The following is a 59,097-nucleotide window of genomic DNA, read 5'->3' on the forward strand; positions in this document are numbered from 1 at the left end:
AGAGTTTGGGGGTCGTCTCACAAACTGCCTGTGGCCCTTGGACACAAAAAGAACAATTTTACTCTCATCAGTCCACAAAATGTTCATCCATTTCTCTTTAGGCCAGTTGATGTGTTCTTTGGCAAATTGTAACCTCTTCTGCACATGCCTTTTTTTAACAGAGGGACTTTGCGGGGGATTCTTGAAAATAGATTAGCTTCACACAGACGTCTTCTAACTGTCACAGTACTTACAGGTAACTCCAGACTGTCTTTGATCATCCTGGAGGTGATCATTGGCTGAGCCTTTGCCATTCTGGTTATTCTTCTATCCATTTTGATGGTTGTCTTCCGTTTTCTTCCACGTCTCTCTGGTTTTGCTCTCCATTTTAAGGCATTGGAGATCATTTTAGCTGAACAGCCTATCATTTTTTGCACCTCTTTATAGGTTTTCCCCTCTCTAATCAACTTTTTAATCAAAGTACGCTGTTCTTCTGAACAATGTCTTGAACGACCCATTTTCCTCAGCTTTCAAATGCATGTTCAACAAGTGTTGGCTTCATCCTTAAATAGGGGCCACCTGATTCACACCTGTTTCTTCACAAAATTGATGACCTCAGTGATTGAATGCCACACTGCTATTTTTTTGAACACACCCCTTTCAACTAATTCAACTAATTGCCCAATTGCACAGCCTTAAGAGCGTGCATATCATGAATGCTGGGTCTCATTTGTTTTCTGAGAATCTACTGAACCTACTGGTAACTTGTTTGCCACGTAGCAATAAAAAAATATACGAAAAACCTTGATTATTCTGGTTAGTCACGTTGTACTGCTATTATTTTGAACAATACTGTATGTTTATGCATATTTTTCCATGAGGTTTTTGTTGCATTTACACAGTTTTGACCAGCAGGTTTCCCCAGTGTGTGGTGTTTCGAGCACTTCACAAGCAAATTGATTTAATTGATTCTAAGCTTCAAAAAGGTTAATTTCTCACATCAATAGTAATGGCTACTTTTTACTTAAGTACATGTCAGAGTCCATACATCTTTACTTCAGGTTGAGTGAAAAGTGTAATCAGTACTTCAACTTTTACCAGAGTCTTTTTAAACATTAGTATATGTACTTCTGCTTGAGTGAAGAATGTGTGTAGCTTATTTTTTTTCTCTGTGGCCGGCTATAAATGTGTCTTTTAATAAGAACGACGTTCATTGTGTTTAAGGACACTGACAAACCAGTCATCTACTACTACTTTACACATTTTATTGAACTGAAGTTCTTGTGTCAACTCCCAACTGTCTATGGATATAAATGTAATGTAATGTAATAGATGTGAATGGGGGAGTAATTGAGAGTTTCTGTGGGACTGGGAGTGCATTGCATTTGTGTGTGTTAAACACAAGCATTTCTCTGCAGGACTCTAAACTGAGAGTATTTTTGTTTAAATTGAGATTGTTTAGCTCCAGTTATATATGCAGATTTACCACTGAAACAGCTGAAAAAGTCAAGATTACGACCGGTCTAAGCTGCCCCAATTTGTACCACATCCTCTTGAAATCAAATTCAGAAGTGTGTTATTGAGATCACTCTACAAATGAAAGGCAGTGAGAGCAATTTATAACAATCAAATATCTGGATATCAATGATTTTCAATGACAATTTGGAATTTCTGGCAACCTGTGTGAAAGAGATTGTTGGCAATCAACTTGATGAGAAACAACATGTTATTTATTTACATGACAATGATGCATTTGGTAGATCCTTATATAACCTACAGTATATGCATTGTATACTGTAGTATACTGGTATGTCCGTTCCTTGGGAATCCATTAACTTTGTGATGAATTTGAGAGGCTTGAAACCTATTTTAAATAAAGATACTTGTTTTACCGAGTTCAGGATTAAATCTGAGGATGAGTCTCACAAATCTTTATTTTCTCACAACTTACAATAGTGGTTACATGACCATGCACAAACCCATCAAAGAGTGGTCCCTTTTTATGTCAGTAAAACAAGTGGTGTGACAAGTTACAAAATACCTTATGATTTTGAAGTTAATTACATTTAAATGCAATTTATCATCATGCAAAAAAATATAACACTAGAACTGCGTGTATTATAGCTCCCCTGACTGATGTGAGATTCATTAAAAACAGAAAGGTCCTCGAGCCACCTATGATGACAACCCTTAGGATAAACATTTAGCATGTTAATGATGAATGAATGACTGAATGATGCATTTTTATGTAGCGCTTTATCATGTATTGTTGTGCACCCAAAGCGCTTTACAATCATGTGGGGGGTCTCTCCCCAAACCACCATCAGTGTGCAGCATTCACGTGGATGATGCGATGGCAGCCGCAGAACAACGGCACCAGTGCGCTCACCACACACCAGCTACAGGTGGAGAGGAGAGAGAGAGAGTGCTTGGGGATTATTAGGAGGCCATGATTGACAAAGACCAAGGGGGCAATATGCTTTCTGCGTTTCCACCGCGGTGTAAAGTACCGGGAAGATTAGGCAAATAGGCTGGTGACGTAGGTCTGCGCGCATTTCTCAGTGCTATAGTATGCTGATTTTAGACGTGCATCCACTGTAGTTCAGACTTTGTGCATTCGACTCGGGAGTGTGATGTCCGGGATGACGCGAATCCAGCAGCAAACAGCAGCTTTCTTTGGTTTAATTCAGTCAGCTCGCCTTGGCTACATGCTATTTTCCTCACTGTACATTTACAATAAAACAAAATAGGATATCAAATACCACTGCCTCCATTCGTTTTCATTAAAGGGGGTTGAAATGCTCGTTTTCACTCAATATCCTGTTAATCTTGAGTACCTATAGAGTAGTACTGCATCCTTCATAACTCCAAAAAGTCTTTAGTTTTATTATATTCATAAGAGAAAGACAGTCTGTACCGATTTTTCCCGGAAAAACACGACCGGCTGGAGGCGTGACGTGTGGGCGGAGCTAAAGAATCACGAATGCCAGTTGGCTTTTGCGTTGAGAGCATGTGGAAACTGTGACATTACCGTGAGGGAAAAACCATCATCCAAAACAAACCATGGCTAACAGTCAGATTCAGCCGTTTATTTATGATCCAGAATCAGATCCCGAGGCTGAAACTGAACGAGAGCAGCAGCAGCAACAGCTCGCTCCGAGCGGGGCTCGAACCCGGGTCTCCGGCATGGGAGGGGACGCACTAACAAGGAGGCAGAGATATTTGAAGCAGTTTTACTCACCGCCTGCTGTTCCAACACACGGTCGTGACCCTTTTTCGTTGGGATTGCATTATCCTTAAGAAATAAACGATGTGCAAATCCGTCGTCAAACTGGGCCTTGTTTGTAAAACAAGCATCTTCGAAATGCAGGGAACAAACAAAAACACTTGCACAACTCCGTTGATGCTCTGTAAAAATAAACTCCATCCACTGGTCCCTTAATGCTGTTTCTCTTTTGGTAATCTGTGCAGGGTTGTCTTGCCCTGGCAACCAAAAACACACTTCTTTTGTGACATTTGGCGACGCTCTCGCTCTGATCAGTGAAGTCTGTTGTGCTCTCAGTGCTCTGCTATACGGGAGCGCGCGTTCTTCCGGCAGAAGTGCCTCAGGACCCATATGAGGAAATTCCGCTCCATCTAACGTCACACAGAGCCATACTCGAAAAAAACTTTCCGAAACTTGTGACAAACCGGAAGGAATATTTTGGGAACAAAAATACTCCTTCAAACGTACAACTTAATTTTTGAAATTTGTCCATGTTTAGCATGGGAATCCAACTCTTTAACAGTGTAAAAAACTCAGTATGCATGAAATAGCTTTTCACCCCCCCTTTAAACATAATAACAGCTGCAGAAATGTACTTAGTTCAGGGATATGTGTATATATACAGCCATTACAATGAAACAAAATATGATATAAATTTGCCTTTTTTATTTTCATTTTAACATATAGATAAATTGAATACAGACCAAAAGATAACCTGTCAGATTTACCCAAAACGAATTATATCTTATGTTTAACCACTAAAGAGACATCAAAGCCAGCGGCACATATCAGAAGGTCTAGTCAAGGTGAGGCTGCTTCTCGACGGATAGATGATCACTGAGCTCCCGCTGATTGCGTGGAGCTCATCGTCTCCGAGATTGGCGAAAAACATTTTTAAATAGTCTTTTTAAATAAATGACAGATTTTAGTTTTAAACAACTACATTCTCGCCTGAAATACTTTTAAAATTACATTTCATGACACAATGATAGTAATATTTTGAAAATGATCCAAATAAATGGTGGTTGAACTCAACCAATGCTGCGTGAACTCAACGAATCAGGATGTTTAGCGCCCAAGTCCCGCCCCCGAAAATTCCGGAACTTTGAAAAAGTTCTACCTCGCCAGCAGGGACATTCTGAGGGGATTTTTTTTACCCGGAACTTTATTTAGTTCCTGCGATGGAAACACACTGTGTACCAGGCCAAAGTCCCTAGTTCCTGGGTAAAGTTCCTGCGGTGGAAACGCGGCAATAGTGTCCCCATCACTACACTGGGGCGCCAGGACCCACACAGACCACAGGGTGAGCACCCCCTGCTGGCCTCACTAGCACCTAGGTCTCCCATCCAGGTACTGAGCAGGTTCAGCCCTGCTTGGCTTCAGTGGGCAACCATTCGTGGGCTGAAGGGTGATATGGCTGTGGCTTGGGATGCTAAAATTTTATGTTTGATCTAGCTGGTCTTGCTACTAATATAAAGACATCCTGCATATGCATATGAAACATTGTGCAATGGCTGCACAAATGGACATACATAAATGTATCATAAACCAATAAGTTTTCAGCAGCTGTGTAGTATATGGCTTTCTACAGATGTTTACCTTAGTACAGTAGGCTACTGTTGAATAAAGAATCAGTTTGTAAACTGCTTCTGAGGGGGACAAAATGCATTGTCCTCATCGTTAAGTGCATAAGTTCAATACTCACTGGTACATTTCAAATATGTCTGGTGTACCTTTTTCTGCAGGATGTTGATCTTCTTCTCCTTGACCTCCAGCATATCCTTCAGGTCACACATCTCACTGTTCAGTGTTCCCTTCTCTTCTATAAGATCCTGGGTCTGCTTGATCTTCTTGTTTAGGAATGACTCTCTTTCATCCAGACGTAGACGTAGAGCATCCACCTAATTACACACTGTCCTTTAGAGGAAATTCAAACCTAACAATGGTAATCTTCAAAGTTGTTTTATTTATTTATTTATTTATAATATAAAATATAATTATTGCTATTAATATTTTTATTTGAGTGGTCCCAAGATTTGGGACTACTAAGAGGTCTCATTATTTTTCTTACACTGATGTTAGACCAGTCTGTTATTCAGGGCATGCTCTTTATTTTTTATTTTTTCAGACTCCTGGCTTAGAAGAAAGAACACTTCTTGTCATATCCTTGTCTATAGTATGTGTCTGGATGCAAGTCACTTAGACTATGGTGATTTCACTACAAAATGCTGACAGAAACAGTGTTATTGCTATTGAAACACACACACACACACACACACAAACACATTTGTTTTTGTGAAAAGTGGGCTCATCCCATAGGCGTTATGGTTTTTTATATTCTATATTCTATGGCCCTACACCAACCCTACACCTAACCCTCACAGGAAACTTGTGCATTTTTACTTTTTCAAAAACACGTTTTTATAAGCTTTTTGAAAAATGGGGACATGAGTTATGCCCTCATAAGTCACTCTCTCCTTGTAATAGTAGTAGCAGGAGTTTTTTTGCATTATTGACACACTGTTTTCCTAATGAATGTTGTTCAGTTGCTTTGACACAATGTATTTTGTTTAAAGAACTATATAAATAAAGGTGACTTGACTTGACTTAATACCTGTGTCATTCCCGATGTCATTATACAAAGTTGTGTCCTGATATGTCACAAAAACATGAATGCCCCAATGTTCTCTGAATGCCCCTGCTGAAAAATGTTAGTTGAATTACTTTGCCCCGCTGAGTTATGATTCAGAAAGGTCCCAAAAATTCCTGCACACCTATTTTTCAGGTAATTAATTGAGTGATATAGTGCTGTTAAAAACTATTGACTACATAAATTAAGATGGTTATTGCTATTGTTATTTTAAAAGACACATATATTCAAGTCAAATATATAGGCAGGGCATGCAGGTTACAGCATTTCAGGCTATTAAAAATGCAGTGAGAATGTGAGAACTGAGGGTTAGGTTACTCTTCACTTGAGAGGTTCACCATTCAGTCATAGACAGTGTCTATTTGCATAGCTGCTACACTGTGATATGGAAAAACAAAACACATCAAAAATCTCATATTATGGTGCTTTGGCCTCAACTGCATTTTCAGACACAGTGTTCTTTCTATTTAAGAGTAAATACTGATAACATGATCTTAACAATGCCTTCTCCTCATTAACAATAACACTGCCCTCTCCTCCCCCCAAACACAAATATTTTCTTTGTATATAGAGACAGTCTATAGAGACCCCCTCAGTCCTGCCAGAATTAAAATATTTTGCATTGATTAATTGATGTAAAAACAGAAAATGCATATTCCATTTGAGTGGTCCATGTGAGCTTTAGAGAGCTTTAGAGGGCAAGCTGAAGATTTTAATAACAATGACATCACAGTCAAATGCTGTTATTTACGGGTGTGAAAAGTGTGACAGAGGTGTGTACATTTATGTTTTATGGAAATACTTGCCTCTGCCTGAAGGATATTAGCTCTATGTTCTTTGGCTATGAGAGATTCTTTCAGGACTTCTATGTGCTGTTTGCAGTCCGAGTTTTGATTGCTCATTGTGTCAAGCTTAGTTTGCAGTGCCATCGACTCAGACTCTTTCTTCACTACTTCCTGTTTCAGCAAATCAACCTGAGACATAAAGAGAAATAAACAGACGATTAAAAACTAATAACGTTAACACTATATGGGGGGAAACATAATATAGAACTAGGAAAACATTATAAAAATGATTTTACTAGAGATGAAACTGTGACCAAGCAGAAACTGTGTTCTGCATGTTGCCTTCCTGTCTCATCCTTGATCTCCGTAAATTATATTATTTGGATTTTTTTAGTTTAGATTTGTTTGTTAATTATCACATTTTTATTTTTGAAAGTAATATAAACAACACAATTTCATAATCAGATTTTTGAACAATACATTAAATTATTAAACATACCAGGGTGACCAGTTTTCTTCTGACACAAATGAACGAACGTGATCATCATGCCGGCAATAGATGTAAAGGAGTTCTCTCCAGAAAGTTATCCAGAAACATTAAGGTAAAACTGTTGTTTAGCCAGTAGTAGGCAACCTCCTCAAATGCTATCCTACTGAACAATTGCAGGTAGCAACTTAACTCAAACATTATGTTCTAGGCAACCCAGATCAAGCTCTTTCCTAGTGGCACAATGTTTTCCACCAAATTCTGGCACTTTCCTCACTGATACTGCAGTGAATGATGCTACCATGAGCTTTGTATTTTTGCCAGTTCCAGAAAGTCCACTGCTATGGGCCACCATTTGTAAAGCAGCTCACGCTGAAAATAACAGCAACATTATAACATTTAGCTTCAAACTATGTTTAAAAAACTGTTATGAATTTTTGACGGTCACTTTTTAGTACATTTACAACAATATTTGTCAACTTAGAGATATTTTAAATAGTTAAATCTAAATATTAAATGTTACACCTAAATGTTGAGGCCCGACCAGCAGCTTCGGGCCTTTCAATTGATGTCTCAATCTCCTGGGGCAATGAACTTCATGAGCTCAGGGCTTTCATAGATGTTGCATTAGCTGAACAGTTAAAGATTCAGCCTATTACTCTCCATGATCCTCTCACTGTTAACGCATTGGACAGAAGGCTCATAGGTTCTGGCCAGGTAAGCCAGTGCACCACATTCCTCCATTTTCAAGTAGGTTCACAAAGAGAAGAGAAAGTTTATTATTATTATTATTATTATTATTATTATTATTATTATTATTATTATTATTATTATTTCTGCTGAGTTCCCTTTGATCATTGGGTATCCTTAGCTTGCTCTACATAATCCAAAAATGTACTGGTCTTCCAACCAGATAAGTGAGTGGGGGCATAACTGCTGTGTGTCTGGCTTGCCTCTCTGTCATTCTCTTGAGCCACAAGGAAACTTCCCTAAACTACTCGAGTCACCATTCCCATCCACTGGCTGATACTGGGTATTTCTGGACTGAGACAAGTGGCTTCTACAGATCTCTCTGTCTTTCCCGATTTATCCCGTGTACCCCAAGAGCATGCAGGCCTCTGTGAAGTGTTCGGCAAGGAATGTGCTGCCTCTCTTCCATCCTATAGACCTTACGATTGTGCCATTGAACTTCATCCTGGCACATGTCCACCTCGAGGGAGACTATTCTCTCTGTCTGCCGCAGAAAGAGCTTCTATGGAGGAATATATCAACAAGGTTGTTGACAGTGGCTTCATCTGCCTTTCAACCTCACCAGCAGGAGCTGGGTTTTTCTTTGTGGGGAAAAAGGATTGCAATCTCCATCCATGTATTGATTACCGGGGTCTAAATTGTATCACTGTTAAAAATATCATTACCCGCTGCCATTGATGACTTCGGCCTTTGAACTTCTACAAGGTGCAACTATATTCACCAAACAGGATCTTAGGAATGCCTACCACCTCGTCAGGATCCGTGCCAGGGATGAGTGGAGCACTGGCCATTATGAGTATCAGGTAATGAATGCCCTTTGGTCTAGTCAATGCCCCAGCCTTCTTCCAGGCTTTCATTAATGATGTTCTACGAGAGATGCTTTACTAGTTTGTAATTGTTTATCTGGATGACATCTTAATCTTCTCTCATTGATACCTAGATCATGTCAAGCATGTGCGGCAAGTTTTGTCTCAACTGTCAAGGAAAAAGCTCTTTGTGAAGATTGAGAAAAGTGAGTTGCATGTACCATCTGTCTCCTTCCTTGAGTTCATTGTCTCCAGTGGCAGCATTCAGATGGATCCTGGCAAGACACATGTAGTTCTGAACTGGCCTCAGCCTTGCTCTGTAAAACAGGTACAGCACTTTTTTGGTTTTGCAATTTTTTATAGGAGATTTATAAGAAATTTCAGCTCTATTGCAGAACCCTTTACAGCCCTTACCAAAAAATACCTCAAGGCCATTTCAATGGACAGAAAGGGCTAATCAAGCATTTGAGCTGCCCAAGCAGTGCTTCACCTCTGCACCCATCCTGACCCTCCCCGATCCAGAGTTGCATTTTGTAGTAGAAGTTGGATGCATCAAAGTGGGAGCTGTTTGTTTTTTTTCTTTCAAAAGGCCAAGAGGGACAATAGGCTTCATCCTTGTACTTTTTTCATGTTGATTTAGTTGACCCAAGCAGAAATTAATTATGATAGGAAACCGAGAGTTGCTGGCGGTGAAGCTGGCACTGCAGGAATGGAAACACTGGCTAGAGGGGGCCAAACACCCATTTGTTATTTGGAATAATCACAGGAACCTTATATACATCCAGGAGGCTAAGTGGCTGAATCCATGCCAGGCCCAATGGGTTCTTTTTTTACTGCTTTGAGTTCATTCTCTCTTATCGACCAGGTTCGAAGAACTCCAAGCCTGATGCCCTTTCGAGACAGTTTGACATGCCAGATGTAGAAGACAGACCTGAGCCAATCTGCAACACGATCTGATGTCTTGCAGTTGGGACATGCATCTCCTCTTTTGGGTCCCCCTAGAGTTACAAGAACTTTGAAGCGCTCCCCCAAAATAAATAACCTAAAGCCCACCCTCAAGGACTACTCCATTCCTTACCCATCCCAAGACATCCATGGTCTCACATCTCCTTGGAATTTGTTAATGGACTTCCTAAATCACAAGGTAACACAGTCATCTTGGTGGTGGTAGACCTCTGCCTAAGTTCCCCACACCTTGTCAGACCACAGACCTCATGATGCAGCATGTCTTCAGGACCCACAGGTTTCCTCAGGACATGGTCTCTGATCGGGGATTGCAATTTACTTCTCAATTTTGGAAGGTTTTTGGTTTCTGATTGGAGCATCCATCACTCTATCTTCTAGGATCCACCTTCAGTTTAATGGTCAAACAGTACGGGTCAACAGAGAAGGCCCTCAGGTGTCTGGTGTCCAATAATCATGATCAATAATCTGGGCTGATTTTTCTCACCCTACTCCATTTTTAACACCCTACACCATGACTCCATTTGAATGTCAATTTGGTTTGACATTCACACCTGACGCTACTTGCGCGAATAAATCACTTTATTCATGCATAGTTGGACGTTTGAACATTTTGAGTTTATTCGCTTCATTTGCGCGTTAACTTCACAACAGACGCAAATTCATATCATGGGAGGGGCTTCTGCCAGATGAGTTCACGCATCATTGTGATTTCAACCACCATATATTCAGATAATTTTCTAAATATTACTGTTATTTTGTCATGAAATGTAGTTTTAAAAGTATTTCAGACAAGAATATAGTTGTTTTAAACTCAAATATGCAGTTAATTTATAAAGATGTGTGACTTATATATAATGTGTTTTGTCGATTTTGGAGACGATCAGCTCCACGCGATCAGTGGGAGCTCAGTATCCGCCTAGAGCAGTCTCAGCTCGGCTAGTCTTCTGACATTTGCCGCTGGCTCGGATGTCTCTTAAACATAAAATATAATTTGTTTTGGATAAATCTAACAGGAAATCTTTGGTCTTTATTCAATTAATCTATTTCTTCCAAGCAAGATCCTTCTTATTACCGTTTCTGTAAAAGTATGAAGTATCATACGGCTCTGGGTATCCACATACAGCAACGAGGACTTTGTTGTTTCATATTTTCCCTCCGCTCGCTACGTCATAATCACATCACTACTAAAGCAAGCTCTTAATTGGTTAACATGGTGCAAAATTTTGCCAAGGTTCAGATTTTTAAACTTGCTCAATTCGCGAAGTCTATCACACGAATTGCGTCTTTCGTGCCGCCTCATTCACGTGAATCACATCGCAGAATGTCTTTTTGCATCTTTGCATTGATTTAACATGTAAATCACTCACACTTAATGCCTCATTCGCATCTGGTGTGAACGCACCATGAAAGAGGGGCTCCTGTAAGACTCCTCCGGCATACTGTGAGAAATCTCTGGGCCACTAGATGGCACTAACAGCTGTAAACTCTTTAGTTAAGACTGCTCATTAAGTTAATTTTTCCACTTGTATTTTGACCTATTTAAGTTTGGCAGTTTCATTGAGCTGTGTTCAGTCTTGAACCTACCCAGTATGGATTACCTGAGTTAGAACAGTTAAGTTATGTTTTCCTGTTAGCATTTGACCTACCTTATGCCTTGTTTTGTAATGCTGTAACTGATCTTTTGTTTATATTTGACTACTGAGATCAAATAAAGACTGCCTGCTTTAGAGTTACCTAAGCCAATGAGTTTGCCCTTCCTTTTACACATGGGTCTACACATGGGTCTAGGAAACTGTTTTTCCCATTAGACCAGAGGTAAAGAATTAGCTTTTCCTGACTAAGAGACCCGGGTTCGAGACCCGACCCAGTCACCTTATGCCAATCCTTTGTGAAACAATGGTATCCTTCAGGACATACATTTTTGCCATAGGGTATAACCACTGTCCCCTTTACTAGCATGCAGTTACATATATCTGAATAATAGGAGGGGCCCACCAACTAAGAACACATTACTACAAAATCTTAGTATATTCCCCAGTGTATAACCACAAACAATAAAGACAGGAGTTAACTTTTTATATCTTTATATCCATTTAGAAAACAGAAGAAATAAACTAAACAAATGCATTTATAAGAAAATGAATTGAAATGAAACCAGATCAACAAATGAAAACAGTATCCACACAGAAAGTCTGTAAAGAAAGACTTAATCAACAGAAAATAATGACAAATGAAAATCAATAGTAACAAAATATCAAAATAAAAAGATAAAACTAATCAGTTCAGTTTTTAGGATGATGTCCAAAGTTCAAAAATAAACCTTCAAGTGCTCTTCCAGTAATCCAAGGAAATCCACCAAAAAAAGAAACTAGATAGCCCACAGTCACATTCATGTATTTAGGATACTTGAGGATCCACACGGTCATGCAGTGAGATCAATCCATTGATTAGAAACTACTTTGTCCATTTCAGTTGAGCATTAGCAACTCATATGGATCCAACAATTCTCAAAAAGAAAGTAACATAAAGAGTCCATCTACAAAAAGAAAAAAAATATCTATAATTTATTATATAAATCAAATGAAAACAATTGCGCAACATTAGGAGAAACAAAACTTACATGATTGAACTGGAAACAAAGTTTCTCAATCAGGACTCCAATAAGTGTTGCAGGAGGTGCTTGGATAAAACCATGCTTCCCTCTTCCAAACAAACTGATTTCTTCTATACTACTACCCTTTTAAATACAAGAGGTTCTAGCGCTCATGCACCCCCTAGTGGGGAGTATGAAAAAAAATACCAAAGTAACAGATAATACTGTTACATACCCCTCTCCTCAGAAGGAGATTTGCCATAACCATGACAAATCTTAAGATTTTGCACGTGATATGTTTCAGTACTGTCTGGATCAGAAATAAAAGAAACAGAATAATTAACTGGCCCCAACTTTTTGTTAATTTTTGCTGGCCCTTTCCACTTAGCAGACAGCTTAGCCATGAACCCTTCATCGGCTCTAGATAAAGGATGTGTCCGTACCCAAACCACATCCCCTTCTTGGTAATGCACTGACTTACGATGCTGATCATAGTATCGCTTTTGCTTAGCTTGGGCTCGGTTCACATTCTCTTTCACAAGAGTAAGGAGTTCTTGTTGTCTGTCAAGGATGGGATATGCAGGGTTATTAGGGTCAGGCGGTTTATGTAGAGCTCTCTCCATTGGACCTTTTAATTTACGTCCAACCGCTACTTCAGCAGGTGTAAAACCTGTGCTTTCATGGTAGGCTGTGTTAATAGCAAACCTGAATTCGGCAATCCATCTATCCCAAAGCTTATGGTGGTCTCCGACGTAAGAGGCAATCATGGTTTTCAAATTTCGATTGACTCTCTCCGTCAGATTTGTTTGGGGATGGTAGGCTGTGGTCAGTTTTTGAATGACTCCCCACTGCTTGCACACCTGACCGAGGAGTTGAGAGGTGAATTGGGCACCACGATCTGAGACCAGGTAGGCTGGTGTTCCCCATCTGGTAAATATCTCCTCTACCAGAACTCGGGCTATCTGAGGGGTTTTAGCAGACCTCAGGGGAAACATCTCGACCCACTTAGTACAATAATCCACGATAACAAGTAGATACTCGTTTTGTTTGACACTTTTTGGAAAAGGACCCATGAGGTCGATGCCCATCATGTAGCCAGGTTCAACAATAGGTGTAGACTGTAGATAACCAGATAATTTTGACATGGATGGTTTGTATTTTTGACAGACTTGGCATTCTTTACAATGTTTCCAAACGTCAGCTCTGATAGTTGGCCAGTATACAGTTTCTAGTAGTCTCAGCAAGGTCTTGAGTTTACCCAGATGACCACTGAGAGGATTGTCATGAGCATACTGAACAAATGCTTGATGATGGATGGATGGAATGACAAGTTGAAGTTTTTGACCTTTTCGTCCATCTGGAACACTACGGAACAGGAATCCATTTTCTGTTACATAATGAACTCGTGATGAGTCTTGTGGGGTCTGAGATGGTACTTTGGAAATCAATTCTTGTATTTCTGGGTCATAGTTTTGAGCGATGGCTATCTGTGATAAATCTACTGGCATACTGACTGATGATGAGATGGAATTAGATGCTTGAGCTACAGCAATAATGTTAGGTGAAATGATGAGGCTTGGAGCTCTGGATAATGCGTCAGGTACCACATTACACTGACCTTTTCTATACTTAACAGTGAAGTGAAATCCTTGTAGTCTTATGGTCCATCTGATGAGACGTGATGATGGTTTGGGGTGTTGAAATGCCCATGTCAATGCGGCATGATCAGTTACTACTTCAAATAGTCTTCCTTCGAGATATGGCCTCCATTTCTCCACTGCTAGGCACTCTTTCTCAGATACAGAGTATGACCTTTCTGCCCCTCTAAGTAGTCTGGATGCATATGCAATAACATGTTCTTTCCCTGCACATTCTTGTGTAAGAACGGCTCCCAAACCAACTTCACTGGCGTCCGTTTGAACTCGGAATGGTTGAGTGAAGTCCGGAGAGGTTAAAACGGGAGCTTGCATTAAGTCTTGCTTGATAAGATCGAGTGCCTGTTGGCATTGATCTGTCCAAATCCAGGTAGAGTTTTTCTGTTTCAAAGCATGAAGTGGAGCAGCCTTGTCTGAGAAACTGGGAATGAACCGATGGTACCAACCGGCCATACCCAAAAAACGCTGAACATCTTTGAGAGACTGTGGGATGGGAAATGAACTAACTGCTGAAACCTTTGTGGGATCGGTTTTGATTCCTTCTTTTGAAACAACATGGCCTAAGAATGTGAGAGATTTTTGAATGAAATTGCACTTTTTGAGATTGAGTGTTAGACCTGCTTTGTGGAAACAATTGAAAACTTGTTGGAGATGTTGGAGATGGTCTTGCTTATTTTTGGAATACACCACGACATCATCAATGTAAACCATACAACATTTACCTTTCAACTCCCGCAATACATGTTCCATAAGTCTCTGGAAAGACGCTGCTGCATTTTTCAGTCCAAAAGGAAGACGCAGAAATTCATATAACCCTGAGGATGTGATGAAACCCGTTTTTTGAATGCTATGAGACTCCATTTCCAGTTGCCAATAGCCACTCTTTAAGTCCAGTGTAGAGAATACAGTTGCCCCATGTAATGACTCTAAGATGTCTTGTATTTGTGGCATTGGATATGCATCCAGATGAGTTTTGGCATTCAACCCGCGGTAATCAACGCAGAGTCTTGATCCTCCATCTTTTTTCTGTACCACCACCACTGGTGATGCCCATGGAGAGCAAGATGGTCGAATGATTTTCTTATCAAGCAGCTCCTTGATTTGATTTTCAACAAAACTCTGTTTTTCAATGGAAACCTTGTATGCTCTTTTTCTAACAGGTAGTTCATCTGTGGTGATTATACGGTGCTTGACCAAATTGGTATATCCAATTTCCTGGTTGCAAACAGTGGGCCAGCTTAACATTAGATTTTCAAGCTCTTGCTGTGTCTGCATGTCGGTGTCTGCTTTCTCCGATAGTTGGTGTATAGAATGGAGTACTTCATCACTGCAAGGCTGTAAAGGTATGGCAAGGTAAAAGTTAATGGTAGAATTAATGTCCCGATGAAGGAATGGAAAGAAGATTGGTGTTTCAGCGCCTTCTATTGGAGAAAAACCATACTGAGCATTATTGAAATCCAAGACCATTCCTGATTTCAACAGAAAATCCATGCCAAGTATGATTGGTACTGTTAAATCAGTGTCATTCATTATATACAGGGTAAGCTCTATTGGACGACCCTGCACTTCACTCTTCCACACAACCTTTCCAACAGCGGTTTGGCGTTGTCCGTTGGCTAAAAGGAAAGTTTGTCCCCCACCAGGTAGGTATACTTCTTGACGGCTTAACTGTTTCCAGCATGACTTTTGAATTAGTGACAAAGTACTGCCAGTGTCCACCATAGCAGTAATATGCATGTCTTGTAGGGTTATGGGAATGATAAGGTTTCTGATGTCATATTGCATAGAATTTTGGCAAGTCTGGACAACTCTGGTATTGGCTGCCGCTGTTTTGCGATGTGAATCGTGATCTGGAGGATTTCTCTTCTTTTGCTCAACTCCATTAACTTGACTCCAGTATTTCTTGGACTCAAAAAAATCTTGTTCTATCTGTGTACCTACTTTTACAAGTTCTCCTACATCTTTTATATTGCCACGTAGCAAGCTAGCAAGCCGTGGGTTACAGTTACGTAAAATAGCTTGCACCACCTCTCTTTCTAACATGTCCTTCTTCCATCTCAAACAAAGAGCTCTATAGTGAAAAGCAAAATCTCTGAAACTTTCTCTTGCACCTTGTCTCCTCTCCATCAGCTTCCTTACTGCCAACTCTTCATAATCCTCACTGAGAAAAGATTGCAGAAATATTTTTTTAAATTGTTTCCAGTCACAGACATTCCCTTTCTCCGCCATCCACCAATCTTTTGCAGTACTTTTAAGTACGGCAGTTAAAGAAGCCAAAATTTCACTATTCTTCAAAGGTCGAACAGCGAAATACTCCTCACATCGTTCAATGAATAAGATAGGATCTTCATCCAGGCTATTGCTGAAACTAGGAAACTCAAGTTTGACTGGTGGGTTGTACTGATTTGAACAGTCCATGACAGATTGAGTATTTGACTGAAGACTGTAGGTTTGATCGGTCAATGGTCTGTGAACAGTACTGGTATTCATGGGCTGAATTGGGGTGGATATAAAAGGCTGGAAAGCTTGTAATCTCTGATCCAATTGTTGGTCTCTTCTCTTCAAACAGTCTAGCACTGACTGTCCAAGATCGCGAATGCTCAGTTCTAGATGTTTTCTCACTCTACTGCACTCACGGTCTATTTGGTATAACAATTTATCTTCTGTAGCTTTGCGTTGTGATTCAACATCAATGAAGGAAACTTGTTCACTCACCCGTTGATTGATGTCGGTAATACGCTCCTCAAGTTTGGTGAAACGTCCTGTGAGTTGTTCTAACATATCTGAAACAGCAGTGGAAGGATGGTGCGTCGGTTCCGCGTAAATTTCAGGTGGTGGTGGAGGTAGAAATGTGACTTCCTTTTGTCCGTCATCCACAAACACGTCTTCCTCCTCTGAATCAAGGTACAAGTCACTGAACGTATTAATCAACTCTCGTATGGGTTCTCTATGGATGCTAAATGGTGCAGATGAAAAATCTGTATTGGGTACGGGCTCATCCTCATTCAAAACTTCCTGACTAGCCATTTTATTTATTTATTTATTAACATGTTAGGGTTTATTTTGTGACAGACACTGGGAATTTTTCAACAACATATATGAAGTCTGTGGGTCCCTGTTCGGGCGCCATCTATATAACCACTGTCCCCTTTACTAGCATGCAGTTACATATATCTGAATAATAGGAGGGGCCCACCAACTAAGAACACATTACTACAAAATCTTAGTATATTCCCCAGTGTATAACCACAAACAATAAAGACAGGAGTTAACTTTTTATATCTTTATATCCATTTAGAAAACAGAAGAAATAAACTAAACAAATGCATTTATAAGAAAATGAATTGAAATGAAACCAGATCAACAAATGAAAACAGTATCCACACAGAAAGTCTGTAAAGAAAGACTTAATCAATAGAAAATAATGACAAATGAAAATCAATAGTAACAAAATATCAAAATAAAAAGATAAAACTAATCAGTTCAGTTTTTAGGATGATGTCCAAAGTTCAAAAATAAACCTTCAAGTGCTCTTCCAGTAATCCAAGGAAATCCACCAAAAAAAGAAACTAGATAGCCCACAGTCACATTCATGTATTTAGGATACTTGAGGATCCACACGGTCATACAGTGAGATCAATCCATTGATTAGAAACTACTTTGTCCATTTCAGTTGAGCATTAGCAACTCATATGGATCCAACAATTCTCAAAAAGAAAGTAACATAAAGAGTCCATCTACAAAAAGAAAAAAAATATCTATAATTTATTATATAAATCAAATGAAAACAATTGCGCAACATTAGGAGAAACAAAACTTACATGATTGAACTGGAAACAAAGTTTCTCAATCAGGACTCCAATAAGTGTTGCAGGAGGTGCTTGGATAAAACCATGCTTCCCTCTTCCAAACAAACTGATTTCTTCTATACTACTACCCTTTTAAATACAAGAGGTTCTAGCGCTCATGCACCCCCTAGTGGGGAGTATGAAAAAAAATACCAAAGTAACAGATAATACTGTTACAAGGGTTGACAACTCTGATTCAAACTGATGAGAGATATACCAGGCCTGTTTTTGGTCTCCTCCAAACAATTTTCCTGCAACTTCTACATTAAAATAATTTCAAGAAATTCAGGTTTACACATTTTAGACATAGTTGGACTTGTATATGTCATGAAGCACATGTAACAATGCTCACTGGCCTTGGTCAACATGTGAAGTGAATTACTACATTTTTTTTTTTTTTTTCACAGAATGGTGTTTTCATGTTTTTTTGTCATGTTAGTCGCAGTGTTTTTGTATGTCTTCATCGCATCTACTTGTATTTAAGCGTGCTTACAGCCGTGAGTTTCTGCTTGATGTCTGCAGAACCACTTATTTAGAATTAAACTCTGTGCACGCTGAAGAGCTGCGTTATCTCAGTCTGCTCCGGCATCTCGCCCACAGCAGAGGGGCCACAAGCGGCGTGAGAGGAAGCAGAATAGAGGTAAGCACAGAGGTATCCGAGCTAGGCTAACGGCTAACCCACACAAGCCAGCAATCCCCACCATTGTGTATTGGCTAATGTATGCTCTTTGGACAATGAAGTGGATTACATCTCATTACTACAATCAACTCAGAGGACTGTAAGAGACTGTAGTGTTTTTGTGTTCACGGAAACATGGCTTAGCAACAGCATTCCAGACTGTGCTATTAAGCTCGATCAGCTGACATGCTATTAAGCGGACAGAGTCCTCGTCGCAGGAGTTAAATCATGCAGTGGCAGGCTTTGTGTTTACTTCAATGATGCGTAGTGCCACAATGCTGCTGTAGTTTGCAAACACTGCTCACCCCTGGTGGAGTTTATGATAATTTAGTGCCAGCCGTTCTATCTGCCGAGGGAATATTCAGCCATACTGCTCATTGCTGTTCACATTCCTCCCAGCTCCAACAACAACAACAGGAAAGATGCACTAAATTAACTGTACCAGAACATCAGTGAGCAGCAGACAGCCCACCCTGATGCTTTTCTCATCATAGCTGGGGATTTCAACTATGCAGACTTAAAGAGTGTGTTCCCAAAAATACACCAACACATTAAATTTCCAATACAATGTAAAAAAAATGGATTTTGTTTACACCACACAGGAAAGAGCTTACAAAGCCCTACCCCTCCCACACCTCGGTGCCTCAGACCACATCACTGTAATGCTAATGCCTGCATACAGACTCCTCAATGAAAGTCGCCAAACCAGTTAACAAAAAGATACAAGTGTGGCCGGAAGGATCGTCAGAGGCTCTTCAAGACTATTTTGACAATACTGAGTGGAACATGTTTAAGAAGGCGGCCACATACACTAACACCACAGACCTCCAAGTGTACTCCGAGACTGTCACTGCCCACATCACCAAGTGTATTGATGATGTAACCGTCACAAAGACCATCACTGTTTGGTCCAACCAGAAGCCAATGATGACAGGGGAGGTCTACAGACGCCTGAAGGAACGGAATGCTGCCTTCAGAGCTGGAGATGAGGTGGGCCTGAGGACAGTTAGGGCCATCCTATCTCGCGGCATCAGAGAGGCTAAGAAACAGTACTCCAGGAGGATAGCCCATCAATTCTGTGACAGCAAAGACACTTGGAGACTGTGGCAGGGGATACAGACCATTACCATGTCCCAGACAGCGTGAGGAGGTCCCTTAGCAGCAACATTCCAGGGTGTGTACTGAGAGACTGCAGTGCAACTCACTGATGTCTTCACAGACATTTTCAACATCTCATTAAGTCAGGCTGTTTTCCCCACATGGTTCAAAGCTACAACCATCATCCAGTCCCGAAGAAGCCGTCTCTATCCTGCTTCAATGACTACCGTCCAGTTGCACTAACCCCCATTCTCATGAAGTGCTTCCCTATCCCCCCTCCCTGGAGCCCTTCCAGTTTGCATACCGGTCCATCCACTCAACCAATGATGCCATCGCCACTACCATCCACTAAGCACTCACACATCTAGAGAAAAAAAGACTTGTACTGTACGTCAGAATGCTGTTCATAGATTTCAGTTCAGCATTCAACACAATCATCCCTCAACAGCTCATCTATAAACTGAGTCAGCTGGGGCTCAACACTTTGCTGTGCAACTGGCTGTTAGACTGTCTGACTGAAAAACCTCAGGCAGTACGGGTCAGCAGCAACACATCCAGCACCATCACATTGAACACTGGGCCCCCCCAATAATGTGTGTTGAGCCCCTCCTGTTCACTTTGCTGACCCACGACTGCACACCGTCACACAAATCCAACCTCTTTATTAAGTTTATTAAGGATGATACAACTGTGGTGGGTCTCATAAGCAACAGAGATGAGACCAGCTACAGGAGTGAGGTGAGCAACCTGGCTGGGTGGTGCAGTGACAAACAATCTCTCTCTAAACGTGGAGAAGATGAAGGAGATTGTTGATGACTGCACACTCAGCATGCACCTTCTGACCATCAACGGTGCGACTGTCAAGAAAGTGAGCAGCACCAAGTTCCTGGGTGTGCACATCACAGAGGACCTCTCCTGGACTGACAATACCACAGCACTGGCCAAGAAATCACAGCAGGGTCTCTACTTCCTCCACAAACTGAGAAGAGCCAGAGCCCCGGCCCCCATCATGTGCACCTTCTACAGAGGCACCATAGAGAGCATCCTGACTAAGTGCATCACTATTTGGTATGGTGCCTGCAACGCGTCCTGCTGAGACTCTTCAATGCATAATGAGTGCAGCTGAGAAGATCGTTGGTGTCTCTCTCCCCTCCCTCCAGGACATTTATGGAACTCGTCTCACCAGTAAAGCCCGCTGCATCGTGGGTGATCCCACTCACCCATCACACAGCTTCTTCAGGCAGGACCAGCAGATTGAAGGACAGCTTCATTCATCAGGCTGTCAGGAAGCTGAACTCCCTCTAAACCTTGCTAAACTCACTGCTCTGTGTGTGCACTATCTTGGATAGGTTAAATGCAGAGGACAAATTCCAAGTATTGGTTACCATACTTGAGCTACACATCATGTCACTTTTTAAATTCTTCACATTGCTAGTGCGCTGCTCTACATTTTGAGCTACAGGAAACATTTTTGAAATGTGCAATTTTGGATACAGCAAAAGTGTACCATAAAGAGCACTATATAAGTAAATGTCATTTGACTTGTTTGTAAAATCAAATCTGATTCATTCTCCAATTTACTATTTTCTATATTACTCCACTAATATAGTCCAATGGAAACAAGCAAGCAAATTAAAACACAGAGTGTGCAGAAAGTGAAGCATGCAGCATCTTTTAGCTAGATGTGGCGATTAATAGAGCATGACGCTCGCAGTGGAGTGGGTATTCTCTACAAGCAAACCGTTCAGCAAGCCATACATGGGTTATACATTCATTATTGAGGTACATTATAGGAGTGAATGAGTGTACTTGATGATGTCCTGTGTGGTTTCAAACACCACTACACATGGCTGTTCCTTCAAATAGTGCAATACACTCTATGGGGGTGATTACAGACACAGCCCATCTTTGTACTGCATATGAAAAAGGACATTTTAGGATGTTTAGTGATTCACTCAGTTTGCTCAGTTCCAACACTCCTTGTGCAATACAGGTTGACAGAGATCTGATGTATCAGGTTACAAAAAGATGGGCTACTGAAAAATGTAGTTACGTTTTTAATGTCAGTTCTAGTAGTGTTAGATGAAAGTACCTATCTGTCCACCCATCCCTCCTCAGTCTTTCTGTTCAGAGAGTCCATTCTTACCTTGTTCTTCATGAACTTTGAGTGGTTCTTGTAGACTTCCATCTGTTTTAAGTCTTCACCCCGGCCGTCTGTGTGCAAAAGTCCATTTGTCTTCATTGTTTGGATCTCGTCCTCCAGGTCTCGAATATTCCGCTCCAGTGATGCAAGTTTGGTGTCCTGTGTGGGATATGTGATTTACATAATGTTAAGGAGAAAGAAGATCAAAAAGATCTTTCAAACAAACAATGATTGTTAACCGTATCTATTTATCTGAGTCTATAAGGCCTTGAATCTTCCACAAAGCCAACACTGAAAATTTGTCAGTTAACCCCAAAATGAAAATTATGTCACTAAATCCTCAATAGACAGCAATGCAACTGAAATATTCACAGGTACAGAAACGTATTAAATACATTGGTAAAACATTCCATGTGACATGTGACATCGGTCGCTCAAGTTGAATTTTGAACATAATTTAATCAACCTATCTTCTACTCTGAGTTAGGTATTCTGCCATTTTAGAGAGTATTACAATGCATATTACGCAAACTATTATCATGCGTGCACCCCCCCCCCCCCACCCCTTATTGTTTTCTTTGCGCAAAAAAAAAAAAAAAAGTATTCTCCTAGCATCACAAAAATGAAGTTGAGCAACTCAACTATATATATATATATATAAATTATGCATTTATTTATTTTATTTAGTTCTCTTGGAACTGAATGCATTAACTGAAAACAAAATGCATATTAGTACATTTTGATTTACAACTCTGTGGCAAATCTATACTGTACATACAAGAGCAAGAGTTATGTGTGCACTATACCTTCCATATGAAATCAGGCTCATAACACATAGCTGGTGATGTTCTCTGAAACACATGACATGACATATATATCAGCACACTTTAATTGCATAAGGATGCACACAAAATACATCAAATTACATCCACAGGGATAATCATTAAAAAGGTGCTGCTTACCCACACACAAATACATCATAAACTTCACCATTTGCAATAAGAGCAGTTTGTTAGAAACCAGCCAAGCGATTTACAGATCAGTGTCATTACTGATCCGTGTTATCTGCACACACACACAAACAGCTTTCCATCCTGAAGGGCTTTTTGTGTCTAGGCATGTCTTGTGTTTGTTTTTGTGTCACAAACAGACTTGTGTAGGCACTCTAAAGTGTTATATGGAGTAACTAGTACATGCAGCCTTGCATTAGATGACACCAGTATAATTAAATCCAAAATTATCTCATGAAAAGTAAGTTCTAACTTAATCTGATGTAATGACAATATCATTCATATACCACAGCTGATTGGTTCTGTTCGAATCAGCAGCCAATGAACTTTCTGCTCAATATTCTAATACTTGTGCTTGCTGAAGCAGTTGCAGCGTGCTTCAGAAACCCTCTACCTTCCGGATGGTGCTACGGAGTGATTTCATGTATGTTATAATTGGGGGTTATTTCATATACAGAGTTATGTGTGCAGCATCAGTATTTCTTACATGCTCACAGCAGCGTGTCTGTAGATAGCCTCGGTACTTGCACTGCCGCAGCAGCAGCGTAACAGATCTATTCCACCAAGACCAAACACATTAACACTGGCATGTACAATACCATGTTAAACTCTCTGAGAGTTGTCATGACAGAACTAAAATTAAAACTAGCATAACATTTTTTTGAAGAAAAATGTAAGTCCATAGTGAAGCAAACTGCGCAGTAAAAATAATTTCCAATTATCATTGCAGTACAAATGACAGGATGGGATCTGTTTCTGTGCTCAATCAGCTCTTTTGTTCCCAGGTCTTGTACACAAATTCAGATTCTTGTAGAGAGCCTGTCTCACTGAACACTGGGACACATTACAACAAACTCTCATTGGAAAATGTCAGTACTGTTGAGTATAACGACAGCACCAAGACTATCTTGTCTACATTATTTTCAATGCTGCCTAAATCTACATTATGGAAAATTCTTTGTTACATATCCCTGTAACATTTAATCTGTAAATTAATTATAAATGTTATCTAGATTATGTTCGCTTCCTGTCTGTGTTTATGCTGATATATAATTACCATTGTTATAACCATTGCTCCCATCAAATTAACTTAATGGTGGAATAAGTGGATTCTTTAAAAAAATGGTGGTTTACATCTGCTCCATCAAAGGTTCCTTTTTTTCCTTTTCTTTATTTATTTTTTTTATTATTATTTTTTTTTTTTTTTTGCTAAGAGCAGAATTCATGCTGACGTGAACAGCTCATATAACGTCACTTTTCTTTGATTCCCTTTTGTATGCAAATGGATCATTAGAGGAATTCTCTCTCAACCCTGTTTAGGAGTTTCTATGGGGTTATCCTGAGGTTTTCTTGTGAGCTTTCTGTTTGCTTAAATTTTGTTTTGTATGAAATCCTGGCAAGTTTCCAGGATTGGATCAGCATGTTCTTTACAAATTAAAGAAAAACTTTTAAGGTACATTGTGTACAAAAAATGTAAACAGAAAGCAATACAATCACTGGTTAAAATCATAAATAGCAAATGTGACTTTTAAGAGTTAATAAAAAAATATATAACAATAATTAAAATACACACACAATCAAAAGACGGCTAGCCCTTGTTCCTTGGGGTATCTGGGTATTTTGTATGGTGTAAACAAAATGGCAATCTACTGTATATACATTTATATCCTTGCACTGATCCTTGCATCCTTATATCGGACATAAGTTTACTTGTTTGCAGAATCAGAATTAAAGATCTTACCTTCACGCTGATGACAGTGTTGAGGGCTTCTGTTAGCTGGTTTCTCCTGTGTAACTCCTGTGGAGGAACTCGATAGAAACAGGGATGTCGACTCGTCATTCTCGCATGCCAGTGCAGCACCTCTCTGTCTTTGTCACTGACCTAAAGATTACGTCCTCTTGTGCTCATTTTAACCAACTGCTCCTTCTGCAACAGTATTTGATTTCTTTGTGTGATCTTTTGTCAGCTAAGCTACATGTACGTTTCTTCTTCCCTTCTCTCTGCCTGGGTTTTCTTCCATACATGTCATCGCTGAACAGTTGTGCTACAGGTATCTGTCTCTATCTATTATTCATTTCATTTTTCTTTTGCTATTGAACTGCATTGCTTCCTTCATCTAAAATGTGATCTCTCTCTCACAATGACACAGCAGGCAGGTAAACAAGCCCTCAGGCAGCCATTATCAATAATTCATGTGAGGTGTTTTCCCCACAGCAAGAAGATCTGTCAGCAAACACTTATCTTCAGACCTGTATTCTTTACATTGGTCTATGTGATATTACAAAATAGCATAAAAGAAACAATAAGTAAGACTTTAACAGCCAAAATGTTAACAGGATTGACCTAAGTCGGTTGTGCACCACTTCTGTTTGCACAGTCATTTCTCCATTCAGTACCATATTCTATCAAGTTATTCAACATATAAAATCAGATATGAAGAAAATAATCTATTCTTAAAACAGGATTTAGGGGTGCAGTGGGGGGGGGGGGGGGGGGGTTCAAGGGCATGTAGCTGGAAAGAATGGATGGCTATGGAGAAATATGTGTTTTTGAATTTATATTTTTTGCCATTGGTGATGTAGTTATGATGTGTTATCAGTTAATTCCTGACCCCCTTGCTGTGACGAGACAGAAAGCACAAAGTGTTGAAAAGCTTCAGTTAATTATCTCTTTAACAAACAGCTGTGAGGAAAGCTTCTGTGCTTTGCTAAGCTTTGTTTAGCCTTTACTAATATCAAGCACACAAAGAACAGTGATCAAATGGGGTTTTATATTTTAATAAAAAGTGTGGAAATGCATGCAAACGTACTGGAATTGTATTGAGGGGATCAATCATCACAAATATACACTGAACAAAATTATAAACTATATAATTATAACATATAATTTTTTCTGCATCTTCGTCCTCATCGGGGTCTCGAACTGACTTCAGTTCATTGTCGTAATGGACTTGAGTGGGCAAAAGCTCACATTTGATTGTGTCTGGCACTTTGGAGAGGTGTTCTCTTCATGGATGAATCACGGTTTCAGATGGCAGACAGCGTGTATAGCGTTGTGTGGGTGAGCGGTTTGCTGATGTCAGCGTTGTGGATCAAGTGGCCCATGGTGGGGTTATGGTATGGGCGTATGTTATGGACAATGAACACAGGTGTATTTTATTGATGGCATTCTGAATGCACAGAGATACAGTGATGAGATCCTGAGGCCCATTGTTGAGCCATTCATCCAGGACCATCACCTCATGTTGCAGCATGATAATGCACAGCGCCATGTTGCAAGGATCTGTACAGAATTCCTGGAAGCAGAAAACATCCCAGTTCTTGCATGGCCATCATATTCACCGGACATGTCACCCATTGAGCATGTTTGAGATGCTCTGGATCAGTGTATACGACAGTGTGTTCCAGTTCCTTTATCCAGCAACTTCTCACAGCCATTGAAGAGGAATGGACCAACATTCCACAGGCCCAGAGGCGGATCTACAGGGTGGCAAGGGTGGCCACCCCTGTTGCCACCCCATTTATAAATCAGATAATACTTTTTAAGTATATCTTATGTTCATAGCCTACAAGTTTAAAGGCCAAGGAGACCCGCAGCAACCTTCTCTCAAAAAGAAATCGCCGATTTAGAATCCCCTCCCCCTCACAGTCACGATGGTTTCACCCATCACCAGGACGGTAGCGACCCCGGTGAAATTTACCAGTCTGTGGCAGCAGGGAAGCCTGGGTAAGCTGCACAGTGCATCTGTCTGCAGTACTCGGAGAAGAAAAGTTGATTGATAAGCAGTTAGCAGTGAGTTTAGAGGTAAGTTTGACACCAAGTCGAAAAAATCCATAAGCAGGCTGTTAACCATGCAACAACCACGTTGTTACATTATTTACATCCGCAATACTTTATCTCATCTAATTTTTCTATGATCGTCAGGTCAGATAAGGAGGTCTAATGTTAGTCTAGCTCTTTGTGTGTGTTTAAACTACTGCTGTCACAAAATTAAATAATTAAACTGAGATATCTAAGCAGTGTCACTGAATCAGAGGGACATGTTTTGACAGTCATGGTTATTATTGCTAATATTGCAATCATGGTTATGATTGTTATCCTGCATTATAATCTTGTTTAAATCCAGATAACCTAAATCTATTGATGGGTTATGTTGTATGACTATATCTGTTCATATTTCCTCAAAACTCACTAGAAGACATCATTTGACGTGTCTTTTTTATTTATTTTTTTAAATCTCCTGGGGAGCATACTCCCAAGAATTGCTTTTTCACAAAGTAGAATTTAAGTATAGACTACACAGACGGTTGTTAGTGATTACACAGAGAAATGGTCCACAATTCAGTAATAAAGACCCACACCATCCAAAAACCCAGCTAAATCTCTGATTTGACTCCCACTCTGTGTACTGTACTGTAGTGTAGAGAACAAAACACATTCAATGAAAACCGTAGCATTTTAAATTATGAAAAATGTCCATGGCCCCCCTCCTGAAACCTCATGCCACCCCATGAAAAGATCTCTAGATCCGCCACTGCATAGGCCACAATCAATAACCTGATTAACTTTATGTGAAGGAGATGTGTTGTACTACTTGAGGCAAATGGTTGTCACACCAGATATTGACAGTAAAAATGCACATTTTAGAGTGGCCTTTAATTGTGGCCAGCCAAAGGCACACCTGTGCAATAATCATGCTGTCTAATCAGCATCTTGATATGCCACATCTGTGAGGTGGATGGATTATCTCCGCAAAAGAGAATTGCTCACTAACACAGATTTAGACAGATTAGTGAAAAATATTTGAGAGAAATAGGCCTTTTGTGTATATAGAAATAGTCTAAGATCTTTGAGTTCAGCTCATGAAAAATGGGGCAAAAGCAAAAATTTGCATTTATAGTTTTGTTCAGTGTAATTATAACAAGTGTTTTAACTAGTAATTCATTATTCATTGTGACTACACACACACACATTCACTGGCCACTTTATTAGGTACATTTTGCTAGTACCGGGTTGGACCTTCAGAACGGCCTCAATTCTTCATGACATAGATTTAACAAGGTGTTAGAAACATTCGTTAGAGATTTTGGTCCATATTGACATGATAGCATCACACAGTTTTCTGCAGATTTGTCGGATGCACATCCATAATATTTATCTCCCTTTCCACCACATCCCAAAGCTGCTGTACTGGATTGAGATCTGGTGATTGTGGAGGCCATTTGAGTAAAGTGATCTCATTGTCATGTTCAAGAAACCAGTCTGAGATGATTTGAGCTTTGTGACATGGTGCATAATACTGTTGGAAGTAGCCATCAGAAGATGGTTACACTGTAGTCATAAAGGGATGGACATGGTCAGCAACAATACTCAGGTAGGCTGTGGATGCACAATTGATACAAAGTGGCCCAAAGTGCCAAGAAAATATCCCCCACACCATTAAACCACCAGCTTTCATGTTCTTTATGCCAAATTCTGACTCTACATCTGAATGTTGCATCAGAAATTCAGACTTATCAGAGCAGGCAACATTTTTCCAATCTTCTATTGTCCAATTTTGGTGAGCCTGTGTGAATTGTAGCCTCTGTTTCCTGTTCTTAGCTGACAGGAGCGGCAACTGGTGTAGTCTTCTGTTGCTGTAATCGATCTATCTACACCTACTAGGGTTCGACGTGTTGTGCGTTCAGAGGTATTCTGCATACCTTGGTTGTAACAAATGGTTATTTAAGTTACTGTTGCCTTTCTATCATCTCTAACCAGTCCGCCCATTCTCCTCTGACATCTGACAAGGCATTTTTGTCCACACAACTGCAACTGCATCTCAGTAGATCAGCCGTTTTTGAAATACTCAGACCAGCCTATCTATTTATTTGGTTGCTGGTGTTTACAAATTACAAACCCAATTCCAAAACAGTTGGGACACTGAACAAATTGTGAATAAAAAGAGAATGCAATGATAAATATTTTATTCAGAGTACAACATAGATGACATTTCAAATGTTTAAACTGAGAACATGGGGTCTGAGGAGACAAGTTGCTCAAGTTTAGGAATAGGAATGTTGTCCCATTCTTGTCTAATACAGGCTTCTAGTTTCTCAACTGTTTAGGTCTTATTTGTCGAATCTTCCTCTTTATGATGCTCCAAATGTTTTCTATGGGTGAAAGATCTGGACTGCAGTTACAGTACCCGGATCCTCCTTCTACGCAGCCATGATCTTGTAATAGATGCATTATGTGGTCTGGCATTGTTATGAAGGAAAAACAGGGTCTTCCCTGAAAGAGACGATGTCTGGATGGGAGCATTTGTTGTTCTAGAACTTGGAAATATCTTTCAGCATTGATGGTGTCTTTCAAGAAGTATTAGCTGCCCATGCCACACACACTCATGCAACCCCATACCATCAGAGATGCAGGCTTCTGAAATGAGCGCTGATAACAACTTGGGTTGTCCTTGTCCTCTTTAGTCCGGATGACATGGGGTCCCAGTTTTCCAAAAATATCTTCAAATTTTGATTTGTCTGACCACAGAACAGTTTTCCACTTTGCCACAGTCGATTTTAAATGAGCCCAGAGAAAACGTCAGTGCTTCTGTATCATGTTTAGATATGGCTTCTTTTTTGACCTATAGAGTTTTGGAAATGAGTTTGCAGGAGGACTCTTTTATTAAGCTGCCCAGCCGGACAGAAAGTATAAACTTTATGGAATGACAAAGGAGGAGCCTGCACATCAAGGATCTTCAGCTGGGTGTGGTTAAGCATTCGTTTTTTACGACTTAGCACCTGACCAAGGAGAGCCTTTGGGTTCGCAAATAGTCGAATGTGACTTAGGACCAGGCTTGCGAGACAGCTCAAAAGGCACATAAGTAAGAATGAAAGCATGTTTGAACTAAGGTTCAGGTGGCAGAGCTGTTCAAGAACTGAGATGTTGCCCCAAGGGAAATAACTCCGCGTGTGGGAGTCCACTCTGAGCTCCTGAAGGCTCGGAGGCAAGCTTACTATTACATCTGGGTGCAATGATTTGAGGTGATTTTCAGAAATATCTAATTGTGTAAGGTTAGTAAGACCCTGAAAGAAATGTAGGTATTCGTTACACCTTAAGTCACACAATGGGTCTCATTCATGAAACACGAGTAGAACGAATTTTTGTGTAAATCGCGTGTAAAGTGGTTTTGGCGTAAATTTTTGAATTCATTAAAACGTTCGTATTTTCCAAATGTAAGTTGGTACAAAATAAATCTACACCTGCTCCCAGCCACGCGTAAATAGTGCGTTTAACGTCTGAACGTTTTGCTCATTAATACAGCTGCATTTTAATTCACCTTAATCGGGTACATATTTACACAGCATTTTGAAAAAAATATTATATATATTAATTACATACGGTTTTTCTTTTAACTTTTATTATGAGAGCCAGTAATAGGATCTGTAATATGCTGCCAAACTTCCTTTTTTACGACCTGATATGCCACTAGTATGCTTGAAAATAAAACGTGGCATTTTGAATGAACTTCTGATAATAAAACTTCAATTTCTGCAGCTGAGAAATTTTTCTTTTTCAGTCGCTTTTGAGAAGACATGTTGAAATCCTTCGTTTGGTGTCATAATATGATGCTCATATATAGTTGTCAGTCGGATTTAATAGGCGGGATTTATGGTAATTGAGCATGAGCGTGCACGCGTGTCCCATTTACGACTGATTGGAATTCATTAACACACATTTCACTATCACATCTGACGTTTACGAAGTTTTTGTGAATCAGGAGAAGAGTTTTCGGGAAGTTCTCTTTACGCGCAAATCACTCAGATATTTACTCGTATATTTAAGAATGTTTCATGAATGAGAACCATTATGTTGAAACAATTTCCAGAGAAATCAAGACACTTCAATGAAGTACTAGTAAGAATGTTAGAGATTCTGAGACCAATGGGATTGATCAGTGTTTTAAGATGAGTGTGGATAGAATGTGAAGCAATGTCCCATACCATTAATTTCAAAGTAGAATTTGTTGTTGGTGAGATCAAAATATTTTAGTTTGCCACTTACCTCCTGGTAGGCCTTGTCAGAGTACAGGTCAATGTGATTTTGAACATTGTGAGGTAGAATAATTTGCTTAGATGTGTGAACTGCTGGCCATTTAACGTTTGACTTATGTAGTTGTAGGACAGATCTATGCATACCAATTTTTCCATGCCTCTAAAAGTGTTTTCATTCAGCCATGGGATGTTGTTTTGAAAGAGGTTAAAAAAAATTGTGCACATCTGCTTTTTGAAATGCCACAGAATAATAAAAATAACAGTAACCTTCAGAGTCTTGCATAGTGTTCCACTCTGAGCTCATTGGGGGACTTTTTGAGTTTGCAAGTTGAGCTGTTCATTGTCACGTTTCTCAAGGGATTGTTTGTAGTTGTTTGATATTGCTTCATGAACTGTCACAGTTCATGAATGTACTGTTTCCTGCTCGTCTCAGGTTAAGTCATGTTGATTGTTTCATGTGGGCGTTACCTGCAGTCCATTCCAACGGTCTACTTAACGCCCTGTCTTTCGTCTCTTGTTTGTCAGATCGTTGTTTGAGGTCCTCTGTGCTGTGTCTCCTCTGCTCAAGCGTTCATCCTTCTGTCTTTGTTCCTGTTCGTCGTTCTGTGGATTCATCATCATCTCTCACCAATGCTCTGAACTCACCAACTCACCGATCCGTGCTGCCATTGAGGTCCCTGCGTCATCCACCATCAAATCCATCTGACTGTGTCATAATAAATACCTGTTTACTTGCAACTGCTTCCTGTCCTTATCTCCCGTGACATGAACTGAAAGCAATCATGTTTTGGGTAATGCCCACCCTCCTTGGTGTTCTCAACTGGCTTATAGTATCAAAGCTAACAGAGCAGATTAAGTTAATGCATTGCTCTAGGGATTCAAGTCTTGCCAGTTTGACCAGAGGTGCAAGGCTGTGGTGTGACTGTACTCTGAAGAATGATCTGTTACAACTCTCATAGAGCCGTTCTCTTCTCTATGGATGGTGACAGAATCAATTCAGAAAAAAAAAAAAATCTGGGGATCGTAGTTATAAAGAACACAACATTCGGTGGTGCAGGCTAAAAAGTTGTTGGATAGATCTAAATCTTGGAGCTTGTGGAGTGATGCGAAGAGATGCTGAGGGAGTGTATGCAGACTAAGACTAATTAGAGTTCCTTTGATCCAAAAATGCATCCTGGGGCAGATACAGAGATTGATTGTTTGGACATGGAAAACGGGGCTCAGAAGCATGCTCACACCTTTGGAAATTTCACCCTAGGTTAAGGTGTCGCGGATGTTTAAGATTTGCCAAGGACTCTTTATTGATATTCTTGTTCTCTGGTGTTCTTGTTCTCTCCCAAGTCTAGACTTTCTAGTTAAAGTAGAAGATATGTGGAGAACAAGGGTCACATTGTTGTAATGAAGTGTAAGTTTCAAAAAATCTGGGAGATCTTGAAACACAAGTGGATAAATGGGTTGGCATAGAAACAATTCTTGTTTAGCAATAGTTATTTTAGTAGTGGTGTACCTAGAGATTTGACAATATGAAAGATATAATTAAATTCCAGTCCCAGAACTACAAGCTGCTTCGGTAGAGGAGGTATGGTCTTCATGCGTTTCCCTGCTAACTGCAGGGAAGTTAGGTTTTTAAGTCCACTAAAGGCATCAGGGTCGATTTTCAGGTTGCATGAAGGCCATCTCTGCTTCTTAAGACGATCTGGTATGAACTTCCACATCAAGCTGAGATGCTTGAGATTGGCTAATCCAGAAAATGTGGCACCTTTAATGTGGTGTATATGGTTTTAATTTAAGATGAGTGACATAACAGAGAGGTTCATGAATTAAGGGATGTTATTAAGATGTCTGTGCTGACAGTCCACATTTATGTGTCCACCCTTGGAAGTGTGAATTTCTCATGGATTTAATTCAGTATGTAAAGTTGCAGAAAGATGAAAACCATGTGTCCAAACATGGCCCTAAACAGTATTAAATGTCGTGCTGTAATTTTTGTTATATTTCCATATCATTTCAAATATACTTAAACCACAGAAAATCACATACCAAATGTTTGCAATCCAAAACTCCAAAGCGCTATCTTATACATTCAAGTCATCACCTTTATTTATATAATGCTTTTAACAATAAAGATTGTAAGAAGGCAACTAAACAGCATTAAATAAGAAAATAGTGTGTCACTAAAGCAAAAATGCAGTTCATCATTGAATTCAATTATGTCATCATCCAGTTCAGTTTAAATAGTATCTGTGCAATCAAGTCAACGAAAACACTGGTAATTAAAAGGGGGGGGGGGGGGGGGGTGAAATGCTATTTCATGCATACTGAGTTTTTTACACTGTTAAAGAGTTGGATTCCCATGCTAAACATGGACAAAGTTTCAAAAATTAAGTTGTACGTTTGAAGGAGTATTTTTGTTCCTAAAATACTCCTTCCAGTTTGTCACAAGTTTCGGAAAGTTTTTTTCGAGTATGGCTCTGTGTGACGTTAGATGGAGCGGAATTTCCTTATATGGGTCCTGAGGCACTTCTGCCGGAAGAGAGCGCGCTCCCGTATAGCAGAGCACTGAGAGCACAACAGACTTCACTGATCAGAGCGAGAGCGTCGCCAAATGTCACAAAAGGAGTGTGTTTTTGGTTGCCAGGGCAAGACAACCCTGCACAGATTACCAAAAGAGAAACAGCATTAAGGGACCAGTGGATGGAGTTTATTTTCACAGAGCATCAACGGAGTTGTGCAAGTGTTTTTGTTTGTTCCCCTGCATTTCGAAAATGCTTGTTTTACAAACAAGGCCCAGTTTGACGCCGGATTTGCACATCGTTTATTTCTTAAGGATAATGCAATCCCAACGAAAAGGGTCACGATCGTGTGTTGGAACCGCAGGCGGTGAGTAAAACTGCTTCAAATATCTCTGTGTTATTAACTTAGCTATCGGCGCGTAAGCACATCAAGTAAACAAAAAAAAAACAAAAAAAAAGACGACATAAAGTGGAACTTAGTCATTTTCCAAAACCGCTAAGCAAATATGTACAATTTCAGTACATAACATCCACATGCTCTCAACGCAAAAGCCTACTGCCGCTCGTGATTCTTTAGCTCCGCCCACACGTCACGCCTCCAGCCGGACGGTCAGACGAAACCAGACGAAACCAGTAGTTAAATTTCAAAGCTGCAGCAAAGTCAGATTGTGCAAAAAAATCATCTGTTTTCTGTGGTCTTGTACCGATGGCCATCTAGGAGACTGTGGATCTGTGGATTATTTACTTTGGCACATTTGTGTTATTACCATCTGTATAAGTGGCCATCAGCACATCAGCACTTATTTGCATCGTAATTCATTGTAAATGCTGCATTTCTAGCAATCTCAGGATTTTATGTAATTGGCAAACAAAGTTAAACCTTTTTTTTTCTTATTATTCTTATTTTTCTTATTCAAATTATTCTTATTGTATTTTTCTCATGCTCAAATAAATCACTTATATGATGTCTAAGTTTCTGTCTAGTGTTTTATAATTGAAAAAAACTATGCAGTGGTATGTTTACTGACTAAATAGTGTGTAGAAGCCTTCAATACTATTGGGAAATATATTTTTTTATATTTGGGGGGTGGGGGGTGTAGACATATTCTCATACAAATATTTGCAGGAGTCTCATTTTTCATGATAACTTATTCAGATTTGAAACAGAACTCATGAGACATGTGGCTTTCAACCCATTACTTTTCTAGATTGCTTCAGGACTCATTTCATGTATTTTTATATCAAATAAGAAAATATATTTAAGTGTGATAAAAAAAAATTCAAGGCACTTCAGTGTCTATAACTTTTAATATTTTTGAGCATTATCAAATCTGGTTGATACAAATGAAAGCCCAAAGGGTCTTCTTTCCAAAGACACCAAAATAATGTTTGTAACAAACGGAAGTAGGAAACTGTTACAAATATAAACTAGGTAGATGCTGGCTAACAGGTTAAATATTTGAAATATTTGAAATGTGTCGGTGTGTTATGTGTAAACCAGGTTAAACAGGTGGGTCTTTAATCTAGATTTAAAGTGACAGAGTGTGTCTGCCTCCTAAACATTATTAGGTAAGTTATTCCAGAGTTTGGGACCTAGGTAAGAAAAGGACCTAATGCCGCAGTTGATTTAGATATTCGTGGAATTATCAAATTGTCAGAGTTCTGAAAACACAGCGGATAAGAAAGGCCTATAGTGCAATAATAGCACGTCCAAATACTGAGGTGCTAAACCATTCAGGGCTTTATAAGTAATAAGCAATATTTTAAAATCTATACGATGTTTGATAGGGAGCCAGTGCAGTGTTGACAGGACCGGGCTAATATGGTCATACTTCCTGGTTCTAGTAAGAACTCTTGCTGCTGCATTTTGGACTAGCTGTAGTTTGTTTACTAAGGGTGCAGAACAACCACCCAATAAAGCATTACAATAATCTAACATTGAGGTCATGAACGCATGAATTAACGTTTGTGCATTTGTCATGGTGAGAATAGGTCATAATTTAGATATATTTTTTAGATGAAAAAATGCAGTTTTACAAATGCTAGAAACGTGTCTTTCAAAGGAAAGATTGCGATCAAATAGCACACCTAGGTTCCTAGCTGATGACAAAGAATTGACAGAGCAACCATCAAGTCTTAGCATTCTAGGTTATTACAAGCAGAGTTTTTAGGCCCTATAATTAACACGTGTGTTTTTTCCAGAATTTAGCAGTAAGAAATTACTCCTCACACAGGTTTTTATATCGACTATGCATTCCGTTTTTTTTAATTGGTATGTTTCTCCGGGCCTCGAATACTTCCTGATGATATCTCCCAAGGGTAACATGTACAGTAAAGCGTGAAAAGTATCGGCCCTAGTACTGAGCCTTGAGGTACTCCATACTGTTATTGTGATCAATATGATACCTCTTCATTCACAGCAACAAATTGATGGTGGTCAGATACGTACGATTTAAACCATACTAATGCACTTCCATTAATGCCAGCAAAATCTTTTAGTCTATTCAAGAAAATGTTGTTGTCAATCATGTCGAATTAAGATTCGGATAGCATTAATAGAGAGATACACCCACGATCAGATGATAAGAGCAGATCATTTGTTACTCTAAGGAGAGCAGTCTCAGTACTATTATACGGTCTAAATCCTGACTGGAAATCCTCACATATACCATTTTTCTCTAAGAAGGAATATAATTGTGAGGATACCACCTTTTCTAGTATCTTGGACAGAAAAGGGAGATTTGAGATTGGTCTATAATTAACTAGTTCTTTGGGTGAAGTTGTGGTTTTTTTATGAGAGGCTTAATAACAGCCAGTTTGAAGGTTTTGGGGACATATCCTAACGGCAATGAGGAATTAATAATAGTCAGAAGAGGACCTATGACTTCTGGAAGCACCTCTTTTAGGAGTGTAGATGGAATAGGGTATAACATTTTGTTGGTTTAGATGATTAAACAAGTTTATACAGTTCTTCCTCTCCTATAGTATGGGAAAGCAAAGAAACTAAATAAAATGCTAGGTCTAAGTATTTATATTATCAACGTGTACCTTTTCATGGAAATGAAAGAAAATTCTTCATTAAGTTAGTCATTCACCCACACATACTTCTCCGTGTTCATAAAATGGATAGCACTGATAAAATGGAGGAATGGATAGCACTGGGCAGTCAGGGCTATAGCCCAAACTATATATTTTACCTCTCTTGCACTGAACCAGATTTGTTTGTTTGTTTGGTTTCCACTTTTATTTCATGATCATAGCATTTCAGTGACACAAGCTTCTGTTACTGCTCACGGTGATACTGATGTTCCAACAATACCACATCTTTCGCAATCAGTTTCAAATCAGCTTCACAGAAAGTTACTCTTCAGATATACAGAAAGTATTTTTATTGAAAAGAATACAGTAAGTAATTTAGTGCATATCCCAGAAAATAGCCATATTACAAAAAGCAGAAGACCATCGGAAAATCAAAGTAACTAGCTACACTGAACCGGTAACCAGTTTGGCACAAATATCATTTGTCAATATCTGAAAACTAAAACCATTACTGAATCTTTTCAGATGCCATTTAGTGTAAATTCCATTTCACTAAATATCACATTAATTTGTCTGTGAACTACTTCAAGTCGCATCACACAGAAACAGATTTTGATGAGTTTTCCCTTTGTGGTCTGAAGGAAAAGCACCAAGCTGATGCCTCGATATGACAACAACAAAGCTGATATTTATGAAAGAAATGCTAAAATCTCTTTAATACAGTGTGATAAAAGTTGGTTATGATTTATGAAGAGGAAGTGATATCACAGAGAAAGATGTTGGATGATCCAGAGAGCAGAGTTCATGAACCCATCCGATTCTGCGTCAACTTTGGACAAAGAGTGATTATTGCCTGGGTACCACAACAATCTGTGGACACACATACACCAATGAACCAATGATCCAGAGCAGAGGAATGTTTAGTGTAAAGTGTGAGGTCCACTGTACTTACCTCACTGGTACCTGCAATGCCTTCAGGGCTCTGTAGTATTCAATACCCTGCTTGCTGGGAACACGCTTGTCATCTTCCCCCAACATCAGAAGTACTGGGGTTTTTACCTGAGCAACAAACAACCATGTATATTACAAGCTAAGCAGTTAAGAAATTAAAAATAAAGGAACAGATACATGCATAAATGCATCAGAAAAGCATCTGCTCACCTTGCTGACATGTTTTATGGGTGACTTGTTTAACATCTGCTCCAGAATAGCAGGTTCAAGATGAATATCTGTGTTATATTCATATCCAGCTTCCACCAAACACCTGAACACACACACACACAAATCAAAAGGAAGAAGTTCTATATTAACCCATTTTTTGTAGGTTTTTTTCATATTACATCAAGAACACCCCTCAAAAAAGTATTACTGTATATATAAAAAAAAGTATTAATACATCATACTATACTGGGGTTTTTAGAGGATTTCTGTGCTCAAATTTAAGACTAGAGCAATGTCAATAGTAACATATTAAACTGTAAAATGACTGTAAAAAGCCTGATTTACAGTTCAGATGCACAGTTTCAAAAAAAGGTTTTATATAATGATACACTTCACAATTCGGCATGTAAACCATTTCTAGTAAAATGGAGTTAAATGTAGTGGTCGGCCTTTTGGAAATATCAGTATCAGCTGATAGGTTTTTCTGCTGGGCCATTGTGTTCGACGCAGGACTTTTATTTTTGATGGCACACCAGACTTTTATTTTGACGACTGAGAGCATTATTTTGACGACTGAGTGGTTCTACTAGGAACCTGTTTTTTGTGTGACTGTGCCATCTCTCCCAGTTCTACTGCAACAGAGGAGACTTGATTCAAACATCAAACCAACAGATGCAAAGACTAGAGCACTGGAAACTATAATATTTTATCTTATCCTTCCATCTTATTTTTGATGCAAGAGCTGGCATGAACTTGAGTGTGTGAGGCAATGTCAGCAATCTCCATTTAGCCTATTTAGGTGTGCAAAACCGTTCACTGTGCGGTGTAAACTAGTATTTAACTACAGACGTGTAGTGATGCAGCTAATGAATACATATACAAATATTGTATATATAAAATATTGATCTAAATAAGATTAACTATTTCAAAAGAGTTACCATCAGGTCTGTTAGGATTAGGAGTTGGTTAGCACAATAATTAGTGTATACAATTAAACAACTACATAATGCTTTAAAAATAATACTATACAGAATTGAATAGCAAGTGCTTTATGAACAAATAATATTAACTGCTAATACATAAATACATACAAAATATAATTTAAATTGTCGTTGTCGCCTACTGATATAATACATAGTTATGATTATCTTGTTTTACTACATTTATTTTAACCGTTTTGTTCCATAAAACCATGATTACTTGCTTCTGATATTTTATTGTAACAAATTACTATTGCCTCATTGCTTATATATAACATATCTAAGTAATATATAAGTCTATTGTTTTCTTTGTTTTGGCTTTGTTTTCACACAAAAAATAATCTGGTTACACAAATAATCATCAGAATAATCGAGCGATTTCTCGATGACTTAAATATTCGTTAGTGACCGGTCTAATATCCTGATATGAAGACTGATGTCACATTACCAGTCTGGGATGTCTGTGCTGCCGATCATGGAGGCCAGGTTTGTGACGGGGTTTCGGGCCACACACGCCTTGTAAAACTCAGGATATTGTCCAATCAGATGACAAGCCAGGAATCCGCCATGAGAGCCTCCAACCACAGCGATCTTCTGCTCGTCAAAGTCACCGTGCTTCAAAACACTGTCTACTGCCAACTGTTTGGAGGGAAACAAACAGTAGATTTATACTCATGTATGCAGTGTTGAAAGTAGAAATCACAAAACATAACTTCAGAAGAGCCTCCAACAACCAAATGCAATCTACTTCCAACTAACATATATTTGTAAATGTTTAAAATGCAGTGAACCGTTATAGATATTTGGTTACACTGATGATGGGAGCAGGAGCTCAGTAAACATTAGTGTTTACCTGCACGTCTTTTACATCCTGTGTACCGATGTTTCCTGGTAAGGAGAGGATGCTATCTTGACCAAAACCAAGTGAGCCTCTGTAGTTCACTGCAACAGGAAAACATGCAGAACATGACGTACTGTGTGGAGGGTTGAGAGAACCAGTCTGTTCTCATGAGAGCACCTGGACATCTGGTTTGGTGCTACCACTGCACTTTGTGTGACGCACTAAATAGAACTATAAAAAATAAAATAATAATCACAATGGTATTATTTTACCATTACCATTTGCCCATTCAAAACTATATGAGTGTCATGTCTTGGGTATTCTAGTAGATAGTCTTTGGAACTAACCAGTGCTGAAACAGGGTTTCATCATGACCCTTTAATAATCAAGAGTTTTTCACCATTCCTGGACGATTAGGCATTATACACAATGTTCTAGAAACAAAATTACATTATATCTCAAGGTTTTGTTTTGTAGACACACACACACACACACACACACATAAACTAACGCACACACACACACACACACACACACACATACATACACATATATATAAAAATCATTCATACATGCTTGCTCCCACATACCTAGACACACACCCACACACACACACACACACACACACACGCACACACGAGTTGTGAGATTGGACTTGTGATGTGATGTTTGTCCGGTGATTCTGTATTTGGCACATGTAAACATTGTCAGTCTTTACTTAATAAAAAACATTTAAAAGATGAAATAAAAAAAATATATATGTAAATCATTATATAACCTTTAATTTGTATAATTCAAATTAATAAATTCATTTAAGATTTTAAATAAAAAATAATAATTTTCATCAAAGAGACCTGAAATCAATGCTCCTTTTATTGTGGCCAGCCTAAGGCACACCTGAGCAATAATCATGCTGTCTAATCATCTTGATATGCCACATCTGTGAGGAGGATGGATTATCTCAGTGAAAGAGAATTGCTCACTAACACAGATTTAGACAGATTTGTGAACAATATTTGAGAGAAATAGGCCTTTTGTGTACATAGAAAAAGTCTAAGATCTTTGAGTTCAGCTCATGAAAAATTGGGGCAAAAACAAGAGTGTTGTGTTTATAATTTTGTTCAGTGAATATATATGTGCTGCAAAATAATCAAATTTGCGTAAAATTAGTTACCTTCATTTTCACATTCTACAATAACTTAAAAATAATAACTAACTTGTTGTAATTGGACAGAAGAAAGTGACTGAGCTACAGCAGTTTGAAGGCGATAGAGTCGACTTGAGCGAGGTTTTCTGAAGACTCCAAAGCAAAATCACCAAGCAATGCTGGATATTTAATTTCTTAATAATTACTATAATAATAACAATATAGTGGTTTATTTTGTCTTTGTTATTAAAGAGACATAACAGATTATGTTTATGTGCATCTCGCCAAGACACATTTCGCAACAATGTACTTCAATGATAATCATATTTTACTGGTTCAGACTTATGTACAGAATTCTCTATGAATGTTCATGAGACTCCTGTGCTTTGCAACAATATTGTGGTGACAAGCAGCAGTAGTCGTCCAGAAGTGAGCAGAGGAAAAGGTACTTCTCTCAGAAAACATACAAATAAAGATCATTTTAGAGGTTTAATTACCATTGGAAGCATTAGGACCACTAGAACAGGGCTTAATTAACTCATTTTTGCGAGAACCTCAGATTTTTCACTTCAATGGCCTGTAGCTCAAAATTAGACGGTGCACATTCACACTAATTTTGCCAGCACTGGTCACATTTGTGAACCTGGAGCATACAAGCAGTCTTAAGGCGCTGAGGTATATTTTTAGCAATAGCCAAAAAAAAAACAATGTATGGGGCAAAATAATACATTTTTCTTTTATGCCAAAAATCATTAAGATCATGTCCCATGAAGATATTTTGTATATTTCCTACCATAAATATATCAAAACGTAATTTTTGATTGTTAATATGCAATGCTAGGAATTCATTTGGACAACTTCAAATGCGAATGTCTCAGTATTTAGATTTTTTTGCTCCCTCAGATTGCACATTTTCAAATAGTTGCATCTCAGACAAATATTGTCTGATCTTAAAACAAACAATCAGTGGAAAGATTATTATTCAGCTTTCAGTGTAAATCTCTATTTCGAAAAGTGTACACTTAAGCCTGGTTTTGTGGTCCAGGGTCACACATTATTACACATTTGAAGTGAAAGGTTTTATCATGTGTCTGATGAACGGACTTGAGGTGTGTAGTGTAAACATGAACTGTTCCTCACCAAGCAGGACACCGAAGCCCATCTTACACAGAACTGATGTGGACAAGAACCACTCTGACACCAGCACTGAATGAGGGCCACCTGACAGACACACAGAGCCCAAACACAGATCAGCAAAACAACATACTGACGCCGAATGGATCAATACGGAGTTACTTTGTTATTAAGGATACTACAGAACAGACCGTGTGGCATGACAATGAGAGGTAGTTTGCTTCCTGCTGTCGTTTCCTTTGGTTTCAGTAGGATAGCATTAAAGTCCAAACCAGCTGATGAAGAACAGAGTTATTTGATTCTTTCATGCAAAGAGACAGAGCTAACACACACATACAAACACAACAGTTACAGTATCGTGTATTTGACCACATGTAGAGCATTCAAAGAGTGCGGATATTTAATCTAACAGCACTAGGAGCTTTGATGGAACAACTTTATTTGGAGACATTTAAGTTCACACAATCACATACAGGCATGTGGAAATGTTACGACACCCTATTGAATTCCATGGTTTTCTGTATCAGCCCCCCCAAAAAAAGTAAACACAACTGCTCCCCGGGCACCGCAGCATAAATGATGAACACTGCTCCGAGTGTGTGTTCACAGTGTGTGTGTGTTATAATAAGTTAAATGCAGGGTCACCATACTTTGCTGGATGTCACGTCACTTTCACTTATACATATATGTAACACCCTTACTGTTAACATAGGAATTAAGAGGGTAAGCAACAGTCAGGCTTTGATTAAGTGACCATCAGCAAGTGTGAGCAGCTCTATAAAAGCAGAAGTGTTGGCAGTTTGCTGGTCTAAGCCTTCATCGTGTGTGTTAAAGACATCAGCAATCAACAGGCGATTGTTGCTGCCATCAATCTGAGAAGAGTACCAAGAGCTTTTCCAAACAATCTGAAGAGCATCATTCCACAGTGAGGAGGCTTATTCACACTCAAGACAGACACCAATCTGTCTGAGCTGGCCATAAAGAAATCCCACGAACCTCAATAAACCTGAGCAACAAAATAAAGAGTGAGCCCAAGCTCCTCCAGAACGATGTGAGACACTGATAAAGTCATACAGAAAAAGATTACTTCAAGTTATATCTGCACTTCACGGCAACTGAATCATAGGGTGTCCTTAGTTTGTCATACATATGTTCCTGTGGCTCGGTGGTACAGCATTACATTAACAGCGCGAGGTTGTGGGTTCGATTCCCAGGGAACACGCGTTAGGTGAAAACTGCCTGAATGCAGTGTAAGTCACTTTGGATAAAAGCGTCTGCTATATGTATACATTTTATTTATCATTTATTTTATTTAAACATGGCTTTTCAATCTTGGCTTCATTAATGACACAGTGTGATGTTATTCATCTTAGGTTTTATTTCTACGTTTTAACACCTGCCAAAGATCAGATCCTTGTTTGTTTTTATGTCCTGATACAGAAAACCATGGGTTTCAACAGGGTGTCCTAACTTTTCCACATCTGGTGTATGCACAGTCAGTCAGATCTTACGGTACTGGCTGTTGTCCTCCTCAGGTGGAGGGCTGAAGTTTAAAGTCTGCCAGCTGATATCCGCCTGAGGTTGAGTCTCCTCCAGCGTGACCCATGACACCTTGCTTTCAGAACCCTTCTCTGGCAGGAAACCCACCCGCTGCAGATCACATCATCTCATTAGAGAAGCTGCTCCTGGAGGTGCAGCTCCAAGTCCAAACAGCTCACATTTGCCTGGAGTTTTTCAGTCAGTCTTAAGAATTAAAGAATAGAACTGCTTTCTTGTAAATCTATTCATATTTAACTTTACTTATGCTGTCAAAGTCAAGATTACTTTTAATATGGCAGTCCAAAGTACTGCAAGCTCTCTCTTCAACTTTACAACTAAAATGAGAATCAACATAGTGACAAACGTTTCCTCTCACGAGCGGTCACAAATGTGTGCTTGAGGTTGGAAGTTTAAAGCTAAAAGGCATCTATCCGCAGTGTCTTCTGGGATTTCTAACATCCAGATAGTTTTACCCGTCCTCTGCACGTGTGTGTGAGAGATGGAGCTGAACAAGAACACACACACTGAGACAGGGATCCTGAAGACCTTGATGAGCTGGGTCAGGTGTGTTTAATGAGGACTGGAGCTGACACCCGTGGCTTACGGTTATTCATTGTTTTAGCATCGTGTCGGGTCCTTATGAAGCAATGTTTACTTTCAAATCAAATGTAATTCATCTTTAACGAGTAGAGTAAAATGAGAGATATGGAGAATGTGTGTGAGAATACCAGGTCTGGAGGGCAGTTTGGTGAAGAGCAGCTGACCACCATCAGATCTCTGTGAATATTGAGCAAGCTCCAGCTCCCCTCCTCTGACTCTGGAGCAGCACAGAGCACAGACAGATTACAGTACAGTACAGTAAAGTACAGTAATGCGTTATATAAGAGAGTGCGCTCTACATACGGGAGGTGAGAGACGTGACTTCTCCAGTAGAAGTATCAACCACCAACAGATCCTGGAACACAGGAGCGACAGAAACGGATTGAATGATAGTTCAGATACAGATGAACGAACATACTCTCAACCCAAAACAGACTCAGTTAGCAGCTATGACACAGAAGGGGATTTGTTTTTCTTTATTTTTATATGTCAAGGAATAAAGAAATCATTATCTTAAGCAGTTTTACAAAGACCTTATAAAAATCCTAATTTGTCCGTACCTGATTAGTTTTTAGGATTCTGTGAATTAATTAATTAATTCTGTTTTAATGTTTTTCGTGCAGTATAAGCAAAATATTGCAATCGTGAATCTTGGTATATGCTATCACACTGCCAACAGAGGTAACTGACCGAACACAAAATATATTTCTGTATGTAATTACACAGTAAAATATTACATGGGATCTGGGATAATTAGAAGAAACTGTAAAATGCAGTATAAATGTTTGATTCATTTCACATTCATTGTATTTTACTTTCTCTGCCGTCTTCATGTTTTAATGTGTATTTGATTAAATGTAATGAGAACCATCACTCGGCGTGGCGTGCATCGTCTACGCTGGGAGAAGTGTTAGTTAGTGCAGCCGGCGTCGTGTGTGTGTGATGCTGAACCAAAAGAAACCCTTATACCTTAGTAAAAGGCTTTGCTTCATTTTATAGGCCTTGTGCCACGTGTTACGATTAGAAGTCTTTATCACTTTGTGCAAGTATATATTACAAGCTGTGTGTCAATGGAAACCGTGATCATGAATGCAGCTGCAAGTATGAGAGAGGTGTTACAGTACCTTTCGGCATCTCTGAGCACAGGACAGAAGCACACGCTGACTGTCAGCTGACCAGCAGCGGGGAGAAAGCATTGAGCTGTAGATCCCACTGAAACCATCTGACACACACAGAGTTAACAAACACACAAATACATTAAACTGGTCAGAGAGCTTCATCTGAATAACACGTTTTCTGAACTTTTATCATTTCTTTACCAACCAATAAATGAATGAAGAATAGTTTGACTGCATGCACATACCCGGTCTGGCTCTCTGCACCACATCAACCACAACACTTGTCTGCTTGGTGTACCAGTCATACTGCAACCAAACCACAGCTCCATTAAAGTTACCCACATTTGATCACTCAGACTATAAACACCCCCTGCCCCGAGAACCTGAAGCTGCTTCTGAATCAGTCACCTGTTCACTCATTTATTAGTCCTAATATAGTGTGTGGGCAATGCAATAATTGGGCTGAATGGGCTTTGCACTAAATACGTTTTGAATGAGGAATCTTCTTGGTAATTATTAAAATATTAAATAAATGAATTCTAAACTTACTGCGATTCTTTAAGAATTGAACGCACAGAGAATACACACCATACAGAGACGGTTGCACTGCTGGTGTGGACCGAAGACACCACACTCCATATAAACGACACGGCAGTGGTCAGGACTCAGCCGAGGAGAGCAGACAGCACTGGAGCTAGATGATAACTGTTCTGAGGAGAAAGATAACTTTCAGGACATTCTGAAACATATAACGATGGTGAGGAAAACAGGAAGCACCTGCTTTAAAGAGGTTCTGATAATTCATAGAAAATTCTTAGCTTAACAAGACCTAATGGGAACTTCATGAACCCAAATATTCAGATGTGTGCATTGCTTCTGCGGAGGACAAGGACTGTTTCCTGTGAGAGTAGTCCACAATGTCGGTGTCTGTTTCTATAAAGTGGGGCAGTTCTAACTCTGCAAGTTCAGTCTGGCTTCTGACTCACAGTCTGTAAGTATGTTTTCATCTGTAAAGGATTTGTCACTGATGATTCAAACATGAGTTTTGAGCAATGTAGAGAAGAGCTGTGTTAGTAGTTTCTCCAATCACAAATGCAGACATGCTTTTATGTTTAAGCAGCGAAAAACACAACAGAACACGTAAAAAGACAGTATAAGTTATTATAATCAGTAATTATGTCCCCACTGGATGCAATGAATGCCTCATTTGTAATGGTTTTATTGGTTTTGTCTTCTCGCACCAGGAGACAACATCAGTTTGTTGAGGGGCGTAACATTTCTGTCACATGCTTGAGGCATTCAGCCAATCACAACGCACTGGATAGCTGGCCAATCAGAGCACAACTCGCTTTTCAGAACGATGAGCTTTGTAAAAATTATCATGTTTCAGAAGGTGGGCCATAGAGGAAAACAATAATGTACATTATGTGGAAAATAATTGTTTTTTTTTTTTTTACCTTAAACCACAGAAACTTTATTACACCAAATACACAAAATAATGTTATTTTTAGCAACATCACATGACCCCTTTAAATCATTCCATGTGCCTCTGAACAGCATTAAACTGTGTAAATGCAGTGTTTCCTCTGCATTGCAAAGATGAATTATGTGGATAGAGATTTATTTTGCTTGGTAACAGCCCAAATGTCTTCTTATTCTAACTGACTGATTAAACTTAGGAATCTGACTCAAAAGATGATGCAGACTTTCAAACTGGATGCTACCTGTGAGTCAGTGAATCTGTTCTCAAGGTAATGGGGCTGAAATACCTGCTCAAGAGAAACCCCTTCCTCGCAAAATGAAGAATATCTTAAGAGATCATCCTTGCCTTACTCCCATAGTGACATACTTTTGTGACATGCATTTTAAAGTGACATCAATGAGAGCCAACCCTGAAAAAGCTCTTTGCAGATCTTTTAGGACTCACAGGTCATAATAAAGCTATGTGCTACAAAGGTACTGTGTGTTCCTCTCTTGTCACATGATAATTACACAGGAGCATGTTCTGTACAGAATGGTTTGAGATGGAAAAATGCACCAGAAATGCACAGCTTACCACATTTTCCACTAGCCAGATCCACATAAAACAGAGACGACCTGCAGAAATGACACTGCTGTTAGTATGCTGGCACACTTTGTGCATTTAAACAACTGAAAAACCATCAGACAGACATTTCCCATCACTCACCTTCTGTTGGCGCAGTATTTGAGCCCCAGTCTGAATGGCTCGTGCCACCACCCCACAAACACAAGCCCTGTGTCATTGGGAGACCAGAATGCCTGCGGACGAGAGTTTGGTTTACATTCATCTTGCATTGATATTTAAGAAGAACAATAACTTTGAGCTTACAATAAAGAGTCTGTTTCAATCTAAATGGGTTTTAGCAGTTTAACAAATATATGTATATTTTATCTGCATAAAAACAATAAAAAAAAAACAACTAATAATAATTTGAGATTAAAACCGTGCAAAACATCTATTTGTGGTGTTTAAACTGCATTGTTCTTTTCATTAAGGTAGTTCTGATGTTTGGGGTCATTCTGTTGCCAAACCAAGGCTTTTGGTTCAACTCTGAATCCAGTAAGTTGCAGATCATCATCACTGTTTCTCTGTTTGACAGCTGCTGTCACATACTGGAAAAATCATCCGTTTGCTTACTCAACACAATATAAACATTGTGCATGAAATAGTTCATTTCTATTTTAATTTTCAAATCTATTATTTAAAATCAAAATATATATATATACACACACTTTTATTTATTTATTTATTGGCAATGTTAACTGCCAATAACTATGAGTAACTAAACCCTAAACCAACTTTTTTTAGTTAATGACCTGTAAGAATGGGGCTTTATTAATGCTGTTCATTGATTCGAGTAACTTTTTGGACATTTGAGTATAAAGTGTTTTAATTCTACAATATATGGTGTATAAACGTCTGAGTGCTGCCCTCTTCAGGTTGCACGGTGGCTACTGCAGGTGATTTTTCGTATTGGATGTTGCGGTGGCAGGTGACGCAAGCAGTTTCCAGCTCACCACGCCCCTCTGTACGAGCTTTCCTTGGTTGATCTTGTTTGTGTAGGGAGTCAGGTGTAGGGATTGCGAGTAATGAAAACGACCAGGATAGACTATTATAGCATCTATTTAGCATAGCATTTATATAGTTATTTATATTATTTCATGTAACCTATGTAGTTAATTAGCATAGTTGTTAGTGTAACGTTATCATTGTTAGAAGCATAGTTAGTTAGTAGCATAGTATTGCATCAGTTAGCATAGCTTCAAGTTGGTGTAGATGTATCTGTATTTAGTACAGTGCTCAGGATGGTACGGAGGTGTAGTGTTGCTGGTTGTGACAGCGCTGCTGGACTGCATAGTTTACCAGCAGACTTTACAATTAGGCGCCAGTGGTTGCATGCACTTAGCCTGGAAGACCGTGAGTTCCCGCCTAGAGCTGGAGTGTCCAAACTGCGTTTTACACGGGATTGCTTCTCCAACGCAATGGAGGTGGAGATGGGCTTCTCCACACAGCTCACGCTGAAAAGCGTCGCGATGCGGGAGTTAAGACCACAGTGATATGAACAGACACCTCGACATCCTCCACTTCAGGTGAAGGTAGGTGAGAAAAGTTCTCTACTTCAAATGAACGCTCTGTTGCAAAGCTACTTGGGTCATCACAGTCACTCTCCATTTGAGCATCTCTGACAGCAGCTGTCAATCAATCCGTCACTGCGGGTTCACGCCCACCAGCTCAGCCCCGCCCTCGGTTCGTCCCCTCTACCTCCGCTGTGCTCCTCCCACTTTTCAGCATTTTTCAAATAGTGTCAGTGGGTGGAGTCAGGCTCTGGGTTTAGTTACCCTTTAAAGGTTAGTGGGCAGGCTGTCAGTTAATAAAGTGATTAGTTGCTTCCTCACAAAGGTCAGTGTACCTAAAGCCTCTCCTTCAATGACATCCATAAAAAAAATAATAATAAATGACCCACTGTCATTATCAAGGCATCTAATAATGATAATGAAAGTCCTTACACCCCATCATATTGACAGAACATGTCTCTCATTTACAGCAATTTAGAGACAAAACACCACCGCATATTGTAATGCACACACATCCTGCTGAACATGAGTGCTGTTGTTTCAGGGATTATGATTTTTTTCTCCTGTCAGCCTTAATATCGAGATGTCAACACTCATTACAGGTGAAACCAATATCACGTTCAGTAAAGCTGAACCCGAACACAAGCGCAGAGGGTGTACCTGTCCTGGCGAGATGTTCGCGGGGATTCCTTCCAGAACAGTGATGTTACTGCCTTCGATGTCCAGCACACAGAGCACTGGGCTGCTTTTATTCACCAGAGCTTCACCCCAGTCCTCATAGTACTCAAACTGCTGACCCTGCCCCACACACACACACACACACACACAGACACACACACACACACAGTCATTCCCAGCACCAATCAAACTGAAATGATTAGAGAAGACGACTCATCTTCATCTGACCCTGGAGCACAAAACCAGTCATAAGGGTCAATATACGCTTTCCATTGATGATGTTTGGTTTGTTAGGATAGGACTATTGTCAATCAAAATATTGAGGAAATTTACTTTAAAAGTTGTCCAAATGAAGTTCTTAATGTATATTACTAATCAGAAATGAAGGTTTGATATATTTACAGTAGGAAATTTACGAAATATCTTGATGGAACATGATCTTTACTTAATATCCTCATGATTTTTGGCATAACAGAAAAATCAATGATATTGTCCCATACACTGTTTTTTTGGCTGTTGTTTAACATATCCCCCATGACTGGTTTTGTGCTCCAGGGTCACATATGATGGCAGACTTGTACCAGGACGGTCTCCTCCTTCTTGTCGGTCTTGATGGTGTCCTCTTCGTCAGTGAGGAGACCCGTCTCAGGCCCCTGCTGTTTAACAGAACATGAGGTCAGATCCAGAATCAAAGAAAGCATGTGTGCTCTGTGTGATCATCTGTGCTTGTGACCTGGAAGTATGACTCTGTCTTGGGTCGTTTCTTCTCAGCTACATACAGGAGGTGAGTCTCTGAATGAGACCAGATCAAGCAGCCGAACTGATCTGAGAACAGAGAACACAAGCGCTGACGATCAGACTGAGAATAAGATTGATTTCACTGCATAATACGCTTACATTAACACACAAAACATGACTTCAGGACACAAGTTACACAAATGAAAGAGTTTTCCAGTTTCTTGACCTGAAGGTGGCACTGTAAACACATTCAGACAGTAATGGAGCCAAACACTGTCGACCAGTTTCATTTAAACAGACCCCAGCATGATCCAGACACAGCCTCCATTCATGTTTGGGTTCGACATTCATATTTACCTCATAGTTGTAGAGAAAAATAAAATAAAATAAAAATATTATATATATATATATATATATATATCTTGCTCAGTTCAGCACTGTGGTTGTGGCCTTTTTTTTTTTTTTGCAAAAACTTTGTAAGATAAAATAACTAGAAATGTATTTGAAAAACTAAAACCATGATAAAGACACAAATAAGAACCTAAAAAAAGTATTACAGACTACAACTTGGTCATGTTCACCCAATATGCAGAAAGAAAAAAAAAGGTTCTTCATAGACTTACATAGACTTTAATAATGACCACACACTATAAAAAGGCCTTTATGATGCCTGGCATCAACTAACACAAGATAAGCAGCTCAGGGGAAGCGGCCGTTTAAAAAAGCATGTTTTGTTTCTCCTTGTTCATATTGTATCACACTCCATATGTCGTTATCAGTAATGGTAACGGTGTGCTGATATATGTCGGCTGATCTGATGGGTGAATGCACACATGCAAGGCTCCTCATGAATAAATTAGAGTCGTGCAGTAGTTAGAAAAACACAGAAGCAGATGTGAAGTAAGCGTCTGTAATGGACCAGAGCCATGATGTACAGCAGGTGCTCCTGTTGATGGCCACAACACAGACAGAGCTGTAAAAGCTGAGAGGAAAGCCTTCTGTGCTCATCTACAGAGATCGCAGCAGTATTTAGTCGCTCTGGAGCCTGATACGCTGGGTGTGAGTGTTTCCTCTTACCATCTTCATACACTTTGCCGTGTTTGTTGAGAGTCGTCAGATTCAGACACTTCAGCTTCCTGTTCTTGTGCCAGATCTAGACAGACACAGAGAGAGCGAACACTAAAAGACAAATCATCCTGAACCGGTCACTTCATAGACAGAAATAATATTACTAATCTTCATTTACAATCTTATTAAGATATGTACGTTTTCCTTTTTCAGCTACGCACCCAACAGAAGGCCTTGCTGATGTGTGATTAAAGATTATGAAGTATTTTAACCATTTCAGTTCATTTATATTTGAAATATCAATAAGGTGTGTACTGAATTTGATCTTTTAACATCGCCGTTTTAAAGTGTTTTCACATTAAACGTTTTATAATGTCCTGCTGTTTTAAGTGATGGAAATATTATTTAAATATATTGCAGCGGGTGCTTTATATGGATTGCTCATGGCCAAAACTTGCATTTTGTTCACATATCTTTGTTTTATTCTATTGAGAGATGATCTAAATACTTCTGGATTGGAACAGACCGAACATTGACCGCCTTGTGCTGCAGTTCTGTGGATGTTTTGTCCACCAGGTCACGTGACTGAAAACGATCAACAGAAGAATGTGCTGGAGCTATGACACTGGGACTGATGCACATACCCTACACTGACTTCACTGACACAGCCAAAATATATCTATAGAGCGGATCATTTCAAAGTCAAGTGAATATTTAGTATTCGCAGCAGAGATGGCATGGATCTGACCTCCAGGAGCTGCTTGTCTTCTCCTTTAATGGTGCTCTCTCTCAGCACAGCCTTCATGTCTCCGGACGGAGAGTCCACACTGAGCAGCCTGAACACAGAGCCAGGGGAAGCACTCGGTGAACAATGAAAGATTCGATGACATGTGCTCATGTGGATCCAAACCCGTACGGGAAAACCCCTCTGAAACATTCATCAGAACACTGTTGTGCTCCACACAGGAAACAGGTCTTACAGGTTTAGAGCCACATGACTGGAGTAAATGCTCTTTCTCTGATCACATATGAGTAAAGGTGGACCTACTCTCCCTTGATTTCGGTGCAGTTTCCTGAGGGTCCGGAGTAGACCACTGATGTGTCATCATGAAACACAATGTACTGACGACAAAACTTCACATTTTCATTCCTCTCCAAATCCCGCTGAGTCCACTCTGAAAGACAGAAACTCACCTGTCAGAGATGATTCATAACATGCGTTTATGAATTACAAAATAAACCTGAACCTTATAAGACTCTGAACTGCTCAATGTGGACTCGACATTAAGCTCTGACATCTGTTGGCCCTTTGGAAAAAAAGTTACTGGTTACTTGTTTTTTGGCATAAATGTAATTTACTCTGAAGCAATGGTCTCATCAGTGCTCTTCTATGTATTACTTTAATCAGCATATTTGTGATATTTGTCTTAAATTGATTGCTGTTACACTTTTTAAACTTTATGAAGGACAATATTTTCCTAATCTGATTAAATGCACACATCACCATTTACGTCAAATTCGTAAATTTGATCAATGTATTAAGTTAGGATAATAAGCCACGATATGGTTGTTCAGCAAACTCCATCTGTCCCCAGCAGAGGAAACACAGAAGCTGTAGCGGTTCAATAAAGAGAAGAGGTGCTATAAATTCATTTACTACAAATTGCAGATAAATAAATAATTTTATTAGATAAATGTTTTTTTTTAAACATACAAATATGAAATGTTGTAAAAATGCAATGATACTTTATATGATATTAAACCACCAGTAGTCAAGTCACTGTTTTAATGAGTGAATCATTGATTCAACTGATTCGTTCAAACGGCTGACTCATTCAAGTGTCTTTATGAATGACTCACTGAATCACTGACTCGTTCAGACATGCTGAATCATTCAGAAAGAGAAGTGTTGCTCGCAGATGCACTGCTGCGGCGGCTTTGCTTAGAGCTGTTTTTGTTAGTGAAATAGAGCAAAAACAATCAATAATGTGTCTAGAATATAAGTCAGTTAATATTCTTTGTTTATTTACCATAAAGTTGTACAAAATAAATATCACATTTGCAGTCGTGTTGAAAGTCGGGACTCTTGGTCATGTGATGTTATATATGAGACTTATTCTCTTTCACATTTGTCCCGGGCAAGCATTAACGTTGAGCTCAGTAAGTTATCCAAAACATTAGCATTACTAATTCTTGAAAGCTGCTTTGAAACAATGTGTTTTGAAAAAAAAAAAAAAGTTCTTTGCTGGTATGCTACACACAGCATGTTTGCTGGATAAACAATGCTTTATCAGATACTTCACAAATAAACCACTTTAAGATGTCTGAGGAGATCTTACAAAGATTAACGCTTCCACTGAATCAGACAAGAGTTCTGTCTGACTTGTGTATTACTGGTGCATCAGGGCAACACAAAGATGAAACCGAGCAGTAACTCAATCATATCTTGAAAACACGGAAGTAGAGGTCAGTTCTTAAATCAAGTTCTTGGGATAATTCAGTTGAAATATCCAGTTTAGAGGAAAGCGTCTGCAGCAGTTAGGTCTGCAGGTGGAGCGTGTTCACTCTGTGTGTACTCTAATAAACTCCATGTTTCCATATCTTTAGTGCTATCTGCCATTTCAATGATCCTGAAGTCTCTTCTGTTTGGCAGAGCTGCTGCACCATTTACTATCCATTCAGTTTCTTCTTCTTTTGTTCAATGAGCGGTTACATACTGCATATCGCCACCTAATCGAGGGTTGTGCAATCATTTGTTATTTCTTTAATCTTTTAATCTCTGAGAAGAAGACTGATACTGCTTGCTTGATGCTAATTATATAATGCAAAATATCACATATGTCCTTTTATTATAGAAATATAGAAAACAAATTGCAATAAATATATTAGAATAAAATGAACATTATCTTGTTATAATAGTGTTTTTATCGATAACTTAAATATGACAATAAACATAATATTACCTTCTATATTACTTATAATAGTGCTGTACAGGCCTACTTAACATATTAAACGTCTCTTCTGTGGAGTGTAAACACACGTCTGAGGAAAGTGTGACCCTGGATGACACACACATCAACAGGCCCCTAATCTGTCTCTGCTCAAGAGCAAGAACTAAAAGCTCAGACCCATGGAGGTGTTTACATTATGGTGGATGGTTTAAATCTGATCAGTTTTAACTGTTCAAATGAGTTTGATCTGTGTCTTTCAGTAGTTCGTTTGGTGTTTCAGTGATGATAATGACCTGTATAAACATTGCAGTATTGTCCGCCGAAGCGTGATGTGATCACCGGTCCCACATCAGCGCGACACAACGCCGGGAACCGACACTGATCCCGGTACAACTGAGCGATCTCCGCCGCCTCCCGGAGAACCTGAAACACCGCAGAGTAATATACATTACATTACTCACAGCCAGACACGAGAACATACACTGAGTACAGCAATCACAGAATAAAGCAGCCACAGCATGTACGTGTTTAACGTTAAACTGATTATCTGCCTTTCAGCATGTGACGCGGAAGTTGTCTGAAAAACACAGAGCTGCTTTTCAGCTGCTGGGGCTGAACAATCTGCGTTCTGTTGCAATATACAAAGTCAAATACACATGTAAGGAGCTTGTTCTAAATCATATTTTTATCATTTGACTGTACCTTTGAGGCCATGACAGCACAGCGTGAAATAAGTCGGTGGAAAGGAATCCTGAAACTGAACATTCATGCACTGAGGGGGCGGAGCACAACTCCACTGCCGTGCTCTATCATTGGTCAGATGTGATGACGTGCGAGTTCTTCTTCTTCTTCCTCTTCTTTTTTTTAATGGCGGTTGCCATCCGATGCATTACCGCCCCCTTCTGTTCTGGAGTGAGGACCAGTAAGTAAATTCAAAATCTATTTCTATAAATTAGTGATTGAGGGGGAGAAGGGATAAAAAAATAAAAATAAATAAAAATTACATAAAAAAAAAAAAAAATTATATAAAAGCCAAATAAATAAAAAACAGGGTGTAGATTATTGTTAACATGTGTCGCGCTCCTGGAGGCAGGGTGTAGATTTATGTAAACATGTTGGCTGCTGGAGGTGGGGTGTAGATTAATGTAAACGTGTTGGCTGCTGAAGCCGGGGTGTAGATTAATGTAAACATGTCGCGCTGCTGGAAGCGGGGTTTAGATTAATGTAAACATGTCGCGTTGCTGGAGGTGGGGTGTAGATTAATGTAAACATGTGTTGTGCTGCTGGAAGCGGGGTGTAGATTAATGTAAACATGTTGCGCTGCTGGAGGCGGGGTGGAGATTAATGTAAAGTGTTGCGCTGCTGGAGGCGGGGTTTAGATTAATGTAAACATGTTGCGCTGCTGGAGGCGGGGTGGAGATTAATGTAAAGTGTTGCGCTGCTGGAGGCAGGGTGTAGATTAATGTAAACATGTCGCATTGCTGGAGGTGGTGTGTAGATTAATGTAAACATGTGTTGTGCTGTTGGAGGCGGGGTGTAGATTAATGTAAACGTGCGTCGTGCTGCTGGAGGTGGTGTGTAGATTAATGTAAACATGTGTTGTGCTGTTGGAGGCGGGGTGTAGATTAATATGAACATGTGTCGCGCTGCTGGAGGCGGGGTGAATATTCATGTAAATGTGTCGCGCTGCTGGAGGCGGTGTAACAGAAATGAGTTGAACCAGACAAATTAAAGAGTCTATCAAAGTGGTGTTTGAAACACGGAGCCGAATTCCTCAGGAAGTCATAAATCAGTTCTAGTGCCACAAGAACCAAGCAGATTACCAACCAACTTGTTCACACAACAGCTTTCAACATTAACACCACTAGAACAATTATTGACAATTTTAATTTGAAGAAGAGATTGTCAAATTTGTTGTTCATAATTGAAATGCAATGCTGGACATCACATGGAAACCTATGAGTTAAACACTTCCATTGACTTCCCCCACCCAGCAGAACCAGACTGAAATTCCTAAGGGGGGAAGGGCTTTAAACCTCTGTCTTCACAGAAAAGTCTTTGTCATGAGAATGGCAAAGAAACTGCTTTTTGTACATGTATATGGACCAGAATGAACTAAAAAGACTTATAAATGAATCAGTCCATCGCTTCACTCCATATTCATTTATGTGTAACCCACACATTTGACTATCATGTTTTAATCACTTATTGTGTCTGTTTTTTTTATAACTATGGCATAGCTTAACGATTCGTAATTATGTTTGGTATGTCTGTGATCCAATCTGCTTGCTTGAATTAGTTCAGACAATAATTTATTTGTCCCATGTATCATATTCGTGTTATAGGAATCATGTCCAAAATTAGACACTGCCAGAGCAGGAAAATTCGGACCACATGCTTGGTAAGATAAAATATAATTTATGATACCCCCGAGCCAAGACAATATCTGATTGGTCAAGACAACATTTGAGGTGTGGCCAACAGGCCGGTTTAAATACTTAGGACACCATAAAATCTTTGCTTTTAGTCTCTAGCAGTGCTTCTGCTATCAGCCATGTCTGCTTGTAGTTTGCTTTTAGTCTCTAGCTATGCTGCTATTAGCCATGTCTGCTTTTAGCTTTTAGTTCTAGCCTTCCTTGTGCTATCAGTCATGCCTGCTCTTAGCTTTTAGCTTGTAGCTTTGCTACCTAGCTTTATCTTCTCTAGCCATGCTGTTTAGTCATCAATGTTTGAGCGCGGTTCCTGCGTGCTTCAGCCTGCACACCTGCTGCTACTTAGCCACGATGAGAAGGAACACAACCTAGTCTCGTCAAACTTTATTTCTTTTCTTTTCCGTTTGAGAGTTTCGTGTTCTGAGTTAAGTTTTGTAACGTCGAGTCTCCGACGCCTGACCTCGGATGCCCGTTCAACTCCGACCAGCCCACACGACTCTGCACTTTCAGCCAACGCCCAACAACCACAGGCTTCCCAAGACGTCACTTCAGCCACTACTGAACTTCCAGCCAATCAACGACCTCGGATAGCCCTTTCACCGAGGCTCCTTCTTCACAGGAGATGCAAGTAACTTTAACTCCAGACTGTGACATTTACTGGTGTATCTAATATAATTTTAACCTCATTGAGGAACTCAATGCAAGGGCTAATTACGTGATTGATGGTTGTTCATGTCTATGCAATTTAACGTATTGCTGTAAACTTGGGATTCCATATTTCCATTCTCTTAAACTCATCTTTTCCTAACTTTCGATCTTCCGGCAACTTGTATGAATGTGTGAGTGCATGCGTTTATGTGTTAGATTAGTTTATATGTCTTAGATTTATTTAATAAAGCCTTATTCATATTGAAAAGAGAAGTATCTTGTGTTTTGTGCTTACAAGTTAATGTCTTAAACTGCCGATCTTGTTACTGTGCTAATTGATAGTGTTTCACTATAGTTTGGATATTAGTATCCAGCGCAGATTTGATGTTAAACGGCTCGTTCACTGAATCGCAGGGCGTCTCAGTGACCAGCCGTGAAACAGTGATTCTGTTCAAATTCCCTTTGAAATCTTAAATGATTCCCTTTGAGCTAAATTGACCTTTTTCCGTTACAGCGGGGTGTAGATTAATGTAAACATGTCGCGCTGCTGGAGGCGGGGGTGTAGATTAATGTAAACGTGTGTCGTGCTGCTGGAGGTGGGGTGTAGATTAATTTTAACGTGTTGCGCTGCTGGAGGCGGGCTGTAGATTAATGTAAACGTGCCGCGTTTCTCGCGCATTTCTCCTAAACACAACAACAATGAAATGAAGAAGTGTAGGCAATCTAGGTGTGAGACGGGAACCAATGGTCACAATATTATAGACAATAGAATAATTATTAGCAGCAGTTTTCAATACAAAAGAATCATTCCATTTCCATAATCAGTCCTTTATGGGTGTTAATTGCTCATAGTCTGAAAACTTTAGTGTGATATGGAAAAATATTGGAGTCAATTTGTTACTTCATTTTATTAGTTTTCATTTATTTTATAAAACTGGATGAATTTTTACACTTTCTATATATTTTTTGTGGTGTCATGATTTACTTTTGATAGTCTTTCATCAAATCTTTTATTTTCAAAGAAAACACTTTATTTTTATATATGTTTTTCCCACTGAGAATCTACACCCCCATTCTCTTCTCCATTCCACCACTTTATCTAAAGCTCCTTGCATTTGCTAACTACATACTCCATATTTCTCCCTACCTTCCACTGGGCTCCATTATCTGCAAAAAAAAATATCAGCTGGTACCTTTAAAAAGATGTAATTAATCATTATTATGAATAGTAGTGGGCTACTATACACACTACTGTGAGGTGTACAATTTTCTACAGTATATTGGTTTGACAATTCTGATACTATTCTTTCTTGGATATCCCTTTCAAACAAGGAATCTTTTATCTAATAAAAACTCTCCTTCCAATCCCCAGCTTGTGTAACTTAATTAATACTCCTTCCTTCCACAACATATCATAGGCTTTTTCTTTGTCAAAAAACACTGCGATTACTGCCTCTTTATTTCCCAGGGCTTTCCTTATTTCATTTTCTAGTCTGATCACTGCGTCCATGGTACTTCTTCCTTTCGTTAACCCACTCTGATAATTTGCCGTCCTTCCCTTTTTCTCAAGCTCATATGATATCCTTTCTGTCATCATTATTGCTGTTATTTTTTAAATTAGAAGTTATTGGAAGCTATTGGTCTATAGCTGGTGGGTTTTGATGGATCCTTACCAAGCTTACTTATCCGAATTATTATAGCTTCTTTCCACATTTTTGGCAATCATCCCTCACTCCCAGACTCTATTATAAAGATACAAAAACTTCAATAGTGCACTTTCACCTATATGTTTTAACATCACAAAGCATGCATTGTCTTTTCCCGGGGATGATAGTTTTGAACTTTTTATAACTATCTTTATTTCTTTCATTGTAAATGGTTCATCTATTATACATTCTACTTCTTCCTCACTAATATTCCTGGATATTGACTTACTTTCCCTTCTCTTCTTCTCCTTTCTTCTTCTGATGGGTTTTATGAACAATGTATCTTTGCAGATTCTTTGACCATGCTCTCTGCCTTTTCCATGCTTGACACTACTGTTCCTTCCTCTTTTACTATAACTGGGTATTCCCATTCACTTCTATCCTATCCCATCCTCTTTATCATTCCCCATACCTCTCCCACAGGTGTCGTTCTTTCTATTCCATCACAAAAATTCCTCC

The 59,097-nt window shown here is 39.3% G+C and overlaps 1 protein-coding gene and 1 pseudogene across 2 annotated transcripts; both read right to left on the minus strand.

Moving 5' to 3' along the window:
* Positions 1 to 31,744: 31,744 nt before the first annotated feature.
* On the minus strand, positions 31,745 to 33,975 carry LOC128018096 (toll-like receptor 7; annotated as a pseudogene).
* Positions 33,976 to 36,627: 2,652 nt separating this feature from the next.
* apeh (acylaminoacyl-peptide hydrolase) lies at positions 36,628 to 54,691 on the minus strand. 2 transcript variants are annotated; one of them, XM_052605259.1, is made up of 23 exons: positions 54,555 to 54,691; positions 54,146 to 54,275; positions 51,950 to 52,076; positions 51,650 to 51,737; positions 50,911 to 50,986; positions 49,829 to 49,920; positions 49,677 to 49,748; positions 49,078 to 49,215; positions 47,009 to 47,100; positions 46,877 to 46,917; positions 45,409 to 45,530; positions 45,066 to 45,126; positions 44,827 to 44,924; positions 44,006 to 44,057; positions 43,831 to 43,919; positions 43,075 to 43,213; positions 41,755 to 41,838; positions 41,570 to 41,650; positions 39,295 to 39,383; positions 38,890 to 39,080; positions 37,462 to 37,564; positions 37,253 to 37,359; positions 36,628 to 37,170 (listed from the first exon to the last, which is right to left on the minus strand). In XM_052605259.1, exons 1-23 carry the CDS (start codon positions 54,615 to 54,617, stop codon positions 37,065 to 37,067), a joined length of 2,241 nt encoding a protein of 746 aa, XP_052461219.1. In that variant the 5' UTR covers positions 54,618 to 54,691; the 3' UTR covers positions 36,628 to 37,064. The 2 variants fall into 2 exon arrangements, with proteins under 2 accessions (XP_052461219.1, XP_052461218.1); XM_052605258.1 differs by having other exon boundaries at positions 49,677 to 49,751.
* Positions 54,692 to 59,097: the final 4,406 nt, after the last annotated feature.

Source organism: Carassius gibelio, chromosome A8, assembly GCF_023724105.1.
Source record: "Carassius gibelio isolate Cgi1373 ecotype wild population from Czech Republic chromosome A8, carGib1.2-hapl.c, whole genome shotgun sequence".
In the NCBI taxonomy this organism is placed as follows: domain Eukaryota; kingdom Metazoa; phylum Chordata; class Actinopteri; order Cypriniformes; family Cyprinidae; genus Carassius; species Carassius gibelio.

Excerpts from the sequence above, each read along its gene's own strand:
- apeh (XM_052605258.1), bottom strand. The coding sequence starts at position 54,617 with ATGTTCAGTTTCAGGATTCCTTTCCACCGACTTATTTCACGCTGTGCT. Across the intron at positions 47,101-49,077 it reads CGAACATCTCGCCAGGACAG|GCATTCTGGTCTCCCAATGA; the intron begins GTACACCCTCTG and ends TCTCGTCCGCAG. Across the intron at positions 46,918-47,008 it reads AAATACTGCGCCAACAGAAG|GTCGTCTCTGTTTTATGTGG; the intron begins GTGAGTGATGGG and ends TCATTTCTGCAG.